The 72,089-nt window shown below is 40.0% G+C and overlaps 2 protein-coding genes and 2 long non-coding RNA genes across 4 annotated transcripts; 3 read left to right on the forward strand and 1 right to left on the reverse strand.

Moving 5' to 3' along the window:
* Window positions 1-17,997: 17,997 nt before the first annotated feature.
* Window positions 17,998-18,660, forward strand: LOC138925876 (uncharacterized). Its single transcript, XM_070277469.1, has one exon. The coding sequence runs from the start codon at window positions 17,998-18,000 to the stop codon at window positions 18,658-18,660; it is 663 nt and encodes a 220-aa protein (XP_070133570.1).
* A 13,550-nt stretch (window positions 18,661-32,210) lies between these two features.
* On the reverse strand, window positions 32,211-33,085 carry LOC138925928 (uncharacterized). Its single transcript, XR_011442167.1, has 3 exons — window positions 32,953-33,085; window positions 32,416-32,899; window positions 32,211-32,349 (listed from the first exon to the last, which is right to left on the reverse strand). It is a non-coding gene; the product is annotated as an uncharacterized lncRNA (long non-coding RNA).
* On the forward strand, window positions 33,055-33,710 carry LOC138925929 (uncharacterized). Its single transcript, XR_011442168.1, has 2 exons — window positions 33,055-33,184; window positions 33,310-33,710. It is a non-coding gene; the product is annotated as an uncharacterized lncRNA (long non-coding RNA).
* A 24,778-nt stretch (window positions 33,711-58,488) lies between these two features.
* LOC138925877 (uncharacterized) lies at window positions 58,489-58,878 on the forward strand. Its single transcript, XM_070277470.1, has one exon. It carries the CDS (start codon window positions 58,489-58,491, stop codon window positions 58,876-58,878), a length of 390 nt encoding a protein of 129 aa, XP_070133571.1.
* The last annotated feature ends 13,211 nt before the right edge of the window (window positions 58,879-72,089 follow it).

The raw sequence follows: 72,089 nt of genomic DNA on the forward strand, positions 1-72,089 counted from the left end.
AATTCAAGTGGATTCAGTCTAACTCTTTTATTAGCCGAAAGTATAAATCAGTGGCGTCCTGTGAAATAATGTGTAATATGAACTACAATTACCTGCTAGCCTTCAAACTATGGTACTTCTTAGGCACAATTTCAATAGTAAAAAGGTAATATTTTTTTAGTATGGCACTCAGAAGTCATCCCAATCATAAACTTTGTTGTCGTGAAAAACTTTGTATTTGGTACTGTTGTGAAAAACCTTAAATATACTCTGGAAGCGCAGTGCGATATTGGCAAAAAGTTGTGAAATTGTACAAGTAGGCTTATAGTAAAGTGGAAGAAATAAAGACTGTGAAAGAAATAAGGATTTTTGCGAAACCAAACCCCTGGAATGGGTTGACGCGCCGCTGGTAATAACGGGAATCTCATCTTCAAAAAATGTTTGTCGTGTAATGTAAAGAATGTAATGTAATGACTACCCCACAGCGTCTACTGTCAAAATTTGTTGATGAAAAAGCACCGGCCCCATTTGTAGACGTTGGACATACCAAGTACACATGGTAGACAAAACGCTGATATATATCCATGCTACGATAAACTGCGTTGTGCGAAAAAAATGCTATCCCAGTGTCATCACGGTCCCTGATCATTTCGCTGAAGTAGCACTACAAAGCTTAGTGGACCATAAGATTGCTGGGGTTATTGAAGCACACCCAAATAGTTTTACAACCCATATTGAAAACAATAATAACACCCAATTAACTGCTACATATAAATCGGGCTGTGATGGCAGCAACTGTCATTCCATGTACAGGCAAAAATTTGAATTAATTGGATGGAAACATAATAGATCAATATTTATTTTCAATTTGTATGGTGCGATTATCAGTGCAGAACGGACCGATAGTTTTATGAAAAAACAATAGACCTTCTGCTACTCGATATTGTCGACCCATTAAAATACTTTTGCGAGAAAGAATCGGAAAACTTAATTCTCAGAGAAAGTGAAAATATTGAAAGCAAAATACAAAATATTTAACCAAAATTAATAGGTGAGTGGCTTTAGAATTGATCACCTATTTCGCGAGAGCAATTGTACGAAAAAAAACCATGGAAGATGTGTTAAATGCTTTATTAGTTTCTTCTGAACCTTTAATAACTTCAATGTCAAATGGGTCTGCTATTTCTTCTACAAAAACAATTATTATGTTAAGAGTTTGCTTCGAGTTCCATTAGGAACGTTCTGCCGACTGGTCACACATAAGTACGTTAAGATTATTTATAGGCTCCCAGATAGGGGAAATTGACTTCCTTTATACAAAGGTTAAAGTGCAACCTTATGTTCCTTTAAGCCCATGTTTTAGGTGCTTCAGATTTGGGCATTTTGCTCAGCACTGTAAGCAGACTGAAGAGAAGTTTCGCAATAAATCCCTTTCTCATGCAAGAGAAGAGACATGTACGACACTTAAATGTACAAACTGCAACTTCTCCCACACCACTACCTCCCTTGAATGTCCGGAAAGGAAAAAAGCGTTTGCCCCACAGAAATGCCCTACAGGCTAATTCTGGCTCTTTCCAACCTTCAGCCAGTTCTTGTCAGAACTCAGCCTTGGAAACAGCTGAGAACAGTCTAATCAACATTTCTTCAGAGATTGCCTCCTTTCTTTTAATAAACAATCCGAACAACTCAGGTAATATAAGATCCTTTCTCGAATCCTTAAGGGATATTATAGCCAAAGCCAACTCCGAAATCGATATAAAAAAAAGAAATCTTTAATCTTTCATCATGATTAAGCCTATAAAAATACTTCAATATTATATTCAAAGCTTAACTTCTCAAAATAACAAACAGCTGTTGAAACTTTTTCTTGCTAATAATAATATTGACATTGCCGTAGTATGGACATAGGGTAGTTGTTTGATCATTGAGGGTTTTCAATGCCAGTAAAATAAAATGAATTTATATTTAAATTAAAACGTTACAAATGTTTATTTTTGCATGCAGATGAAGCCGGACGATCAGAAGATAGACCAGCTTATGGTTCATGCAGAGAGGGCGGCCCGACAAGCTAAAGCTCTCGAAAATGGAGAGGGCGGCACGACCTAGACATTGCCGAGCTAAAGCTCTCTAAAGAAAGCCCGTTGTGTCGAGCGGCCGTGAGAGAGTCGGCTTGCGATCATCAGCTTTTGTATAAACTTAAGCCTAATAAATAAACATTCACCAAACATTTCGTTAGCATATTTAAACATTAAAATTACACCGATGTGCTGCTGCCTGACCCGAAAGTAATATTGACATAGGGTAGTAGATAATGCCATGTGTAGTCTAGAAAACTATAATTTCGTTTGCAAGCCTCGTGAGGATGGTTACGGGGGCGTAGGGATTTACGTGAAAAAGAATATTAAGATTAAAATGTTAAGTCTTAACTCAAAAATCGAATCTATAGGTATATCAACTAAAAACCTTAGGCACAACTTTTTACAATGAGTACACACGAAAAACACCGAGTATTTTAGGCACCCGAGTGTCACGAAGTTTCATGCACGAAGTTTTGTGCATGAGTATTTACCATGCAAGAAAGTGCGGGTGTCTGGAAACACCCATGATTTCGTGTGCATGCCTTTTTTTACTCAGTAAGTTTCTTGTGGGTGGATCGCAGGCACGCATCAAAATCAGATGGGTGGAAAAAAGGCACACAAAAAAGATCGACAGAAACAAGACAAGATAAACGATCGTTTTTGTTGCTATTGTATGTCTTGTAAAGCCGACTAAAAAATAAGGAAAAAATATGTTTTGCCAATATGCCAAAAAAAGTGGCATCCCAGTTATGTATTTATTATGTCCATTCTAAGTTCACATACATATACCCATTTTTTTCACCTCCTGTGGATTCCTTAACAGGTGCAGCACTTGTGCCTCGATAAATTTGATGTTTGCCTTTGGGTGAATTTAAACACTTTTTTACTACAAGTCCTACAAAATAGCCACCCATCCACTAAAGATGAATCACCTCGATGTATGTCACATAAAATGGTCCATATGACGCTTTTGCTTCTTTTCCGTGCGACAATCCTGTACTCGCCGGTTGCTATTTTTTGTCTTATGGTTTTAGCTTCACTTGGCATGTTATCTAATTGTGAACGAATTTACGACTGACTTGACAAGTAGTACAAAAATCTAAGGATCACTAATTTACTGCTACTTGCTACTTTTGGTAACCACCCACTAGTTCCATCGCTTACACCCATTGCTGACAGCTATTTTTACCCAAAGAGCTGTTAGGTGTCGATAGTCGCTGCAAGCGATGGCACGACGGGGCTAGGGATGGCACATCGGAGCAAATTGAATGGACCCGAGAAAGAAGAAGTCAGGACGAACCGGGCGGGATCCAACCGCTGTGATTGAAAGGAAAGCCGGGATCGAGGAAAAAAAAAAAGAAAAAAAAGGAGAGAGAACGGCAACAGGAGGAGGACACGTGGGAAAAAATTATTCAAAATTCCCAATCATTTTCTACGGAGCTCTAACTACATTTCGAAGAAAGAGGACTTGGAGCTCGTCAACCAACTGGAGCCACCCGAAGGCGAAAATTTCTGCAGAAAAAGAAATTGGTCACCCTTCCCGGGTGGCCCACAGGTTTTTTTTTTGCAAAATTAAAAAGTTAAAAAGTACCTGAAACCCTGTCCGTATTCCAGCGTAGATTATAAACTTATTTATTTAAATTATTTATTTGTTATTTATTTTTTTTTGTAATTAATCTATTAACTGTATTTGTCCCAAGGTGCCTTGGTTAGGTGTTATGTTAATTGATGTTTAATATTTAAGAGTACTACCCAATGAAAGTATAAAAGATGAAAAAAAAAAAATTGAATTAGAATGAAATGTGAGTGATAAAATATAAAGGGGGGGAAGTGAAGACGCATAATCCAGAATGTGATAGTGCAGATCGATTGTGATGATCCCACGGATCCAGGATTTGGACCAAGGATGGGAAGCCTTCGTGGGGTCCAATACCGTAGGTTCTCGTGTCCGCTGTGTTTTTTTGTTTTGCTGATTTTATGAATGATGTAACGTAGTCGTTTTTACTTTTGCTTGTTTGCAATTTATTTATTTTTTTTTGTTGAATTAGTATATTATTATTTATTCACCGTATCTATTTTTTTTGTGAGGCTGTCTTTTGGGTTTTTCCAGGTGTTCCCATCCCAGTAGGTGTTAACGCGTGCTAGCCGGCGAAGTGAAAAATCCAAACAAGAAAAGAAACAGGCAGACCCTTACAGAGCAACGAAAGCAGCCGAGGAGAAAGAGATAAAGTGATCAAGTTCAAAAATGTAAAAATGCAAATCTCTTTTAAAACCATATATTTTTATGGTTAAAAAAAACTCCCACCTTTTTTTACTGACCCAAGTCTAGACTTAGTGCCACTTAGACGACAAAAAAAAATACGATCGACATTCATGATTGTTGTTTTTATACCCTTGCAGAGGGTATTATAATTTTGTCCAAAAGTGTGCAACGCAGTGAAGGAGACATCTCCGACCCTATAAAGTGTATATATTCTTGATCAGGATCACCTCCTGAGTTGATATGAGCATGTCCGTCTGTCCGTCTGTCTGTCTGTCCGTTTCTACGCGAACTAGTCTCTCAGTTTTAAAGCTATCGACTTGAAACTTTGCACACACCCTTCTTTCCTTTGCACGCAGTATATAAGGCGGAACGGCCGGGATCGGCCGACTATATCCTATAGCTACCATATAACTGATTGATCGGAAATGGTATAACTTTGGTGTTTTTAGAGTTAGATTTCAAATTTGACATGAGAGCTATTTTTGGCAACACATTACGACATGCCAAATTTCATAAGGATCGGCCGACTATATCTTATAGCTGCCATATAACTGAACGATCGGAAATGACCCAACTTTCGTGTTTTTGAAGATAGAAAGCTGGAACTTAGTACTGATTATATTTTCGATCATCCGACCTACCAAATTTTACAACGATCGGCCGACTATATCTTTTAGCTGCCATATAACTGAACGATCGGAAATGGTATTTGGTGGAAATATCAACTTTCGTATTTTTGAAGATAGAAGTTTGAGACTTTTTTTAGATTTTGTATTGTAATAAATTGGTTTATATATTCCTATTCCCATAAGGATCGGCCAACTATATCCGATGTTTGCGATATATATCCGGTTTCAACTGCAAGGGTATATAAACTTCGGCTCCGCCCGAAGTTAGCTTTCCTTTCTTGTTTTTTTTTGTTATTTTATTTTCTTAGATTTTAGGTGTTAGCATTTATGTGTAATCACTGTTGTTTGTGCTGTTTTTTTTTTTGATTTTATTTTATTTTTTTTTTTTTTATTTATTTATTTTGCTGCTTATATTTTATTCAGGTCATTTCCACGGCTCATATACTTTTTTTTAGATAATTATTATGCAGCTTGTAAATTTTGTAAAAGAAAGTGGCGCACATGATAACAACAATGATTATGAACAGTATATGTACTCAATATAGATTGATGTTGTTAGATTCTACCTTGTTGATGACATTGGCAGTGGAATTCACTATTATTATGTCCAAAGTCATTTTGGTGGGTTTTACATATTCTTTTATTTTATGTGTTTAAAGTGTTTTATTAAAATTATTATGATCTTCTATTGAAAATTTACTTATCGCATTACTGCGCATTTAAATTAACATACTTCCTACCTAGTTTTTTGCATAGCTTTACGGGCTACACGTCTAATCGGGCAGAAAAAGTTCCGCTCAATTTTTAAAATTATATTATATTATATAAAAAAATATGCATCGTAGTGCAATCAAAAAAAAATATGCAACGCAGTGCATGGATAAAAAAAAATTTTGCTTCCAGCTTGGTTGGTTTCTCTTCCTTCCTTCTACGTCAGCTGGTCGTCGGCACGTCTTTTGAAGTTTTGGTAATTGCTTTGTGGATGAGGGTTTTGTAGCGTTTCATTAATTTTTCTTATTGGCACTGAGTCAGTGGAGGCAATTTTTGGGCGTTTATTATTTATTAATTTTTCTTGCAGAAAATCAAGTTCTGTCTGTAGTTTTTGGGCCGCAGCCCACGCGGGAGGTGGAGTATTTACGTAGAGTAGCCACTTTAGGTGTGCTACCATTTTTTTTATCTTTTGCGCAACTCCTCCGCGTTTGCCCATTACTTTCACTCTACTCACTCAAATTTTTTTCCGTCCGTGTATCCGTTTTAGTTTTTGTAGTCCTTCCTGTTTTCAGTTCTGAGTATCCTTTATCCAAAGATTGCGTTGCAGGTCACGGTCGCCATGTTATATAATAATCCAGTCGTTCCTTTTTAGATTATATTTCGGGTCAATTTTGTTTAGTTGGAGCAGAAATGGTGCCGCTCGAACGATCGAAGTGTCTTTGTTCTTTTATTTATTTATTTATTCATTATTAACAATTATCTGTTATTTCTATATTATTATAACTAAAAGTAAGGATAAGGATAAGAGTAAGGATAAATTAAGTTAAAAGATATTCCATAATTTTGGATTTAATTACATCTAGGGATAGTTCAGGGGACAATAAATGGGACAAAGATTTATAGTTTTTACAAATAACGCGGAATAGATCGTGTTCCGCAAAATTAGACCTAGAAATCGGTAACCAAAGGGGTCGGACGGATCTAGTTACTCTATTAGGCACAGAAAACATTAATTTTTCAAGAAGTACTTGAGAGTCAACCTGTCCAAGAATAAGCACATGAAGTAGCATAACCCCAGCACAAGTACGGCGGTCTTTTAAAGGAGGTAGGTTTAGTAGTTTTAACCGGCAATTATACGACGGGAGGGAAGTGGCAGTATCCCAGTTTAAGCTTTTTAACGCAAATAGCAGAAACTGCTTTTGGACTGATTCAATCCTCCTTTGGTGAACAAAGTATTGCGGACTCCAAACGCTAGAACAGTATTCCAAGATAGGACGAACCAACGATACGTATAGAGTTTTAGTTGTGAAAGGATCATCAAATTCTTTAGACCAACGTTTGATAAAAGCTAGCACACCTCTGGCTTTATTAACTATTAGTGATATGTGGTCGTTGAAGGACAACTTATTGTCAAAAATTACTCCAAGATCGTTAATTAGGAAAACACGATCTAAGACGTTATTCCCAAGAGAGTACGAAACGAGGTGAGGCACACTGCGATTGAACGTCATAACCTTACACTTAGAGCAGTTAAGCAAAAGGAGATTGTTTGAGCACCACAAGAAGACTTCGTTAAGGTCTAGTTGCAGGTGTCTATGAAGGAAATGGTCTGAGAAAGAAAGACATAACTTGACATCATCAGCATACATAAATGTAGTAGCATATTTTACAACACTAGGTAAATCGTTGACAAAAAGAACAAACAGAAGGTCCTAAGTGACTACCTTGTGGGACACCAGATGAAACATTTATAATCTGTGATGAACTGTTTTTAAACAACACACGCTGCGTGCGGTTCGATAGAAAACCTCTGTGGATAAACGAAGTGAATTCTAGAAGGTTAGTTGTGGTAGAGCGATGCTTGACAAAACCATGCTGTGAAGTGGAAATAATGCTTTTACAAAAATGTTGCAGTTGGAAAGTAACCAGTTTCTCAAGCAGTTTGGGAATCGCAGATAGCTTAGCAATCCCCCGGTAGTTCTCAATAAGTGTTTTAGAGCCTTTCTTATGAAGCGGAATAATAAAAGATTCATTCCATCTCTTGGGAAGACATGCCAGCTCCAAGGATAAGTTGAATAAGATAGTGAGAGGATAGCAAAGGATATCAGAACAGTACCTTAGAACACAGATAGGAACATTGTCAGGACCAGCAGAGAATGATATATCTATTGTTGAAAGAGCTTCGAAGAGATCCTGAATTCGAAATTTGGAAAAGTAAATGTTGTTTATATGTGGTAATTTATAAGGATAAGAAGAGTTGTGGTTATATGAATCGGACGAATAGGTGGTTTGAAAAAATGACGCAAAGAGATTAGCAATACCTTGCTCAGAAGAATGTGAAATATTTTTATATGATAGGGAAGGAGGAAAAAGATTTGATTTACGTTTCATATTGACAAAAGAGTAGAAAGAGCTTGGATCATTTCGAAAGTTTACCTTACAATTCCTGATATACTGCTTATAGAGTTGATCGTTGAGAATAATAAACTGGTTGCGAACATAAAGAAAGTTTGACTGGTGGCACATCGATCCTGATTTAAGAAACTTTTTGTAAGCTCTGGATTTCCTGTTCTTAAGACGAGAAAGGTGTTTATTATACCAGGGTGGTTTAGTAGACAATGATACTGGGACTTCCGGAACAAATTTGTTCAAGGCATTATGAATTATTTCGTAAACGAATCCGTAGCTGCTTCAATTGTGTTTATAGATGAAAGAAAATTCCAATCGATTTCAGCTAAATGATTCCGAAGGGCCATAAAATCAGACTTTCTGAAGCATTTGAAACGAGGTTTAGCATTAAAGCAAGCATCATTGTGAGGCACATCAATTAACACCGATGCTAATAGTGTAGGGTGGTGAAAGTCTTCAGGAAGCGATAGCGGCGGGGACCGAATGACTGTCACAGAGGATGACACATTAGAAAAAATAAGGTCCAGAAATCTGCCATGAGTGTTATGAATTGGATTAATTTGGAGCAGGGCAAGATCGGTTAAGCCATCGATAAAGTCGTTATGACAACTGGAAAGCAAGGAATTTTACAATTTTTTCTTTAAGTCTAAGTAAGGCTAAGTCTTAGGAGGATTTATGACCGGGACTTTGAAATATGTAAACACTGCAACAAAGTGTTACAGTGCGCACCCTTTAAGTACTTTCGGTACAATGGGTATTCAATATATGCGCATACTACAAAATAGCGTGGTGATTGATTTAAATTGGCACGTAACTGTAAAGTACCCTTAATTTTTTTCTGGATGTCCAAAAGTCTGTTTTTATGGCCAGATGATCAATATCGGTCAATACAAACAGTTAAAAAAAAAAAAAAACCCATTCCATTCCGGGGGTCCATTTCCAATTTGTCGAATGCTTCGAATGCTTTTGAACAGTGGTGGGCACGAAATCTAACGGTCGGAGCCGCAGCTCGGCCAAACAACAAATTACAACAACAACCACCACCCTCGTCGCGTTGTGGGCAAACGGACCCTTAATAATTTTTGTTGCAAACTCGGGACCGCGGGGTCGGGCCCGCTAACTGCCTCGGAATTTGTGTAGCATTGTTTTTGTAAATCTTCACGGCTCACTGACCGCGCGACTCGATCGTCTAGCCCGATTTGCTGGCGCCAAAAATTACGCATAACGGGGGGAGCCTTGAGAGCCCGAGGAGCCATGGGCTTCCCAGCCCTGATTTTGAACATGCTTTTAGTGGTCCATAAGATTTGTGGTGTTTCCACACGTCTTAATTGCCAATTACAAATTTTATGAGTTTTTCGCTGTTTTTTTTAAGTGATCCTCCTCCTCTTTTGATCCTCATCGGGCTGTTTGCTTACTGTTCCTAAAAAAAATACTTTATTAATGCCAATTTAATGCAAAAGCAAAAATGCATGAAATGTTTATGTGCTTTTCAACAGAAACGCATATACCTATATATATGTAATACATAATGTTTATACATTCAATGTATATATGTAAATTCAAAAATACGTAAGATAAATACGGATATTTATTACCAACTTTTAAAAAATCTGTCCATGTTTAACTACACCCACTTACGCCAACACCACCAATAAGTATAACTAAAACAATAATGCTCATCCCATTGCTCTCACTGCTCATTTTTTTTGCAAATGCTCATGCATACGAACGCCATAAGGTTCCTTGCTCACGCTTCGTTAAAGGTTGCTTATGCAAGGTTCCTTGCATAAGCTTCGTTGGTTCCAGTATAGGCAACGGGCAATTATAATAACAATTGTGTTTTCCCTATTCTACTCAAACGTGCTAATCCGAATGCGTTTTGTTGTTGGAGTCCAGAAAACTTTTCACTGCCAGAAATTCACTCTTGTTTTTGTTTCTGCTAAAATGGACGACCTGAAGCGATAAATTTATTCTTCGCAGAACATTTTTTTTTATTAAGAAGCTCTGCATTATTTGTCGAAGTATAATAACAAGCTGTTGTAAAAAATATAGGTACCCGTGCAGAGCGTATTATAATTTTGTCCAAAAGTGTGCAACGCAGTGAAGGAGACATCTCCGACCCTATAAAGTATATATATTCTTGATCAGGATCACCTCTTCAGTTGATATGAGCATGTCCGTCTGTCCGTCTGTCTGTTTCTACGCAAACTAGTCTCTCAGTTTCAAAGCTATCGACTTGAAACTTTGCACCCACCCTTCTTTCCTTTGCACTTTGATCGGTCGACTATATCCTATAGCTCCCATATAACTGAACGATCGGAAGTGACCCAATTTTTGTGTTTTTGAAGATAGAAAGCTGGAACTTGGTACAGATTATATTTTTGTTCAGATAATCCAACCTACCAAATTTCATAACGATGGGCCAACTATATCTTATAGCTGCCATTTAACTGAGCGATCGGAAATGGTTTTTGGTTGAAATATCAACCTTGGTATTTTTGAAGATAGAAGTTTGGGACTTATTTTAAATTTTTTTTTATAATAAATTGGGTTATATTATCATATTCTCATAAGGATAAGCCAACTATATCCGATGTTTGCGATATATATTCGGTTTTAACTGCAAGGGTATATCAACTTCGGTTCCGCCGGAAGTTAGCTTTCCTTTCTTGTTTTTAGTATGTTGATTATTTTAAACCCCTTGTGAAATTTATTTTAATTTTATTTGGTTGGTGATTTCTTGCATTGGTATGGGAGCTTTCTCTCCCGTATGCAGAGCTTGGGCATCCCTGAACTAAAATAACAATATTCTATAAATAATTTATAATGAAATTAAATTATACAGTGTTGGCCACAAGTTTAGCACACTATGCTTCGCCAAACTTTAATGAAAGATAATTTCGATTCTGCAAGGACTTGATCCTTGATTCTTTTACGTACGGCTAGGTTGTCATATTGAGAGTATCTATGGTTGTTTCTATCGTCCTAGCTTTTTCTGTCTTCCTGCCGCAGGACCATAAGTGCAGCAACCCCAAAAAAACGTTGGACACAAGTTTAGCACACCAAAACAGATCGCTATTGATGTTCGTTTTTCAGTATAAAAGTATAAATAGCAGTCTTAAACTATTAAAAACAAGTAAATAGCTACAATATACAATGGCAAAGGGGTCCTGGCGCACTGAAGCCAAGCGCGACGTTATAATTTTGATGAAGTCATATGGAAAGACGATTTCTTAAATTTCCAAAAAGTTGGATTGCTCCCGAAAAATGATTTACAATGCTCTTAGGCATTACAAAAACAACAACACGTTTAACGACGTAAAACACAAGCCCAAACAGCGGAAAACTACCGCCAAAGAAAATTGTAATATGTCAATCTTCATTTATGTGCCTTGGAGATGGAAAAAAAATTGATGTTGCCCCGGTAAACATCCATTTTGTCTATGTTTTAAAATCATCAAGGTTGGTAAAAATATAAAAAAATTTTCGAGTATTAAATTTTTGCCTTGAAAAATGGCTTGAATTTTGACTTAGCAACAGTTCAACGCAATGAATCGTTATCAGCAATTGCATTAAACGATTTGATCGAAGCCTGCTTCACCCAACATTTTTTCTTGATTGCTATTGCCGAGAGAAAATAGGTTTATGTAAAATCAAATCAGCTGACGTTGAAAGTACTTGAGTTGAGTCGAACTCGTTGTGTCAAATGGTTTAAAATGGTATGATTGCCATTTGGGCATGAGTATTTGCTCATACTTAATCATAATCGTTGCAGTTCACTGGAAGTTATTACAAAAAAAAATCAATGTATGTGACCGGTCTATAAATGTGTAGCTCATAAAACGTTGTGGTAATTCAGTGTATTAACAACAAGCCCGGATTAGCGTACACCTGTCTTTCGTGGAGTCGAACTTACCGAATTCAAGTGGATTCAGTCTAACTCTTTTATTAGCCGAAAGTATAAATCAGTGGCGTCCTGTGAAATAATGTGTAATATGAACTACAATTACCTGCTAGCCTTCAAACTATGGTACTTCTTAGGCACAATTTCAATAGTAAAAAGGTAATATTTTTTTAGTATGGCACTCAGAAGTCATCCCAATCATAAACTTTGTTGTCGTGAAAAACTTTGTATTTGGTACTGTTGTGAAAAACCTTAAATATACTCTGGAAGCGCAGTGCGATATTGGCAAAAAGTTGTGAAATTGTACAAGTAGGCTTATAGTAAAGTGGAAGAAATAAAGACTGTGAAAGAAATAAGGATTTTTGCGAAACCAAACCCCTGGAATGGGTTGATGCGCCGCTGGTAATAACGGGAATCTCATCTTCAAAAAATGTTTGTCGTGTAATGTAAAGAATGTAATGTAATGACTACCCCACAGCGTCTACTGTCAAAATTTGTTGATGAAAAAGCACCGGCCCCATTTGTAGACGTTGGACATACCAAGTACACATGGTAGACAAAACGCTGATATATATCCATGCTACGATAAACTGCGTTGTGCGAAAAAAATGCTATCCCAGTGTCATCACGGTCCCTGATCAGTTCGCTGAAGTAGCACTACAAAGCTTAGTGGACCATAAGATTGCTGGGGTTATTGAAGCACACCCAAATAGTTTTACAACCCATATTGAAAACAATAATAACACCCAATTAACTGCTACATATAAATCGGGCTGTGATGGCAGCAACTGTCATTCCATGTACAGGCAAAAATTTGAATTAATTGGATGGAAACATAATAGATCAATATTTATTTTCAATTTGTATGGTGCGATTATCAGTGCAGAACGGACCGATAGTTTTATGAAAAAACAATAGACCTTCTGCTACTCGATATTGTCGACCCATTAAAATACTTTTGCGAGAAAGAATCGGAAAACTTAATTCTCAGAGAAAGTGAAAATATTGAAAGCAAAATACAAAATATTTAACCAAAATTAATAGGTGAGTGGCTTTAGAATTGATCACCTATTTCGCGAGAGCAATTGTACGAAAAAAAACCATGGAAGATGTGTTAAATGCTTTATTAGTTTCTTCTGAACCTTTAATAACTTCAATGTCAAATGGGTCTGGTATTTCTTCTACAAAAACAATTATTATGTTAAGAGTTTGCTTCGAGTTCCATTAGGAACGTTCTGCCGACTGGTCACACATAAGTACGTTAAGATTATTTATAGGCTCCCAGATAGAGGAAATTGACTTCCTTTATACAAAGGTTAAAGTGCAACCTTATGTTCCTTTAAGCCCATGTTTTAGGTGCTTCAGATTTGGGCATTTTGCTCAGCACTGTAAGCAGACTGAAGAGAAGTTTCGCAATAAATCCCTTTCTCATGCAAGAGAAGAGACATGTACGACACTTAAATGTACAAACTGCAACTTCTCCCACACCACTACCTCCCTTGAATGTCCGGAAAGGAAAAAAGCGTTTGCCCCACAGAAATGCCCTACAGGCTAATTCTGGCTCTTTCCAACCTTCAGCCAGTTCTTGTCAGAACTCAGCCTTGGAAACAGCTGAGAACAGTCTAATCAACATTTCTTCAGAGATTGCCTCCTTTCTTTTAATAAACAATCCGAACAACTCAGGTAATACAAGATCCTTTCTCGAATCCTTAAGGGATATTATAGCCAAAGCCAACTCCGAAATCGATATAAAAAAAAGAAATCTTTAATCTTTCATCATGATTAAGCCTATAAAAATACTTCAATATTATATTCAAAGCTTAACTTCTCAAAATAACAAACAGCTGTTGAAAATTTTTCTTGTTAATAATAATATTGACATTGCCGTAGTATGGACATAGGGTAGTTGTTTGATCATTGAGGGTTTTCAATGCCAGTAAAATAAAATGAATTTATATTTAAATTAAAACGTTACAAATGTTTATTTTTGCATGCAGATGAAGCCGGACGATCAGAAGATAGACCAGCTTATGGTTCATGCAGAGAGGGCGGCCCGACAAGCTAAAGCTCTCGAAAATGGAGAGGGCGCCCCGACCTAGACATTGCCGAGCTAAAGCTCTCTAAAGAAAGCCCGTTGTGTCGAGCGGCCGTGAGAGAGTCGGCTTGCGATCATCAGCTTTTGTATAAACTTAAGCCTAATAAATAAACATTCACCAAACATTTCGTTAGCATATTTAAACATTAAAATTACACCGATGTGCTGCTGCCTGACCCGAAAGTAATATTGACATAGGGTAGTAGATAATGCCATGTGTAGTCTAGAAAACTATAATTTCGTTTGCAAGCCTCGTGAGGATGGTTACGGGGGCGTAGGGATGTACGTGAAAAAGAATATTAAGATTAAAATGTTAAGTCTTAACTCAAAAATCGAATCTATAGGTATATCAACTAAAAACCTTAGGCACAACTTTTTACAATGAGTACACACGAAAAACACCGAGTATTTTAGGCACCCGAGTGTCACGAAGTTTCATGCACGAAGTTTTGTGCATGAGTATTTACCATGCAAGAAAGTGCGGGTGTCTGGAAACACCCATGATTTCGTGTGCATGCCTTTTTTTACTCAGTAAGTTTCTTGTGGGTGGATCGCAGGCACGCATAAAAATCAGATGGGTGGAAAAAAGGCACACAAAAAAGATCGACAGAAACAAGACAAGATAAACGATCGTTTTTGTTGCTATTGTATGTCTTGTAAAGCCGACTAAAAAATAAGGAAAAAATATGTTTTGCCAATATGCCAAAAAAAGTCGCATCCCAGTTATGTATTTATTATGTCCATTCTAAGTTCACATTCTGCTGGATTCCTTAACAGGTGCAGCACTTGTGCCTCGATAAATTTGATGTTTGCCTTTGGGTGAATTTAAACACTTTTTTACAAGTCCTACAAAATAGCCACCCATCCACTAAAGATGAATTACCTCGATGTATGTCACATAAAATGGTCCATATGACGCTTTTGCTTCTTTTCCGTTCGACAATCCTGTACTCGCCGGTTGCTATTTTTTGTCTTATGGTTTTAGCTTCACTTGGCATGTTATCTAATTGTGAACGAATTTACGACTGACTTGACAAGTAGTACAAAAATCTAAGGATCACTAATTTACTGCTACTTGCTACTTTTGGTAACCACCCACTAGTTCCATCGCTTACACCCATTGCTGACAGCTATTTTTACCCAAAGAGCTGTTAGGTGTAAGCGATGGCACGACGGGGCTAGGGATGGCACATCGGAGCAAATTGAATGGACCCGAGAAAGAAGAAGTCAGGACGAACCGGGCGGGATCCAACCGCTGTGATTGAAAGGAAAGCCGGGATCGAGGAGAAAAAAAAAGAAAAAAAAGGAGAGAGAACGGCAACAGGAGGAGGACACGTGGGAAAAAATTATTCAAAATTCCCAATCATTTTCTACGGAGCTCTAACTACATTTCGAAGAAAGAGGACTTGGAGCTCGTCAACCAACTGGAGCCACCCGAAGGCGAAAATTTCTGCAGAAAAGGAAATTGGTCACCCTTCCCGGGTGGCCCACAGGTTTTTTTTTTGCAAAATTAAAAAGTTAAAAAGTACCTGAAACCCTGTCCGTATTCCAGCGTAGATTATAAACTTATTTATTTAAATTATTTATTTGTTATATATTTTTTTTTGTAATTAATCTATTAACTGTATTCGTCCCAAGGTGCCTTGGTTAGGTGTTAGGTTAATTCATGTTTAATATTCAAGAGTACTATCCACTGAAAGTATAAAAGATGAAATAAAAAAAAATTGAATTAGAATGAAATGTGAGTGATAAAATATAGTGCAGAGTGCAGATCGATTGTGATGATCCCACGGATCCAAGGATGGGAAGCCTTCGTGATGTCCAAAACCAAAGGTTCTCGTGTCCACTGTGTTTTCTTGTTTTGCTGATTTGATGAATGGTGTAACGTAGTCATTTTTACTTTTGCTTGTTTGGAATTTATTTATTTTTTTTGTTGTGTAGTGTATAATTAGTGTATTATTATTTATTCACCGTATCTATTTTTTTTGTGAGCCTGTCTTTTGGGTTTTTCCAGGTGTTCCCATCCCAGTAGGTGTTAACGCGTGCTAGCCGGCGAAGTGAAAAATCCAAACAAGAAAAGAAACAGGCAGACCCTTACAGAGCAACGAAAGCAGCCGAGGAGAAAGAGATAAAGTGATCAAGTTCAAAAATGTAAAAATGCAAATCTCTTTTAAAACCATATATTTTTATGGTTAAAAAAAATTCCCACCTTTTTTTACTGACCCAAGTCTAGACTTAGTGCCACTTAGACGACAAAAAAAAATACGATCGACATTCATGATTGTTGTTTTTATACCCTTGCAGAGGGTATTATAATTTTGTCCAAAAGTGTGCAACGCAGTGAAGGAGACATCTCCGACCCTATAAAGTATATATATTCTTGATCAGGATCACCTCCTGAGTTGATATGAGCATGTCCGTCTGTCCGTCTGTCTGTCTGTCCGTTTCTACGCGAACTAGTCTCTCAGTTTTAAAGCTATCGACTTGAAACTTTGCACACACCCTTCTTTCCTTTGCACGCAGTATATAAGTCGGAACGGCCGGGATTGGCCGACTATATCCTATAGCTACCATATAACTGATTGATCGGAAATGGTATAACTTTGGTGTTTTTAGAGTTAGATTTCAAATTTGACATGAGAGCTATTTTTGGCAACACATTACGACATGCCAAATTTCATAAGGATCGGCCGACTATATCTTATAGCTGCCATATAACTGAACGATCGGAAATGACCCAACTTTCGTGTTTTTGAAGATAGAAAGCTGGAACTTGGTAAAGATTATATTTTTGGTCAGTTAATCCGACCTACGAAATTTCATTAGGATCGGCCGACTATATCCTATAGCTGCCATGTAACTGAACGATCGGAAATGGTATTTGGTAGAAATATCAACTTTCGTATTTTTGAAGATAGAAGCTTGGAACTTTTTTTTAGATTTTTTATTGTAATTAATTGGTTTTATTATGATGTAATCATAAGGATCGGCCAACTATATCCGATGTTTGCGATATATATCCGGTTTTAACTGCAAGGGTATATCAACTTCGGCTCCGCCCGAAGTTAGCTTTGCTTATATATATATATATATATATATATTAATATATATTTATAAAAAAAAAAAAAAAGAAAGTTATCAATGACCAAACATTGGTGACCCCGACGTGATATAGTTAATATAATTAACTAAATTATTAACTATAATTTACTAAAGCTATAGAAACTAAAACTAAACCAAACTATTCCCGCGAAAACATATGTGGTGCAGATTAAAAATTACATGAACGGTTTTGGTGCTAATAAGCAATCAGGTTTATATAAAATAATAAAAAAAATGCAACTAAAGAACATAACATAAACCTAACGGCAGTTCAGTTGTGGCCCGGTAAATTATTTATTATAGGCACACATACATATTTGCGTTCCACAAAGTGCATTCGCCCACACATAGACTTCATATATATATTCGTTCCACAATTCCGCTACGGTTCTGAGCGCACAGTGGACAATAAATTTGGAGCGATACAATTTGGCGCCGGAATTATTTACATCGGGTTTGTCGGAACTTAATAAATCAACCATGAACTCCAGCGGCGCAGACACAGGAGCACCCACTCCAACCCTTAGTGCTATTCTAAAGTGCAAGGCCCTGGGTATTCTCCAGGACTTGCAGAGGATCCAAAGAGCTCTTCAGCCTGTTTCCAAGGTGGACGATGCCATGCTCAACGTGCGACATGGTCAGATATTCGCCATGTTCAGCGACTTCAAGGCCATCCACGGGGAGCTTGAGAATTTGAACATTTCGCAGATCAGGAGTGAGCTCCGATGGACTGTTTCGGAGCTCGTAGTGACAATGCAGGCCGAAATTAAGCACGAGACGACCCTCGCTCTTCCCGAATCGTTGCCCATTCCACCCTAGCTAACGGAATGTCCACCATGCAGGTTGAGGAAGGGTCAGGTCAAAGGTTTCAAGCTTTGCCTCCCTTGCCTCTTCCTACCTTCAGCGGTGGATACTGTGAATGGCCTGAGTTTTACTCGATTTTCTGTACAATCGTTGGCGGTAATCCGAGCATCAGTAAGGTGGAAAAGCTGCAAAGGTTGCGATCTTGCCTTCGGAAGTCCGCTTTCGAAGCAGTTCGCTCCTTGGAAGTCTCCGATGAGAATTATGATGTCGCGCTGAATTTGTTGAAGAAACGATTAAGTAGCCGTCGTTTAATATTTCAGGCTCATGTGAACGAGATTCTTGGCCTCACTCTAGTGGGAGGTGATTCAATAACAGGTCTTCGAGGGTTATACGACAAATTCAATGCCCATATGAGAACTCTGAAGAATTTGGGTTCGACAAATGAGATAGCCGGCTGCATCATTGTCCAGGTGCTTCTTCAACGGTTGGTCCCAGCTACCCAGGTTAAGTGGGAGGAGAGTCTAAATTCTTCAAGTTCTGACGCCATCCTTACTTGGGAGTCGCTGGCAGAGTTTCTGGAGCAGCGATGCAGGACTTTGGAGGCTATGGATGTGGCCGCTGGCCAGAGCTATGGAGCTGATCCCTCTTCGGGGAATGTCGGGTCAGGCAGCAGCACACCGGTGTAATTTTAATGTTTAAATATGTTATGTTTGAATATGTAATGTTTGGTAATGTTAATTTATTAGGCTTAAGTTTATACAAAAGCAAGCCGACTCTCTCTGGGCCGCTCGACTCAACGGACTTTCTTTAGAGAGTTTTAGCTCGGCAATGTCTAGGTCGGGCCGCCCTCTCCATTGTCGAGAGCTTTAGCTTCGAGGGGACTTGTCGGGCCGCTCTCTCTATATATTACTTTCGTCCCTGCATGCTCCATAAGCTGGTCTATCTGCGAATCATCCGGCTTCATATGCATGCAGAAATAAACATTTTTTATAACGTTCATATTAAATACAAATTCGTCTTTTTATTTACGGCATTGAAAATTATCAATGACCAAACAGAATGCTTCTATTTTTACCTCCCAAACAAATTCAAAAATTTTCTTCCATATTGAATGATATTTTTAACGAAGGGCAAATACCTGATATATGGCAAAATATGGCAACAACTCCTCTATCAATCATGTTAGACACTTGCTTGCTAAAGCCAATAAATCAAATATGTTTTTAAATATGCTTAGTGGATGCCGCTTCGGTATCACACATTCACGGGACGGCCAAGGATTTCTTCCCCCTCTTTTTTGTTTGCTTCTAATCTGGATATGCCTCTCTCTCTGATTCCGATGATTCCAAAACATTCATAAAATGCTTCCATTCTAGCTTTTTTTTAGATACATTTTAATAATTTATTATTAGTTTATTAATTTAATGTTTAACTTAATGAAGATCGGAGAAGTCCCGCACCTTTACTCACAAGGATAAAATGTTAGCAGGATTTTAAGGAAAACTAGTAGAGTCTGTAAGAGATTTTAAGACATCCGAGGGTGCCCCTAGTGACTTGCTAAAATCAATAGGGTCCCAATCAAGAAAATTCACCTGAAATCTCTGTAAGGAATTAAAGATCCAATAGACAGTGGATATACCAAGCAATTACTCCTTAAGCTGCAAGCTGCGATGCAGAACCACATTAATGTTCGAATGCCCCAGATCAATAGTCCAAAATTTAATAGCAATGTAATTAAGTGGAAACAAGTGGATCGTGGAGATCTATTTCCAGTATTTGATGAACTATCAAATACCGTCTGCCGTTGGCTTTGTCTCTAACAGTCTCTCCAGTCTCTAACAGCGGCAAATCAATACGGGAGCAGTATATACCAGCCTCAGAACCCTTGTATCATTAAAGGATGCATTCCTGGTTGTCTTGCTGTCTGACAAGATCTACATCACTAACAGGGGCCTATTTGAGCATGCGATGGGAAAGTCAGTAGAAGTACAGCCCCTACAGACAATGCTAAATACCTTCAAGCTCCAGTAGTAGGTGCAGTAATCAATAAAAATTGCAACCTTTTTGCAACAGCAATTTAGCAGTCTAAGCAAATAAGGGAAAGGCAGCGAAGTTTCGAGCACTGCTGGATTCAGGATCGCTTATCGGCCTTCGGAATTGGGGAATTTGGGGCGGCAACCAAGGATGAGCAGAGCAAGAGTGACTGATTTAGTGACGTCTTTTCATAGGGGTTTTGCCCAGGGCATAGAAGCCTCTTTACTTATCTTTCCGCACATTATAGGCTACATACGCATTACTGTCAGAGGCTTGTCTGACCAACCAGCTCAACTATTCCCTCATTGTGAGTTGGAAATATCCAATGAGTGTGAATTAGCAGTTTGACAAACTTGGGAGAATTGATCTACTAATAGGAACCGAACACTGTTATTCATTACTTCTTGCAAATCAAAAAAGAAGAGACGGTGCCACGCTCTAACGAAACAAAGAAAACTTGGATAGATTCTCACAGGAAGAGTAAAGTCCGGAACTCAATCGGCCGATTCTTGTGTAGTCAGTGTTGGGGAAGAAACTGACGCATTGATTGAAAGGTTTTGAAAATTGCATAGCCTTTAAAATCAAACGAAATATACTTTGTAGAAAAACTGAAAAGATCAACCGTCGCGACGGTTCATTAAAAAGCTACCTTTTGCCGAACACCACTCAGCCGAAGGGAACTCAAAAGACATTGCTAATAAAAGGTTTATAGCACTTAAGTGCTGCTACGTTTCCGCACTCATAAATATGTATTGGCGGCGGACATAAGACATCGCCATTCATGAAATCAAGTTACCGAAAACTACCCGTTTGGACGAGTCCTGAGTACTACAGTTCTCGAAAATGACTTCTATGCAAATGACTGTCTGACGGGTAATACTTAAGTTGCAAAAACATTGCAAATCAAAGGGAACTCAACAAAATATTACTACCCCGAAAGTTGCGGCAAAAACCCAGCCGGCGGTTTTTGTATGCTTTGATCATACTAATCCTTACAGATTAACGGAAATAAAAACGACCAGTAATGTCCGGTTTAGTACCTTCACCTGTCGAATACAATGAAGACATGAGAAAAATTGAAAAGAAAATTGTCAATATATGTAGTTCAGGAGCACTGGTATCTAGAGTAAATTAAAAAGATTCGAAAAAGCTTGAATGTTAGCCCAAAGTATGCAAAATATAAATCCATTATGTTATAAAACCTAAAGGGCGTACGTCTTGCGTCTACAGTCACGGTCGAAGTGTCACCAACTACATGCACACAGTCATTCAAAAAATAAACTGGCCAGTCAATAAACAAGTTCATTTATCCCACAGCTTATATCCAGACAAACTGGCATCATGAATAGCTCGCAGTTTAGCTTATTAGCCGGCCAAACAACAGATATCCGATCATTACCAAAATTTCAGCATTACTGCGGTAAATGGCAAACCACAAACTACTAGCTTGGGGGCCCTTTACAGAAAGTTTACAATGTCTTTATTCTAATTTAAGATCACAGCCATCGCCATCTTGATCTGTGGCATATTCATCATTCAGTTTTGCCATTTCTGCATCGTGACACTCATCATTCAACTCTGTGGTAATCCCATTTTCAGGCATACGTCTAAAAAATTCGTGAGAATATTTATATGTTCTTTTATTAGTTAATGCCTTAATTCTATACCAATCTTCTTCCAATAATTCGGTCACTACAAATGGTCCTCGTAACTTGGGGTCTAGTTTTGTCTGATGACACTCTTTGTTCTAAAGCAGAGGGGGGCAAAACGCACACATGTTTAAAATTTGAGTGTATGCGTAGTAGAGAAAAACAATGAGAGCAAAGCAATCACTGAGCGAAAAAAGGGTAGTTTTTTATTTCATTTTTCGTTAAATCAAAATTTGGAATAGGCACTAAAATAGTGTATTTTATTTTGGAGAAATCTTTGCTCCCAAGAGTTCTTAAAAAAATGAAAAACTAGTCTTTTCTATCTATATTTTCTATTGAAAAAACTTATTCCAACCCAATTTCCAACCCCAACCCAAGCAGCCGCAACAATTCTACAAAAATGTTTTCCATAAATAATGTCACTGCCTTCACACCGAGTCGTCGGGATGAACTTACTTGATTCTATGCTCTCAATTTTTCCCAAAAATAAGAGCAATTGAATTAAAATAGGAGCAAATGAGAGAGCTCCTAAAAAATTTGACTGTCAGTGTGCCGGCAGTGATGCGGCAAAATTTCCTACCCTATACGCGCGTGCTATGTAAAATGAGAGTTTGCCCAACACCAAAGTTTGCCCAAGTTTGTTCTAAAGCTAGAGAACCGGTGGCGACCAAATGCAAATCTATCTTTTGAACAGAGCAGAAATGACAAATTGCCGTACTGGAAAAACTACGTCCCTGATCTGCAATGAGAATTCCTGATCTGCAAACCCATCAGAAAAGGGATTTTCAACAATGATATTAGTGATCTTAATACCTTAGTACAACTCTCTGAGTCTAGCCACAGGGTATGGGACAAAGAAACAAACTTCGCGGACTGTATGCCACGGGATGTCGACCCTCGGTATGGAATGAAATTTGGATTGTACCCTACCAGATGGGAGCTTTGACAATCCTCATTTCATACAGTTGTCGACAAATGTTCGAAGGTACTTGGAAATCTTGTCAAACCAATAGTATTCGTACATTTTCTCAAAGGTTTTCTCTCAACCAAGGTCTATTTTAATAGACTCGTGTACATTATTTGTGGCTAACCACCTAAATGGCTTTGGAATAAAAGAGAGACAACGAGTTTTCCCATTTCTTTGAATTTTCCTATAAAGTGTTCCTGCCCTTAATTCGCAAGTTTTGGCCAAGACCTCAGAAAGGAGGACTTTAGAAACGTTACGCTATAAGGAAATAATAGAAGACGTTTCTTCGTCTCGTTGCTGCACAGCTAACAACCAATTGTCACTAAACTCTGTCAAATGTTTTTCCACTGGAATTTCGGGAAGAAAATCTACTTGAGGAATTATAAACTGCAAGTCTTTCGTATGAGCTATACGAATGGTAACGCGATTCCGCTGACGAAGTCCGTTTTCGATAATTCGTGTTTTGTGTTTGATTTTGTGCTACAAAATTTCGCCATAGCCATCAGCACTCGCATCTGTATAAAAAAAATTGTGGATCGAAGACAGTAAGAACATTAGTTAGGATAGAATTTAATTTTGTCGAATTTGCTCATGTTCCAATTTCCATACAAATTACATACTTTTTTAAGTTAGAGTATATGGGGGTTAGTAACTGTGAAAACTTTGGTACATACTGACGAAAATACGAAGCCAGTCCACAAAATTGTCTCAGTTGAGTCACAGTTGAGATTGCGGAGGCGGTAAATCTATAAGAGTATTTTCTTAGGATTCCTAGGATTTCTTATTTTCCTAGGGTTCGGACGAAGTTCATCTGCTCTAACTTCGATGCACAAATATTTGACACAAGATTTAAGAAAGGAAAAGGCCGAATTTACTAGTCATATGCGAGGCTAAAGCTCTCGATAATGGAGAGGGCCCGACCAAGACATTGCAGAGCTAAAACTTTCTAAAGAAAGGCCCGTTGAGTCAAGTGGCCGAGAGAGAGTCGGCTTACCACCAACTAAGCGCTTTGTACAAACTCAAGACTAAATAAGTAAACATTACACTAAACATTACATAAAATTATTGAAACATTATTCTTAAGCCGCTGTGCTGCTACCTGGCCAGACAAACATTTTTTGATGTTGAAAGATTATCCTGCTTCGGCGAGTGCTTGTAAAGTTATTTGTAGTCTGTTGAAAGCTTCCTCCTTTGTACGTGCATCTATCATTACATCATCTATGTAAACCAGGTTGGAGAAAAACGCACAAATGTTTAAAATTTGAGTATATGCTTAGCACCTAAATACTATGAGAGCAGAGCATTCACTAAGCGAAAAAAACGTAGTTTTTATACACATGCATAGGGTATTAAACCTTGTTCAAAATGGTGCAACGCAGTGAAGAAGACATCTCCAACCCTATAAAGTATATATATTCTTGATGAGGATCAACTCCTGAGTTGATATGAGCATGTCCGTCTGTCTGTTTCTACGCGAACTATTCTCTCAGTTTTAGCTATCGAAACTCTGCACACACCCTTCTTTCCTTTGCACGTAGTATATAAGTCGGAACGGACGAGATCGGCCGACTATATCCTATAGCTGGCATATAACTGATTGATCAGAAATAGTATAACTTTTGTGTTTTTAGAGTTAGAGAGTTCAAATCTTACACGAGAGCTATTTTTGACAAAATAATACGACATGCCAAGTGTCATAAGGATCGGCCGACTATATCTTATAGCTGCCATTTAACTGGTTCATCGGAAATGGTTTAACCTTGCTCTTTTTATTTTTGGCAACCAAATTTCATACGACCGACTACATCCTATAGCTGCCATATAACTGATTGATCGGCAATGACCCAACTTTCATGCATGGAAATGGTATTTGGTAAATTATTTAAGCTGCTAAATTAGTAATAGTTTTTTTTATTAGCTAAAGTATGGAGATATCGCCTTAGTTGGTCGCAAGCTTTAGCTTTGGGACTTTATTTTGGGGCTGATTTTCATTGAAAAACATCAATGACCAAAAGATCCCTTTGAATTACAGAAGGCGCATTTTAAGACCAAAAGGCATAGCCAAGTATTCCACCTGCCCTTCTCTAATATTGGGATCTGATAGAAGCCACTTGCCATTTCAATACTCGGAAAAAAGCACCACTCATCCTGGCTATCTAGTCAGATAAAAGTGGCAACTGGTACTTGTCGGAAACAGTATTGGTTTTAAGCTCCCGATAATCAATATACAGACGGTTTGTACCATTTTTCTTATAAATAAGTTACAACGAACTCTCGAAAGAGGAGGAACTGGAACTTATTATGTTTTCATCCAACAGTTTTTTAATGGAATGTCTAACCTTTTCTTTTTCTTCCACACTCAATCGGTAATGGCGCCTGTGTGGTACCGTTTATGAAAGGATTTGAATACCCAGATTTTGGAATATACAGATTTGGAACTTGGACTCGTATGATTACCGCGTAGATCAAGCTTGTGTCAAAATTTTACCAAGCCTACTCACGCCTCCAACACATAAGTCTGGTTGTAGTGCCAGTTTATTAACTTTTTTGGGAATTCAGCCAAATCGGACAATTTATAGAGGAGTTATAGACTTTTTATAGATGGCGAGGGAGATGAGCCCCACACCTGTCTGTAAAGACGTGGGGTAGTTTCAGGGGAGCGACAAGGTTGTGTCCGGTGGCGATGAATGGTCGGTGGAGCTGTTCAAGTCGGTGGTACAGGGCCTCGTGGCGGCGCCAAACTTGTTTCGCTAAGCCAGTGTGACGTCCCTTGTACGCCCTAAGCGAGGATATAGATTTTATCATCCATCTTAGGAGCCGATTCAGATCTTCCACAGCTGCAACCAGCACCTTCTCACGGGCGTTTGGCGAAGGTTGACCAAATGGAGGGACCGGCAAACCAGTCAACCCTCAATTTAAATAAAAGTCTTTTGCTCCCATTAAGTCCGCTCACAAGGAGCAAAACTTTGACTTAAACTTCGACGCTCACAAGGAGGCGACTCCGGAAGAGACGCAAATATGAAATAGCAAAGATCCCAAATGAACTGGGTTTCAAGATTAAGGCAGAAATTAGCAGATGTCTCAACGGATTCTGTAAATAATCCTCCACCGTTGCTAGGCAGGCTTGGGTTGCTCCTCCTTGTAGGTGATGAGCGATGTTTGGATCCCTGGCGGTTGCCGAGGGAATTCCCTTCTATGACGGGAATTACGATGGGAGCACTTACTCCGTTGTCACGGCCCTTGAACGCGGTGACCAATTCAACAAAATGAATTTACTGTTTTACGGCTATGCCGGAGATTTGACGCCGTGTCAGCAGTTTGGCCAGAGCGAGCTCTTAAATCATCGGAAATTGCCGCTGCTCGGTTAATTTCAGTTAACTTATATACAAAAACCTATCTACTTTTTAAAAGCTCAAAGCCAGAAATGTTCAAAAACACCAGAAAAACCAACTGGTTTCAATATTTTCAAGTTCTTGGGAACAATATTGCATCTCAGTCACCAGACAATCCGCGAACCGTAGAAAGTTTTAACCCTCTGGTGCAGCATTTCACTCAAGCCACATTAAAAAACTGCCATCCGAATAGCGAAGCGATCCTCATGAAGCTCCTCTGCTCGGACACAAAAAAAATAGCGGAAGCTGTAAGGCTTAGGAAAATCCTATCCCAATTAGCCACAGCCCTGGGCTATCTCAAAAAAGGAGGCGCTTGGACTTCGACAAGTGGGGAATCTCTAGCTATGCCGCATGTATACATTTTCCTGGATGCCTTCCAGAAACAGATATTGACCAGAAACCGCTACACTGAGAAATTCACAGCTTTAAGCTGTACAAATCAGCGGGTCCTGAAAGAATCATACCCGCTCAAATCCAACAAGCGGGCATAGTTGCCATGAACTGCCTCTCAAACATCATTAATAGATCTACGACCTTAGGAAAATTTTCACATCCGGTGAAGATGTGATCCTAAGTAGATCTCTTGCTTTAAACCCTAGAAAGAATCATATGCCTCCATCTAAGATCCACTCTTAGCCCAACCCTATCTTAATCACAATATTTTCACAAAAATGGTAAATTCACAGAAACTGCCCTACATTCGCTCATCTCAAGGATAGAAAGAGCAACCTCTCATTATAAATATACCCTCGTGAACTTCTAGTCAAGTCAAGTCATTTATGAAAAGAGTAAGCAATAACGGGCAAAGATGACTTCCTTGAGGGACGCCAGGTCCGGACCAGACGACAACGTATGTTTTCAAATAAGACTCTTTGTGTTCTTCCATCTACAGTAGCGAGCAAAAGTAAGTGCATGTTCGCGAAACTGACTTTCGTCACCCATAAAAACCAAACGGTACGAGATAATCAAAGTAATTTTTTTTATGTTTACCATTTTATTCATAACAAGTGCGAAAAAGAAGAATATCGTATAAGGTTAATTCTAAAACTTAGAAAGAAACAAGAAAGAAAAGCTAACTTCGGGCGGAGCCGAAGTTGATATACTCTTGCAATTAAAACCGGATATATATCGCAAACATCGGATATAGTAAGCCGTTCCTTATGAGTATATGATAATATAACCCAATTATTTTAATAATAATTAAAATAATTGTTAAATATTTATTATATATATAATTATAAATATATTATATATATATAATTAAATATTTATTTTAATAAAAAATCTAAAAAAAAGTTCAAAACTTCTATCTTCAAAAATACCAAAGTTGGTATTTCTACCAAAAACCATTTCCTATCGTTCAGTTATATGGCAGCCGAAGTTGATATACCCTTGCAATTAAAACCGGATATATATCGCAAACATCGGATATAGTTAGCCGTTCCTTATGAGAATATGATAATATAACCCAATTTATTTTAATAAACAAGAAAGGAAAGCTAACTTCGGGCGGAGCCGAAGTTTATATACCCTTGCAGTTAAAACCGGATATATATCGCAAACATCGGATATAGTTGGCCGATCCTTATGGGAATAGGAATATATACTCCAATTTATTACAATACAAAATCTAAAAAAAGTCCCAAGCTTCTATCTTCAAAAATACGAAAGTTGATATTTCTATTAAATACCATTTCCGATCGTTCAGTTATATGGCAGCTATAGGATATAGTCGGCCGATCCTAATGAAATTTGGTAGGTTGGATCAACTGAAAATAAAAAATAGAGTCTGTACTAAATTCCAGCTTGCTATCTTCAAAAACACGAAAGTTGGGTCATTTCCGATCGTTCAGTTATATGACAGCTATAGGATATAGTCGGCCGATCCTTATGAAATTTGGCATGTCGTATTATTTTGCCAAAAATAGCTCTCACCTAAAATTTGAACTCTCTAACTCTAAAAATACCAAAGTTATACCATTTCCGATCAATCAGTTATATGGCAGCTATAGGATATAGTCGGCCGATCCGGGCCGTTCCGACTTATATACTGCGTGCAAAGGAAAGAAGGGTGTGTGGAAAGTTTCAAGACGATAGCTTTAAAACTGAGAGACTAGTTTGCGTAGAAACAGACAGACGGACAGACGGACATGCTCATATCAACTCAGGAGGTGATCCTGATCAAGAATATATATACTTTATAGGGTCGGAGATGTCTCCTTCACTGCGTTGCACACTTTTGGACAAAATTATAATACCCTCTGCAAGGGTATAAAAATGTAAAAAAAGTTCAAAGCTTCTATCTTCAAAAATACCAAAGTTGGTATTTCTACCAAAAACTATTTCCGATCGTTCAGTTATATAACAGCTATATGATATAGTCGGCCGATCCTTATGAAATTTGGTACGTCGGATTATCTGACCTAAAATAGAATTTGTACGAAGTAAAAGATTTCTTCTTTATCAACACGAAAGTTGGATATTTCCGATCGTTCAATTATATGGCAGCTATAGGATATAGTCGGCCGATCCTAATGAAATTTGGTAGGTTGGATCAACTGAAAATAAAAAATAGAGTCTGTACTAAATTCCAGCTTGCTATCTTCAAAAACACGAAAGTTGGGTCATTTCCGATCGTTCAGTTATATGACAGCTATAGGATATAGTCGGCCGATCCTTATGAAATTTGGCATGTCGTATTATTTTGCCAAAAATAGCTCTCACCTAAAATTTGAACTCTCTAACTCTAAAAATACCAAAGTTATACCATTTCCGATCAATCAGTTATATGGCAGCTATAGGATATAGTCGGCCGATCCGGGCCGTTCCGACTTATATACTGCGTGCAAAGGAAAGAAGGGTGTGTGGAAAGTTTCAAGACGATAGCTTTAAAACTGAGAGACTAGTTTGCGTAGAAACAGACAGACGGACAGACGGACATGCTCATATCAACTCAGGAGGTGATCCTGATCAAGAATATATATACTTTATAGGGTCGGAGATGTCTCCTTCACTGCGTTGCACACTTTTGGACAAAATTATAATACCCTCTGCAAGGGTATAAAAATGTAAAAAAAGTTCAAAGCTTCTATCTTCAAAAATACCAAAGTTGGTATTTCTACCAAAAACTATTTCCGATCGTTCAGTTATATAACAGCTATATGATATAGTCGGCCGATCCTTATGAAATTTGGTACGTCGGATTATCTGACCTAAAATAGAATTTGTACGAAGTAAAAGATTTCTTCTTTATCAACACGAAAGTTGGATATTTCCGATCGTTCAATTATATGGCAGCTATAGGATATAGTCGGCCGATCCTTATGAAACTCGGCATGTCGTATTCTTTTGCCAAAAATAGCTCTCGTGTAAAATTCGAACTCTCTTACTCTAAAAACACAAAAGTAATACCATTTACGATCAATCAGTTATATGGCAGCTATAGGATATAGTCGGCCGATCCAGTCCGACTTATATACTTTGTGCAGATGAAAGAAGGCACACACGCAAAGTTTCAAGACGATATCTTTAAGACTGAGAGACTAGTTTGCAATCCTCAAACCATTATGTTTCCTCCACCATGTTTTACAGTTTGCTATACATGGTGGCTTTGAAGACGTTCACCGGGCTTGCGCCAGCAGTATTGCTTTCCATCTGATTGAAAACGGTTAAACTTGGATTCATCCGACCAGATAACACGTTTCCAATCTTCAGTAGTCCAGTTTTTGTAGTCTTTAGCAAATTTCAAACGTGCTTTAACGTTCTTGTCAGATAAAGCAGGTTTGCTTTTTTTTACGCTTACAACTTGTCTTTTCGCATTTTAAACATCATAAGTCGAGCATCTGAGTCTGTCAATAATTTTTGTCGCCCTTTGACTAGTGGTTTGGGAGTCATATTTCGCCTCTTTCGAGCTGCAATCACGGCAGATTGGCTTATTCCGAGCCTTTCGGATATAGTTCGTGAAGAAGAGCCCTTCCCAGTGAGGCACACAACACTGTTTTCAATTTCTGGAGATATTTTTCTCATTTTAATATCAAAAATCAGAAATTTCCTATTTTAAAAGGCACTAATAGAGAAATCAATGTATGATTCGCACGCAACAAGTTTTAAACTGCACTACGACTAATAAGAATAGCATAGAAAACAATTCTCAAAAGAAAATTGCCTGGTAATACTGATAAGAAAGGTTGATTTTTTTACGATATTGTTTCTTTTTCGCATTTGTTATGAATAAAATGGCTAACATAAAAAAATTTACTTTGCTTGATTATCTCGTTCCGTTTAGTTTTTATAGGCAACGAAAGTCCGTTTCGTGAACATGCTGACACGGAGAGATGATCGAAGAGCAAACGTGTTGCAAATGAGCGGTAATTAATTTTTCAAATTACTTTGGAATTTCCAACAATTTAAAGATGCCTCTGTAGTTGGCAGCATCGGACTTTTCCCCTTTTTTATGTAGGGGAATTTTGAAAGATACCTTCCACTTAAGGGGAAAAATCGAGGTTTCCAAAGATAAGTTGAAAAGATGAGGTTTGCACAGAGACCAGGCTCAGCCTGGTACTCCATTGGGGCCTAGTGAATAAATGGGTTTGACCCTTAGAAGATCAGATAATAAGAATTTTCGTAAATTTGTAAACAACGTCTTTTTTTCGTCCCCCTAAATGTTAAGAGGGGGATTAAATAATTAATTTAGTTATACTCTTCCCAACAGTATGTAGGCTGTGAGCGTAACGTATCGTACATTAATGTGGCGTAATGGCGTAATGAATCACAATCGCACGAGATGAACGTAATCAAGAGGCACGAGAAAAACGTAATCAACAAAGACAACTGCACAACTGACAACAAAGTTACAAAAAGAAGAATTGACCAACAAGGAAAACAAGTTCATCGAGTATTTACATCAGGGTAATTTTTTTTACTAGCATTCCAGTACGAGCCTGATGTTGAATATTCTGCTATATTCTGATTATTGGTACTTGTGAGTACTTTGGAAAAGGAATGCCTGTATTGCCTGAAAATTTAAAAATGAGCCAGTTGAGCCAGTTGATTAGCAACACTATCAGGAAAGTACAACTACACGAAATTGAAACACCACCTGAACCATTGCGCGGTTTACTTCTCGGTACAGATCCAGATTCTACCCTGTTCCTGAAGTCAATTCGTACATTCAATTCATGCTTCCAAATGACATAGAACAACACAAAAGTAAACAATATTGCTGCAAACGGTCAACATTTCAAATCCACGTTCAAAATCAAAGACCAAGTGTATCACAATGTGGGTCATTGCTGCCAATTGCTGCCCATGCCAAAAGAATCTCATCAATTTTTACAAATCTACCTTATGGGCGGCGAGGACTTCACAAGTGCACTCGTCAATCGTGTGGATGCACGTTGCGACTACCATAATCTCAATTCACCGTTTGCCAGGCGTATCGTCGGCGAGCTGGACACTCTGTTAAATGAGCACAATGATTTTTTGAAATTATTCAAATCACACATGCACAAGCTACAGTGACAATCACGCTATTATCATCAATCCTGCTAGAACACCATCTGGAGAGCATTGACGAAATCAGACGTTGCTGAAATCATGGTTCGCCATAGAGCTACGCGACAAATTTTGATTGGAAGAAGAAATAATGATTTTCAGTTCATTAGTGACACCCTCCGTTTATATGACGCCCTCCAATTTCCGTTAATTTTTTGGAAGGGACAAGACGGGTATTGCGTTAATATTAAACAACGCTATCCCGTAACAGGTAATTAAATTATTTGTAAGAACATAATTTATGTATTTCTTAAGAATCAAACTTCTATTAATTTTATTCTTTACTATCTGCCCAGCCCGGCTTCGCCCGGGTTCTGTTTTGTTTTAGGGTCCGTTATAGTATGTATAGGATATTAGAAGGCATCATATGATCGATATGTTTCAGACACACGCTGAAGTTGATCCTTACGCCTATGTGAAACAATGTCTCGGTTTTCTAAATTTTCTCCTACGACGACAATAGCCACTTCATCAATTTTTGGCGCATTAAAACGTCCAGCATGTTGTCCTGCAGGCGTCTTATCGGCTCTGATGACAATTTTATGATTATCTGATGGCATGCGGTCTAATGCAGTTGTGAATAATGCAACTAATTCATTGTGTTAATAAAAAAATGTTTGAAGTTGTTCCACAATATATCTTTTCACCGAGTTGTTATGTGCACAACGCTGATCGACTTTTCTTGTTGAATTGCCTATAAAATATATTTGCGAAAATTTCTAGTCTTCATCAGGCACTGGCAATAAGAAGGTTCCTTATATGATATATTTGACCCTGAATCTGCGAGAATATAAATATTTATTTAGGTAATTGTAGAGCAAATTGTTTGCCATTATACATACTTACCTTGAAAATAGGTTAAAAATTGTCTCGAGTAACTTTTGTTGCGCCAAGTGACGTCGTTTGGAAGCCTTTATTGTGTTGCTGGATATGAGTCAAAAAATGAATGGAATCTGGCCCATTTCCGGAAACAAATGAATGTGGTGGCTCTAGTGGTGGTACCAACGGCGTCAATTTGACTTGGCCGCTGGCGCAACACAATCCAGGGGCTTATTTTTTGAATTTTAATGCATTGCAATGTGGACACACAATATTCATTAGTTCAATAGCAACAATTTGCTCTGAACTGTTATCAATTGCCACATAATAACTAAATGCAGCTCTGTGGAGATTAAACACATTTCTATGTTAATTTCGATTCGGTTGAAGTTCATTTCGAGCTTCGCGTTGCTCATCAGCTCTTATATATATTTGACTTGCCGTATTTCGAGTTTTGCGGCTTAAGTTTGTACGTCTGGTTGCTGGCATTGTTGGTTTCTTGTATTGGTTTCTGTGTAGTCACCAAAAGTTACCAAAAAACGATATGAAGTGAAGTGAACTTACCGTGACTAACAAACACTTATTAGCAAACAAATAACTTCTTAGTCTTTAAAACAAACGAACTTAATGTGTTGTCACTAAATATCAACCAATTTTTAAACGCAACCATAATAATCATAACGGAACCCAACCAGTCCCAAGCCAGTTTGATTTGCTTGTGTATAGGAAATAGAAAAGGGCTGTTTTTATGGTTTTCGCGGCCACTTAAGAAGGATTTTCTTGATATTTTTTTTCTGTAAGTACATTGTAGAGAGTATTAGAAAACTACAAAAAAAAAATCAGCCAAATCGGTCAATCTGTTTTCATGTGATGTTGTGACAATGGAAAACGGGTTTCATTTATATATATATATTATTACAGGAGCCGAAACAAATAAGAACGTTAGCTCGAAGGACGCGGCCGTACAACATCATTTTACGATTTCGTGAGCTTTGTCAACAATTTATGGTCGACATGTATGTGAAGATAGAGAGTGAACGACTACGATACTTGCGACATAATCAACAAAAGCTGCGTACGGAAGAATATAGATGCTATTGCGTACAAGGCTGACACGGCTGAAATTGGTAACTCTGTTATCTTACCATCGTCGTACTTAGGTAGCCCACGTCACATGCAAGGATACATACAGGATGCTATGACTATCGTGCGTGTATATGGAGGACCGCGTCTTTTCATAACGTTCACATGTAATCCAAAGTGGCAAGAGATTATATAATGTCTGTAACCAGGACAAAATACAATACATCGTCTTGACATAACAGCACGTTTGTTGAAACAAAATTTAAAGACAATAATTATTTACTTTATTACCAAATTGCTTACCAACAAATTACCAATTTATTGCTTAAATTATTTGCAACGCTTTTGATTATAAGTTTTTCCCCACATTCATAGTTAACAGGTATTTTTATTGAATTAAAAAATGTTTTCTATAAAAAAAAGGGCAAAACAACGATTGCCGTGGTTGGCTAGTTTAATTAAATAATTTCTAAAATTTTTTATAAATAAGAGATATTGCCCAGCCCTTCCCAAGCATGCGAAAGTTAAACAAAAAGTAATACTTCATGGGTTGGGGTAGTCTTTCCTCGTTTTTGCACAGTTGATTTAAATTTTTTGGTGGCGAAAAAAGTTTTTATACAACAACAGTTCTTTAAATCTTAAATAAACAAAACATTTTAATTCATTTTAATAAAATAATACATAATCTTCATGGCTTAAATAAGAACTGAATAAGTACCTCATGAAATGTCACCGCAAAAACGTCTTGCAAAATGTAACCTTTGATTTTGAAATGTCTGTTATTTTAAAAATACCAAATAACTACCAACGTACCATCAAAAATACCAAAATTGGGTCGAAAGCTTTAAAACTGAGCTTGCAACAGACAGACTGACGGTCAGACGGAAAGCCGGACACATGTATATACTTAAAAATAAATATACCAAAAAATATAAATTGGTGTTGTGTAATAATGTTGTTGTTGGTTATCCCTCGCTGCAGTCGGTGATGCCGCAAACGCTGGAGATATGTTGTAAGATAATTACCCCTGGCGGTTGCCGGGGGGTGTTGCTACTCCTTGTAGGTAGTGGTTGAGATCCCTGGCGGTTGCCGAGGGAAGATCCGTTCTGTGACGCGAGTTATGATGGGAGCACTTGCCCCGTTGTCACTGCCCTTGAGGCGCGGTGACCAATTCAACAAATGAATTTACAAGTTAACGGCAGTGCCGGAGATTGGTTTTATGGTGCTCTTTATTGTATGAGACTCTGAAACAAACTGAAACTTAAAGCTAGCAAAAAGTATTTCATAGCGGCCACGCAAATGTGCAGTGCTTGCCGCTATGCATGGGCTTCCAGCCAGACGCTATGTCAGCAGTTTGGCCAGAGCGAGCTCTTAAGGGGAGGGTAAGGTATTAAATTTTTTTTTTTTTTCATTTTTTTTTTTATTTTTTAAATTGAATGCATAATATCTGAAGAATATTGTGTCAAAATTTCAAGTCAAATTAAGCAAAATTGACGAAGTTATTAGTTATTGACGAAGTTGCTTGCAAACGTTTTACACTGGATTTTTTTGTGTTTAAAACTTTAAAGCGTTTTTCCCACAACTCACGTTTTCAAAGTCGGTGCCCCTCATAACTTCAAAACTACTGCACCGATCCTTTTGAAATTGTAAACACCATTTCTGTACATATTTTACGAGGTAACGCTGTCGAGTTTTTTTTTTTTTTGTTCATAATTTTGATTTTGCAATGACAAATTAACCGATTTTTTCCCAAAAAATTGAGTTTTTCACTTCAAAGTCTTCGGAAAAATTAAAAAATTGCAATTTTCAAAAAACCTTTACAGCGTTACATGGGGCGAACTATTATCTAACGAATGAATTTTCATTTTTTGATTACAAACGATCCAGCACCGAGTTATGAGGGGCACCGCAATTCAACTTTTTTTGGCGACACGTCCGGACAATTGCTACCATTGCCATATTTTTTAAATATTTTTTTGTAAAAATTTTATTTATCATTCTTCTAATGTCATACTTTAATATAGCGTTGGTTGAATAAATAAATTTTAACTGTGTCGTCAGGAAAATAAAATCACAAAAACATGGCTTTTTTCGCATGATTTGACCTTACCCTCCCCTTAAATAATCGGACATTGCCGCTGCTTGGTTAACTTCAGTTAACTTACCTTATATGGTTGGAGATGTCTACTTTATTGCGTGGCACATTTTTGATCAAAATTATTATACCTCTTCAAACGTATAAAAATATAAACTCTATGTTGGAGAAAAGAGCTATGTTGGAATAGGACATAATTTCATCCATATATCGTTGTTCGAACTCCTGGCTTCTTTCAGGTTGATTCATGCTTGTTTTTTGTTTTTGAACGGGGTGTTTCCCCCCGGCCCGGACTTCTGAGAGAGGCCCGGATTTTTGGCGAACACTCAAATAAACTGTGTACAAAAAAATTCTCCGCGATATTTTGAAGAAATGGAGCCCGAGAAATGGTCATTGATAAATTATCAAATTATAATTTTATTATAGATTTTAACACAGTTTTATTCAGGATTAATGAGACAATATTGATATTTATCAAAAATGATACCATATTTTGGAAGTTGCACCGAAAAAATGTCCAAAAAGTCCAAAAAACACGAACGAAATGACAAAATGTCAGTTTCTTGTGTATAAATTGTATCCTTTTTGTGAAATAAATTGAAGATCTATTTTTTTTTTCAAAAGCTACAACATTTAACTATTGAAAAACGTGAAAATTGCGTGCTTAGGAATTTTTAAGAGCAAAAAAGACCGAAAACCCGTTTTTATACCCTTGCAGAGGGTATTATAATTTTGTCCAAAAGTGTGCAACGCAGTGAAGGAGACATCTCCGACCCTATAAAGTATATATATTCTTGATCAGGATCACCTCCTGAGTTGATATGAGCATGTCCGTCTGTCCGTCTGTCTGTCCGTCTGTCTGTCTGTCCGTTTCTACGCGAACTAGTCTCTCAGTAGTCTCAACTTTGCACACATCCTTCTTTTCTTTGCACGCAGTATATAAGTCGGAACGGCCCGGATCGGCCGACTATATCCTATAGCTGCCATATAACTGATTGATCGGAAATGGTATAACTTTGGTGTTTTTAGAGTTAGAGAGTTCAAATTTGACATGAGAGCTATTTTTGGCAAAACATTACGACATGCTAAATTTCATAAGGATCGGCCGACTATATCCTATAGCTGCCATATAACTGAACGATCGGAAATGACCCAACTTTCGTGTTTTTGATGATAGAAAGCTGGCACTTGGTACACATTCTATTTTTGGTCAGTTAATCCGATCTACCAAATTTCATAACGATCGGTTGACTATATCTTATAGCTGACATATAACTGAACGATCGGAAATGGTATTTGGTAGAAATATCAACTTTCGAATTTTTGAAGATAGAAGTTTGGGACTATTTTTTAGATTTTTTATTTTAGTTAATTAGTTTTATTATGATGTAATCATAAGGATCGGCCGACTATATCCTATAGCTGCCATATAACTGAACGATCGGAAATGACCCAACTTTCGTGTTTTTGAAGATAGTACATAAGATAGTGAAACTTAGTACATATTCTATTTTTGGTCAGCTAATCCAACCTGCCAAATTTCATTAGAATCGGCCGACTATATCCTATAGCTGCCATAGAACTGAACGATCGGGAATGGTTTTTCGGTTTGCAATATATATCCGATTTTAACTGCAAGGGTATATCAACTTCGGCTCCGCCCGAAGTTAGCTTTTCTTTCTTGTTTCTAAATAAATCAAGATTTTGAGGGTGTTAGAAAAAATTTCAAATTATATACTATTATACTATATTCGATTTAATAAACAACTCCTTCTAGGTCTCTTCAAAAGTTCCAAATCACTGTTGCACTGTGTATTTATAGACTATACATTAACAAAAATCAACATAATTTTCGTTATTTTCAAAAATATTTTTTATTATATGGAGGCCCGTAAGTTGTACCCCCTGGGCCCGAAAATCCCTCTCGTCGGGCCTGCATACAAGTATACATTTATTGCTAGCGAAAAAATGTGCAGTGATATACATACATACGTATGTATGTGTTTTAATAAGGTGGTAAGTTTTCTTTACCGTTTTCGTTTATTAAAACCTGTTTCATGCTACATACATATGAATATGTTATTTCTTGTGCTTATAAATGAAAGCTGGTACAAGTTTATATGTACTTACAGCTGTGTTCATGAAAATAGCAGTGCTCATGAAATAAATGTTAAAGATCAAAAAATCGTAGTTTTAACACCAAAATGGGAAAAATTTGGTTTTCATCCACATAATATATTTATTTTTAAATATGTTATCATTTGTTTCAGTCAAATTACTGAATTTTTTTTGAAAGTATAGATAATAACAAAATAATATCGACAACATTTGGTGTTCATAAAAATAGCAGTGTTACCAAAAAATAACTAAAAAATTCGTCAAATCTTAAAAATAACTTAATACAAATAACAAAAATGATAAATATAAACCAATATATTGTCGTAAAGCCTTTATTGGGTATAACAGCTTCACACCTACGTGGCAAGGAGTCCACCAAGTCCTGGCAACGCTTGAGGGGAATCTGGGCCCACGCGTCCTGTACAAACTGCCAAAGATGCGGCTTTGAAGTCGGGGACTTCTTTGCCACATATCCCTTGATGTCCCCCCATATATTTTAAATCGGATTTAAGTCCGGGGACGGAGCTGGCCACGACATTGCATCAATGTTTTGTTCACTAACCCAATTCTTAGCAAATTTGCTGGTATGTTTTGGATTGTTATCCTGCTGGAATGTCCATTTTAAGGGCATATCTCACTGTGCATAAGAAAACACAACTTTTTTGAGTATGTCGACAAAGACGCAAATAAAAAGCAAATCTTCCAAATTTTTTTTTACTTTTCCTATCTCTATATCCCATTTTACAAAATAATGATCAAGCGACCAACTAAAGAAAAGGAAAATGGAAAAATTACCGTTCCTTCACTTCGTTTCTATTGCACTGCTATTTTAATGAACACAGCTGTACATACATACATGTACATGTATGTGTATCAATAAGCGAAGCTGTGGTTATTTACGTAAATCTTATCATATGTAAAGCAAAAGCATTTAAAAATTGATCGCGCCTTTACATTTTATTTCAATAATGTTGACGTATACGTTCGCTTTGATAGTTTCTATCACAACAGTTAATTGTAGCCCAATATTAAATGAATATACAAATGGAAGCCCTAGGCTAAATACTTTATTGAATACAAAAACCCATAAGCATCTAGATGGGAACTCGAGGCAGCTGCATTTTGACAGCCGAAAAGATACCACTACAACCAATTTCATCCGACTCTTCCTTATGCGTTTTATTTACGGAATCGCTGTTAATATGGGAATAGAAGATCGACTTGAAGATTCATTCAACGGATCGTTTTTGCCACCCAATGCTGATGAAGGTCTTGGAATTAGTGAATATAGTGATGACAACGGTGGTGAAATACTCTTAGGAAATTTATTTGATTACGATGATTAACTTTGACAAAGTTTTCTGAATAAATATGGCATTATGTTTTAATTAAGAATATAAAATATCGAATGCGAAATGTTTCAATTCATTAATTAAAAAAAAAGTTGATTTTGCCAATGATTTTAAGAAATATAATTATTTAAATTAAATAATCAATTTAATAAAATTATTTTATACGTATAAACATATATTTATATGTATATGGTATCTTACTTTTCCTGTCTCCTTTACTCTGTTGCGCACTTTTGACGCTAAAGTGGACAGCGTAGTCAATGAGGTATGTATCAGAGAACGGCAGCATGCCACTCTCACAATGAGTACACACGAAAAACACCGAGTATTTTAGGCACCCGAGTGTCTTTCATGCACGAAGTTTTGTGCATGAGTATTTACCATGCAAGAGAGTGCGGGTGTCTGGAAACACCCATGATTTCGGGTGCATGCCTTTTTTTACTCAGTAAGTTTCTTGTGGGTGGATCGCAGGCACACATAAAAAACGGATGGGTGTAAAAAAGGCACACAAAAAAGATCGACAAAAACAAGACAAGATAAACGATCGTTTTTGTTGCTATTGTATGTCTTGTAAAGCCGACTAAAAAATAAGGAAAAAATATGTTTTGCCAATATGCCAAAAAAAGTCGCATCCCAGTTATGTATTTATTATGTCCATTCTAAGTTCACATACATATACCCATTTTTTTCACCTCCTGTGGATTCCTTAACAGGTGCAGCACTTGTGCCTCGATAAATTTGATGTTTGCCTTTGGGTGAATTTAAACACTTTTTTACAAGTCCTACAAAATAGCCACCCATCCACTAAAGATGAATCACCTCGATGTATGTCACATAAAATGGTCCATATGACGCTTTTGCTTCTTTTCCGTTCGACAATCCTGTACTCGCCGGTTGCTATTTTTTGTCTTATGGTTTTAGCTTCACTTGGCATGTTATCTAATTGGGAACGAATTTACGACTGACTTGACAAGTAGTACAAAAATCTAAGGATCACTAATTTACTGCTACTTGCTACTTTTGGTAACCACCCACTAGTTCCATCGCTTACACCCATTGCTGACAGCTATTTTTACCCAAAGAGCTGTTAGGTGTCGATAGTCGCTGCAAGCGATGGCACGACGGGGCTAGGGATGGCACATCGGAGCAAATTGAATGGACCCGAGAAAGAAGAAGTCAGGACGAACCGGGCGGGATCCAACCGCTGTGATTGAAAGGAAAGCCGGGATCGAGGAGAAAAAAAAAGAAAAAAAAGGAGAGAGAACGGCAACAGGAGGAGGACACGTGGGAAAAAATTATTCAAAATTCCCAATCATTTTCTACGGAGCTCTAACTACATTTCGAAGAAAGAGGACTTGGAGCTCGTCAACCAACTGGAGCCACCCGAAGGCGAAAATTTCTGCAGAAAAGGAAATTGGTCACCCTTCCCGGGTGGCCCACAGGTTTTTTTTTTGGAAAATTAAAAAGTTAAAAAGTACCTGAAACCCTGTCCGTATTCCAGCGTAGATTATAAACTTATTTATTTAAATTATTTATTTGTTATTTATTTTTTTTTGTAATTAATCTATTAACTGTATTTGTCCCAAGGTGCCTTGGTTAGGTGTTATGTTAATTGATGTTTAATATTTAAGAGTACTATCCAATGAAAGTATAAAAGATGAAAAAAAAAAAATTGAATTAGAATGAAATATGAGTGATAAAATATAAAGGGGGGGAAGTGAAGACGCGTAATTCAGAATGTGATAGTGCAGATCGATTGTGATTATCCCACGGATCCAGGATTTGGACCAAGGAAGCCTGGACCCCACAATACCGTAGGTTCTCGTGTCCGCTGTGTTTTTTTTGTTTTGCTGATTTGATGAATGGTGTAACGTAGTCGTTTTTACTTTTGCTTGTTTGGAATTTATTTATTTTTTTTTTGTTGAATTAGTATATTATTATTTATTCACCGTATCTATTTTTTTTGTGAGGCTGTCTTTTGGGTTTTTCCAGGTGTTCCCATCCCAGTAGGTGTTAACGCGTGCTAGCCGGCGAAGTGAAAAATCCAAACAAGAAAAGAAACAGGCAGACCCTTACAGAGCAACGAAAGCAGCCGAGGAGAAAGAGATAAAGTGATCAAGTTCAAAAATGTAAAAATGCAAATCTCTTTTAAAACCATATATTTTTATGGTTAAAAAAAACTCCCACCTTTTTTTACTGACCCAAGTCTAGACTTAGTGCCACTTAGACGACAAAAAAAAAATACGATCGACATTCATGATTGTTGTGAATGATCCTTGCAGAGGGTATTATAATTTTGTCCAAAAGTGTGTAACGCAGTGAAGGAGACATCTCCGACCCTATAAAGTATATATATTCTTGATCAGGATCACCTCCTGAGTTGATATGAGCATGTCCGTCTGTCCGTCTGTCCGTCTGTCTGTCTGTCCGTTTCTACGCGAACTAGTCTCTCAGTTTTAAAGCTATCGACTTGAAACTTTGCACACACCCTTCTTTCCTTTGCACGCAGTATATAAGGCGGAACGGCCGGGATCGGCCGACTATATCCTATAGCTACCATATAACTGATTGATCGGAAATGGTATAACTTTGGTGTTTTTAGAGTTAGATTTCAAATTTGACATGAGAGCTATTTTTGGCAACACATTACGACATGCCAAATATCATAAGGATCGGCCGACTATATCTTATAGCTGCCATATAACTGAACGATCGGAAATGACCCAACTTTCGTGTTTTTGAAGATAGAAAGCTGGAACTTGGTACAGATTATATTTTTGGCCAGTTGATCCAACCTACTAAATTTTATTAGGATCGGCCGACTATATCCTATAGCTGCCATATAACTGAACGATCGGAAATGACCCAACTTTCGGGTTTTTGAAGATAGAAAGCTGGAACTTAGTACTGATTATATTTTCGATCATCCGACCTACCAAATTTTACAACGATCGGCCGACTATATCTTATAGCTGCCATATAACTGAACGATCGGAAATGGTATTTGGTAGAAATATCAACTTTCGTATTTTTTAAGATAGAAGTTTGGGACTTTTTTTAGATTTTGTATTGTAATAAATTGGTTTATATATTCCTATTCCCATAAGGATCGGCCAACTATATCCTATGTTTGCGATATATATCCGGTTTCAACTGCAAGGGTATATAAACTTCGGCTCCGCCCGAAGTTAGCTTTCCTTTCTTGTTTTTTTTTGTTATTTTATTTTCTTAGATTTTAGGTGTTAGCATTTATGTGTAATCACTGTTGTTTGTGCTGTTTTTTTTTTTGATTTTATTTTATTTTTTTTTTATTTATTTATTTTGCTGCTTATATTTTATTCAGGTCATTTCCACTGCTCATATACTTTTTTTAGATAATTATTATGCAGCTTGTAAATTTTGTAAAAGAAAGTGGCGCACATGATAACAACAATGATTATTAACAGTATATGTACTCAATATAGATTGATGTTGTTAGATTCTACCTTGTTGATGACATTGGCAGTGGAATTCACTGTTATTATGTCCAAAGTCATTTTGGTGGGTTTTGCATATTCTTTTATTTTATGTGTATAAAGTGTTTTATTAAAATTATTATGATCTTCTATTGAAAATTTACTTATCGCATTACTGCGCATTTAAATTAACATACTTCCTACCTAGTTTTTTGCATAGCTTTACGGGCTACACGTCTAATCGGGCAGAAAAAGTTCCGCTCAATTTTAAAAATTATATTATATTATATAAAAAAATATGCATCGTAGTGCAATCAAAAAAAAATATGCAACGCAGTGCATGGATAAAAAAAAATTTTGCTTCCAGCTTGGTTGGTTTCTCTTCCTTCCTTCCTTCTACGTCAGCTGGTCGTCGGCACGTCTTTTGAAGTTTTGGTAATTGCTTTGTGGATGAGGGTTTTGTAGCGTTTCATTAATTTTTCTTATTGGCACTGAGTCAGTGGAGGCAATTTTTGGGCGTTTATTATTTATTAATTTTTCTCGCAGAAAATCAAGTTCTGTCTGTAGTTTTTGGGCCGCAGCCCACGCGGGAGGTGGAGTATTTACGTAGAGTAGCCACTTTAGGTGTGCTACCAGTTTTTTTATCTTTTGCGCAACTCCTCCGCGTTTGCCCATTGCTTTCACTCTACTCACTCAAATTTTTTTCCGTCCGTGTATCCGTTTTAGTTTTTGTAGTCCTTCCTGTTTTCCAGTTCTGAGTATCCTTTATCCAAAGATTGCGTTGCAGGTCACGGTCGCCATGTTATATAATAATCCAGTCGTTCCTTTTTAGATTATATTTCGGGTCAATTTTGTTTAGTTGGAGCAGAAATGGTGCCGCTCGAACGATCGAAGTGTCTTTGTTCTTTTATTTATTTATTCATTATTAACAATTATCTGTTATTTCTATATTATTATAACTAAGAGTAAGGATAAGGATAAGAGTAAGGATAAATTAAGTTAAAAGATATTCCATAATTTTGGATTTAATTACATCTAGGGATAGTTCAGGGGACAATAAATGGGACAATGAGTTATAATTTTTACAAATTATTTCGTATTTCGTAATTTTACAATTTTTACGAAATGGATCGTGTTCCGCAAAATTATACCTAGAAATCGGTAACCAAAGGGGTCGGACGGATCTAGTTACTCTATTAGGCACAGAAAACATTAATTTTTCAAGAAGTACTTGAGAGTCAACCTGTCCAAGAATAAGCACATGAAGTAGCATAACCCCAGCACAAGTACGGCGGTCTTTTAAAGGAGGTAGGTTTAGTAGTTTTAACCGGCAATTATACGACGGGAGGGAAGTGGCAGTATCCCAGTTTAAGCTTTTTAACGCAAATAGCAGAAACTGCTTTTGGACTGATATAATCCTCCTTTGGTGAACAAAGTATTGCGGACTCCAAACGCTAGAACAGTATTCCAAGATAGGACGAACCAACGATACGTATAGAGTTTTAGTTGTGAAAGGATCATCAAATTCTTTAGACCAACGTTTGATAAAACAAGAATCTAAGACGTTATTCCCAAGAGAGTACGAAACGAAGTGAGGCACACTGCGATTGAACGTCATAACCTTACACTTAGACCAGTTAAGCAAAAGGAGATTGTTTGAGCACCACAAGAAGACTTCGTTAAGGTCTAGTTGCAGGTGCCTGTGAAGGAAATGGTCTGAGAAAGAAAGACATAACTTGACATCATCAGCATACATTAATGTAGTAGCATATTTTACAACACTAGGTAAATCGTTGACAAAAAGAACAAACAGAAGAGGTCCTAAGTGACTACCTTGTGGGACACCAGATGAAACATTTATAATCTGTGATGAACTGTTTTTAAACAAAACACGCTGCGTGCGGTTCGATAGATAAGAGGTCAACCACTGTACTATATGTGGAGAAAACCCCAAAAGACACAGCTTATGGTGGTTCACAGAGTCAAACGCTTTACTAAAGTCAGTGTACACCACATCAGTTTGCATGCGGCTCAGAAAACCTCTGTGGATAAACGACGTAAATTCTAGAACGTTAGTTGTGGTAGAGCGATGCTTGACAAAACCATGCAGTGAAGTGGAAATAATGCTATTACAAAAATGTTGCAGTTGGAAAGTAACCAGTTTCACAAGCAGTTTGGGAATCGCAGATAGCTTAGCAATCCCCCGGTAGTTCTCAATAAGTGCTTTAGAGCCTTTCTTATGAAGCGGAATAATAAAAGATTCATTCCATCTCTTGGGAAGACATGCCAGCTCCAAGGATAAGTTGAATAAGATAGTGAGAGGATAGCAAAGGATATCAGAACAGTACCTTAGAACACAGCTAGGAACATTGTCAGGACCAGCAGAGAATGATATATCTATTGTTGAAAGAGCTTCGAAGAGATCCTGAATTCGAAATTTGGAAAATTAAATGTTGTTTATATGTGGTAATTTATAAGGATAAGAAGAATTGTGGTTATATGAATCGGACGAATAGGTGGTTTGAAAAAATGACGCAAAGAGATTAGCAATACCTTGCTCAGAAGAATGTGAAATATTTCTATATGATAGGGAAGGAGGAAAAAGATTTGATTTACGTTTCATATTGACAAAAGAGTAGAAGGAGCTTGGATCATTTCGAAAGTTTACCTTACAATTCCTGATATACTGCTTATAGAGTTGATCGTTGAGAATAATAAACTGGTGTTTTTTTTTTTTTTTTTTTTTTTGTACCTGTCTTTCAGAATTTGGAAATGGCTTGTGCATCAATAAGAGCATCAGTTAGCATTCCTGTATTCATCATAAAGCTTAGAGGCCCAGACGACCGAGGGGCGCTCAAGAAACGATTTGTTAGAATATATTAAGTTATTTGTTAGTTATTAAGCTAAGAGGAGAAGAAGGACTCTTCGACTAAAGTTTCGAGTCCTTCTATTAGGAATGTTAAAATTTAAGCGTGTTAGTAAATGCTGGCAATCTACATACCCGTTAATAAGGTTATGCAGAAAAACTACACCGAGCATTGTCCTACGATTTGTTAAGCTAGGTAAGTTTATGAGTAAGAGTCTACTTCTATAAGATGGAAGTTGAAGATTTGCATCCCAGTTTAGACCTCTAAGTGAAAAAGTTAGGAAATTCTTTTGTACGGATTCTATGCGGTCCTGATGTACTCCATATTGGGGACTCCAGACACATGAACCGTACTCCAGTATAGGACGGACCAAAGAAATGAATAGTGTTTTGGTTATATAGGGGTCATTAAATACTTTTGACCACCTTTTCATAAAACCAAGGACTCCTTTAGCCTTATTAACCATTAAGGAAATATGGTCGGCAAATTTAAGTTTGATGTCTATTAGGATGCCGAGATCATTAACATGGGTTAATTTTTCTAAGGCAATCCCATTAATAGAATAAGTAGCTTGCAGAGGGCAAGAACGATAAAAAGACATATGTTTGCATTTAGATCCATTAAGTATTAGATCATTAGCTAAACACCATTTTTGAAAGTTATCAAGGTCAGACTGAAGACTGCATTGGGCAGAGATGGATTTGTACTGAAGACAAAGCTTTACATCATCTGCATACATAAGAACTAGAGAGTTCGTTAAAGCAGGGGGCAAGTCGTTTATAAAAAGCGTAAATAATAACGGGCCAAGATGACTTCCTTGAGGAACGCCGGATGTAGCACGGACCAGACGGGACTGTATGTTTTTAAATAAGACTCTTTGTGTCCTTCCATCTAGGTAGCTTTCTTATGAAGCGGAATAATAAAAGATTCATTCCATCTCTTGGGAAGACATGCCAGCTCCAAGGATAAGTTGGAGATCCAGATAAGGAGATCCACGTTAAGAGGTCTTTAGGAAAACCCAGCATATTCAGTTTACTCAACAAGAGTGAGTGATTAACTGAATCAAATGCTTTGCTGAAGTCTGTGTAAATTACATCGGTTTGATATCCCTTACAAAAGCCATCTATGACAAAGGATGTAAACTCCAATAAGTTTGTGGTGGTGGAGCGACGCTTAATAAAGCCATGCTGACAAGGAGTGATAATCGAAGAGCAAAGGTGTTGCAAATGAGGGGTAATTAATTTTTCAAATAACTTTGGAATTGCCGACAACTTCGAGATGCCTCTGTAGTTGGCAGCCTCAGACTTTTTCCCTTTTTTATGTAGGGGGATTATAAATGATTCCTTCCACTTAAGGGGAAAATCGAGGTTTCCAAAGATAAGTTGAAAAGTCTTAGAAGAGGTTTGCACAGAGCCCTGGCGCAGTATTTTAGCGCACAGCCTGGTACTCCGTCGGGGCCTGGCGAATAAATGGGTTTGACCCTTAAAAGACCAGATAATAAGTTGTTCTCAGAAAAAACGGACAGCAAATAAAATTGGCTGCTTGAATGTTATATGCGTAAGGCTAATCAGTCAATTTTGGAGGAGAATAAGTTGTTTGAAAAAATTCTGCGAATAGATCGGCAATGACCTGATCAGAAGTCGCAGAGGAATTTTCAAACGTAAGCAGGGGTGAAAAAGATACGTGTTTACGCTTAGTGTTTACAAAATTATAAAACTGCTTTGGATCCTGAGTAAATTGTATCCGGCAGCGGTCAATATAATTCCTATAACATTCAGCGTTATGCACGGTAAAATTCGACCGAGCTAGTAGGTATCTTGAGAAATCAACACTACTGCAGGTTTTTTTATATTTAAGTAAAAGCTTATTTTTTTTATTTTTTAAGTTAGCGAGGCACCTTGTAAACCAAGGAGGATTTGTTGAAGCGGACGGATATTTCCAAGGCACACATGAGTCAAAAAATAAAATAAAATTAAAGTAAAATTTAAAGTAAAATAGAATTTTTCTAAAGTGACATTAAGATCAGTGCACGCCAGAATATCACACCAGTCAAATGTATCGATAAGGCTATTAAGTTTCTGAAAATCAGCTTTACGGAAACAGCGAATCTTATTTACCACGCTCGGAGACATCTGATCGATACCAGGAGTGGTTTCGATTGAGACCTCCAGCGTGGGGTGATATGGGTCCACTGGGGATGAAAGGGGAAAAGCTCTGGAGAGAGCAGTACCATCATAATCAGATACAAAACATAAGTCTAATAGCCGACCTAACGAATTTCCAACATGATTGATCTGACCTAGGGACATGTCAAACATGCCCGCGGTGAAGTCATGATAAGTTATAAGTGACAAAGATGGTGAGTTATCGACGTTGGACCACTTTAATTCTGGGATATTAAAGTCTGGGATATACGAGTTGGTCACGATCCGTCATAAGATTAGAGACGTATCGAATGGCGGACAAATGCTGCCAATATGTAGGCGGTTCAGACATAGGAGGTATATATGAACATGTAATGTATAAAGCTTTAACGGACATAGTGATTTTAACGCAAATAAATTCTATGTCACCAAACTCTTGGGATTTCACCTCTTTAGAAGCAAGAGTAGAGTCTACCGAAATGAGGACTCCACCTCCTCTTCGCTGAGATCGATCCCGTCTAAAAGTGGTGTACTTACTTGGAAAAACTTCGGAGCTAAAGATCTCCGGATTTAACCAAGTTTCTGTAAATGCTATTATATGGGATGCAAAGAAAGAACTATCAGAATATAGCTTGGGGAGTTTGCTACGTAGCCCCCTAGTATTCTGATAGGTAAGAGTTAATGAGGAAACTAGTTTTTTGGGTTAGTAGCCAAAGAAGAGGTGGAGGGTTGGTCAGTGGTTCCGATATTGGGAAGTCTCACTCCCACTGGTTTTTTAACTTTTTTCTTCACGGAACTAGGCTGATGTTCTTGGACGAAAAGATTCTCTGGCCAAAAACTGGGAGAACAAATCGTCTTGAACATCAGCGCGGGCACACGAATCTTGAAAGAAGACGTGCGCCGTGTATAATTATATTTAAATTTTTGTATGTCCTCCAATCAATCAATCTCTGAAGTATCATGGGCAAGCCGAGAAACAAATATATGTTTCGATGGAGGAATCACCTTTAAGGGTTTTGTAGTCGCAGGTACGAGAACTGCAGCATCAGTCGGTGCCGGTGGTCCGGACTGTGGAATACCCTTTTGGGTGACTCTAATGGGGGTTTCGTTCCCTAGGACCTGTGGCATCACTTGAAGGGATGCCATGGCGGACATATCAGACAATTGTTCATTATCCCTGAGAAATTCGGACGAATTTTTCTCAGTTCTAGCCCTTGGGGTGGCCAGAGATATAAGCGGCTGCATTAATGTCGGTTGAGCAGGCTGAGGCGGATGAGAAACAGCGGATTTCTTATGCTTAGGGGACTTATTTAGCAGCTGAAGGCCACTAAACTGAGTGTCCAGCGCACAGAGCTGTTCATTGATTTTACGAAAACTAGTGATCAGCTCTTTAAATCCATTTTTGGTCTGTCTCATGAACGACCTCATTTCGCCTTGCACAGCACGACAATTTTCACAACAATAATGTATCCCAGACCTACGGGAAATGGCATCCGAAACTGAGGCAGTGAAACCGGCACACTTGGCGTGCACGACGTTTTCACATAACCAGCAATGGATGCTAGGCTGGGATGTGGAAATTGTCTTGTTACAAGACTTAATGGCACAGACCAGTTTAAATTCCATTTTATTTATTTATTTTTTTTTTTATTTAATAAAACAAAAATTAATATTTAAAAACACAATACCTTGAACCACTGTGCCAAATAGGAAGCCGAAGCGAGAGCTTTGAAATAGTGCAAAAGAGAAATGCAGAAATATAGATAAGCCGGGGAAGAAGCAGAGCTGAGCTATGCTTGGAATAGAATTTAGACAAATTATTAATTCGACTCCAAATATACCACAGCACTCGCGAAGCGATACGGTTTAGGCTTTAAGATTGTTAAGATTCACAAGATTTAATTCACAAGTATGAAAACACCGGTTTACCAATATTTATAATAAAACGCAGTGCGCAAAAAAAAACACGACCGTTCGCTTAAGAGAAAGAGACAGAAGCGATGAACATAAAGAAAGTTCGACTGGTGTCACATCGATCCAGACTTAAGAAACTTTTTGTAATCTCTGGATTTCCTGTTCTTAAGACGAGAAAGGTGTTTATTATACCAAGGTGGTTTTGTAGACAATGATACTGGGACTTCCGGAACAAATTTGTTCAAGGCATTATGAATTATTTCGTAAAACGAATCCGTAGCTGCTTCAATTGTGTTTATAGATGAAAGAAAATTCCAATCGATTTCAGCTAAATGATTTCGAAGGGCCATAAAATCCGTCTTTCTGAAGCATTTGAAACGAGGTTTAGCATTAAAGCAAGCATTATTGTGAGGCTCATCAATTAACACCGATGCTAATAGTGTAGGGTGGTGAAAGTCTTCAGGAAGCGATAGCGGCGGGGACCGAATGACTGTCACGGAGGATGACACATTAGAAAAAATAAGGTCCAGAAATCTGCCATGAGTGTTATGAATTGGATTAATTTGGAGCAGGGCAAGATCGGTTAAGCCATCGATAAAGTCGTTATGACAACTGGAAAGCAAGGAATTGTCTACCTCAGACGGGATCCAGGAAATGATGGGAAGGTTGAAATCTCCCATGATTAGGATTAAATCACGGTCCTTGACCAACGAAAAAACAGACCTAATGGCATCAAGGTGGTGAAAGTATACAATATCTTCAGCCATGGGAGGAATGTAGGAACAGGTCAGGAAAATATGAGACGAGCCAGTTAAAATTTTCACCGCAATGAACTCAATTCCGAACTCGTTCGGGACAGGAATAAGTTCAGAAGGGTACTCATTAGTAACAGCAATGAGGACACCACCTGCAAAAGTTGTACGATCTAATCGAAACACTATGAATTTGGAACCAAGAATTTCGTAATCAGAGACAGAGGAGTTAAGCCAAGTTTCAGTAAGCACGATAACATCAAAATCAAAAGAAGCACTCTTTGTAAAAAATTGGCTCAGCTTACCCAGAATACTTCTAACGTTTTGATAGCAGCAGGAAAATACTATTTAATTCAGTTTTTTGAAGCAGTTTCTGCAGGGCTAGGATTCTTAGCGTCTTTTGCTAGGAATTCATGAATGATACTGTGCTCAGGCCAAGCTACAGCTACAGGAAGCTTTATCAAGATAGGAATCCGTCTGGCTATTTTTAAAGAAGAAATAGAACGCTTATGCTTAAAGTTAAACATAAATACAGCTTTTTTATTAGGAGCTACCTTAAGATGGTTTAGCAGGTGACTCCTGACATCATCAACAGTAGCATCCGGCATAAGCCGAGACACAATTAGGGCCTTACGAGGAGCAACCGCCCTCAGCGTAAGTCCAGAAGATCTAACCTCAGGCGCCACACCAATCAGAGGCCTTGGAGACATCACGGCAAGAGCAGGGGGTAGGTTGTCCAACGATGGGGGTTGTCCAACGATGTCCAACGATGGCGGCTTCAAGATGCCGCTCCTATCTCCCAAGATAGGAGGCTCGAGATTTGTACTCGGTACGCTGATCGCTTCTTGCAATGGATAAATATTAGAGTGCCCTGAAGGAAGGCTCATCAAGTCCCTTGGTACTGGAACAGCATAAGTAGGTAGACAAGTAGGCGACGGTAAAATGTTTGGTGTTGAAAATTCAACGACTTTTACAGCATGGGATGTAGGGGTATTCAGTAATTTAGCAGTCAGCAGGTTGTTGTTCGGAATTTTTCGTCTGGGGGATTCGCTTAACAACTTTATTTCTAACAACTAAACCATTTCTCGTCTGTTTCAAAAAAGTCCGCATCTCTGACTCAATTTCTCTACAAGCGATGCAAGACCATGTCAGGCCCATTTTCTTGTTGATAAGGTCACTTATCCGTCCATTGTGTCCTCGTCCAGCGCATTTATTATGTGAGCAGTTATTGCAGAGCCAACAAGACAGGTATGAGTCACCCGTGATGGTTCCACCAAATTCACATTTTTTTGCTGTGCAAGTAAGACTCATTTTTGACTTCTTTTTTGACGGAATGCAGACCACTGTAATAGCGTGTAAAGAATTTAGGCTCTCTGGAGCACTCTGTAGCCGAGAGTGGACGATCAGATCGGATGTAAGAGATGACGTTACAAAAGAGATGTGCAACGAAGGTTCGGCGTCGTGAAGAACAACAAACTCCACAGAAACTATGATGTAACGGGTCATGTCCGGAGAGTACAGCTCGGAGAGACTTATGTTGGAGAATATAGTTAAAGCGCAACAGAGATAACTTTAACCGATTAAATGTATAAATTGGAAATAAATAGTTCAATGAACTTATTAAGTCGAATTTATTTTTAGGGATTAATTGTTATATTTCAACTTGTCGCAGAAGGAAAAAGCTTGAGTTCAAGATCGAAAATAATTGCAAACTGGCAAGAGCGATCGAAGAAACACGTCCGGGTACGGCAAGTGAATATATAGAACAATGCCAAATATTAACATTTTACTTCCAAATTTCATCCACATTTTTTAAAATATTTTCTTTTAAAGTGTTAATAGATTAAAAGTCTCCTATTTTTGGTTCGCATAATTCGAAAATTTTACTTATTGATGGAATCGCATAACAAATAGAGGGAACTTTAGATCTTTGAAGTTCCTTGAAAACCCTCTCGCACGGGTTTATTATCGTGGTTTCCAATCGGTGCTGCAAATTCGCCTTTTTTAAGAACTTCGACACCTTTTTGCAAGCGCTCAAAGTTGCATTTAAGTCAATTGCCTGAATTGAATTTAAAAAAAAAAAAAAAATTGTGAACCGTTACTCCAAGAAAGTTCCGCTGCACATATTGAAAGACAGTTCTCCGGCGTTCACTGCATCCCCAATATCTTTCGCCAGTTCTTCCCGTTTTACGGCAGCTTCTTTAGCAGTATTTCGGCTCAGCGTAGTGCGATCGGGAAGTAAATCATCCACGTCAACGTTGTTCCCGTAGGTCGCTCCGATTTGGACAAACATGGTAACGAGCTCCTTGAACACTTTTCCCGATACTGCAGAAAAAGGGCGGCTGTCCTTCAAGATCCAAGATATGCATCTTTTTGTTAACCTCCTTCTTATCTGCATCAGATATTTTTTTCACCTCCTGTGGATTCCAGGTGCAGCACTTGTGCCTCGATAAATTTGATGTTTGCCTTTGGGTGAATTTAAGGACTTTTTTACAAGTCCTACAAAATAGTCACCAATAGAAGAAGTCAGGACGAACCGGGCGGGATCCAACCGCTGTGATTGAAAGTAAAGCCGGGATCGAGGAAAAAAAAAAAGAAAAAAAGGAAAGAGAACGGCAACAGGAGGAGGACACGTGGGAAAAAATTATTAAAAATTCCCAATAATTTTCTACGGAGCTCTAACTACATTTCGAAGAAAGAGGACTTGGAGCTCGTCAACCAACTGGAGCCACCCGAAGGCAAAAATTTCTGCAGAAAAGGAAATTGGTCACCCTTCCCGGGTGGCCCACAGGTTTTTTTTTGGAAAAAAAAGGCTACCCTGCCGTATTCTAGCGTAGATTATAAACTTATTTTTTTAATTATTTATTTGTTATTTATTTTTTTTTGTAATTAATCTATTAACTGTATTCGTCCCAAGGTGCCTTGGTAAGGTGTTACGTTAATTGATGTTTAATATTTAAGAGTACTATCCAATGAAAGTATAAAAGATGAAATAAAAAAAAATTGAATTAGAATGAAATGTGAGTGATAAAATATAAAGGGGGGGGAGTGAAGACGCGTAATCCAGAATGTGATAGTGCAGATCGATTGTGATGATCCCACGGATCCAGGATTTGGACCAAGGATGGGAAGCCTTCGTGGGGTCCAATACCGTAGGTTCTCGTGTCCGCTGTGTTTTTTTGTTTTGCTGATTTGATGAATGGTGTAACGTAGTCGTTTTTACTTTTGCTTGTTTGGAATTTATTTTTTTTTTTTTTGTTGAATTAGTATATTATTATTTATTTACCGTATCTATTTTTTTGTGAGGCTGTCTTTTGGGTTTTTTTCGGGTGTTCCCATCCCAGTAGGTGTTAACGCGTGCTAGCCGGCGAAGTGAAAAATCCAAACAAGAAAAGAAACAGGCAGACCCTTACAAATGGCGCCCAAGACGAAAAAAGGACCTGATAGGATCGAAGGATTCTCGGAAGTTGGACCCGTGATGGTGTAACGTAGTCGTTTTTACTTTTGCTTGTTTGGAATTTATTTATTTTTTTTTTGTTGAATTAGTATATTATTATTTATTTACCGTATCTATTTTTTTGTGAGGCTGTCTTTTGGGTTTTTTTCGGGTGTTCCCATCCCTGTAGGTGTTAACGCGTGCTAGCCGGCGAAGTGAAAAATCCAAACAAGAAAAGAAACAGGCAGACCCTTACAAATGGCGCCCAAGACGAAAAAAGGACCTGATAGGATCGAAGGATTCTCGGAAGTTGGACCCGTGACAGGATCGCAGAATCCAGATCACGCGCTGCCCTTCCGACGAGACTGAATCTGCAAAGAAAGTCCTTTGGTTACATTGTTTTTTTTGTGTGAAAGTAAAGTAAAGTACGTATCTGAATAAATCTCTTTGTGGTGTCTTGCGTGTAGTCCAGAGGCTCGAGGATGTGGTCTTCGTACGATAAATGTAATGAAGTATGTGTGTTCCGTCCTAGATAATTTGTTGTTGTGAACGGAAAAGGGATAAATGAATGTTTTTTTTTGGTATAGAATTAAGTAAAGTAAATCGAATGAAGCAGCACAAGAGACGAGATAGGAGGAAATCTCACAGATCTGAGGAGCTGGATGAATGCGTTTTCACAACCCCCCCTTAAACAGAAATTCAAGAAGCAGTTAAAAAAAAAAAAAAAAGAAAGGAAGAATAGAAAATTAAATTACCCAAAAACAAACAAGAAAATAAATAATTGAAATAAGTTAAACGAGTTAAATTAAGATTATTTAGGAGGAAATGCCCATCATAGAGAAAGAGTAGAGTCAGGTAGAAAGATAAAAAGCAGTGAGGAGTTTTTGCGGAATCGGAGTGCAGAAATAATGAGTCCAGCAGTGACCAGATCTCAAGGCCAACAGGGAAACCAACTGGCCGGACTGGAGAAGGTATCGCCCACAGGAGTTATGGATGAGCGACAGACGGTGCATCAAGCCATGGCCGCCTCCATTGAAGCCGAAGTAACAAGAGGCTACGATCAAGGAAGCAGTGGCAGAGGAGCGATACCGAAGGTCCAGCCGGAGGTTCCGTCAGAGATTCGGTCGGCAGTTAATACGGCACTGTTTCAGGCACAACAGACGTATGAATCGGGAAAGCACAGTGAGTTCAATGCATTTAAGGAGCAAATGCAGGCCGACATGATGCTGTTTATGAAGGACATAAACGACTGCATGGCATCGTGGAGGAAGGACTTCGAGAGCCAGTGGATGAGTCAACAGCAGCAGCAGCCGGCAGAGTCTCATTCGATGAAGCCTCCCGAACGTCAGTTTCAACAGCCGCCTCCGTGTCAGCCGACGGCAAGGTGTTCCGACCGAGGATGGCAGGGGCCATCATCTGCACCACCAACCGGACCAAAGATGCAGCGCGCAGAAGCAAGGGCGGACACAATAAGACAGGTGGTCCCGTTGCCGGAAGACTATTCAAAGCCACCACCGAACATATACGGCAAGCAGGATCAGTCGAGGCCTCCGGAACGAGCCGCGTCCAGGAGCGGCTGGGAAGTACGGGGTTACCAACCGCCGGGTCAAGCGTTGTCGCTGGAGATGGAGCCAGAATGGGACTCGTCATACGCACCCTCGTCAATGAACCAAGCCGAGTCGTTGGGGCAAACGCGAGGGTCAAGCCAGGCCCGAATGGAAGTGGGACATCTCCGCAAATGGGGCTTGTTGTTCGATGGCAGTCCCAGAAGCATGCCGGTCTCGGAGTTCGTGTTCCGACTGGAGCACCTGCAGAGGTTTTATCGCATACCGTGGAGCGAGGTACTAAGGGAGTTCCATGTGTTAGTGGAAGGTCACGATGCGGAGAGGATGCTAGCCACTCGATGGTCTAGGCAGGCGGCGGAGGCCCGAGGAGGGTGAAGTCGAAGCCCTGCACCGACAAGAGAAGTCGAGGGATAAGTCGACCCTGAATTGCTGGAACTTCAACGAGCGGGGGCACACATTTTGGGAGTGTGAGTCAACGGTGCGCAACATATTTTGCTACAAATGTGGCACTCCCGGAGTCATGTTGCCGAAATGTCCAAAGTGTCAGTCGGGAAACGGGGGAAGGAGCATGTCCCGGGCCGAGGAGCCACGTTCCAACCCATTTGCATCAAGATAGAGGCCGATCCGCAGACTCTAGGAAATAAGAAAATAAGTAGTGTTAAGCATATTAATCAAATATTAGTAAACATAAATAAGCAGAGTCCAACGGTAGAAAGATCGGATGGGAATCCAATTTCATTACAAGGAGGGTGAGCCGCGGGGTTTCCAAGAAGACCCAGTATCTCCGAGAATCGAACGTGCCTGGCGAAGGAATCGGCAGCGGAGGACCGAGAGACAAAGGATATGTGCGGCGATTCGAGCCGCGGTTCGAGGAAGCAGCATCGAAGGCCTGTTAGACAGTGGTGCATCCGTCAGTTTCCTCGGGGAAGGTTGTCTGGAATTGATCGAAAAATTAGGATTGAGACGGGAAAAGACGCGAGCAATCATGCAGTCCGCGGGCGGTGCAAAACACCAGGTGCTTGGCAAGGTTTATCCGGAGATAAGATACCAAGGTCAAACTCACCGCATCCCGATCCTGCTTTGCCCCTCTTTGAAGCAGAAACTATACCTGGGCGTAGGTTTTTGGAGGAAGTTCCACATCGAGTCGGTCGAGTCGTTGGAGAACGTGGAAACCGAGTTCCACAGCAAAGGGGAACCAGTAGAGCCTCACGCCCTAACTAACGAACAACAGGAACGGCTGGATAAGGTAAAGGAAGGTTTCCTATCATATGAGAAGCAAGGGTTAGGACTCACCCCAATGGAACATCACACCATACAGCTAGTAGAGGGGGCAGTGCCCGTCAAAGAAAAGTTTTATCCAGTGTCCCCGGCCAAGCAGCAACTCTTGTTCGCTGAAGTGGACGAAATGTTGAGACTCGGAGTCATCGAGCTGAGTGAGAGTCCGTGGAATAACCGCACGACGTTGGTGCAAAAACCCGGCAAGAACAGGCTGTGTTTGGACGCACGGAAGCTAAATGCATTGACGGTGACGGATGCCTACCCATTGCAGAATATAGAGTCCATCCTCAGCCGGGTCGATGACACGATTTTCATCAGCAGCATCGACCTGAAACACGCGTTTTGGCAAGTGGAACTGGATGAAAAAAGTCGTCCGTATACGGCTTTCACTATACCTGGTAGGCCGCTATATCAGTTCCGGAGGATGCCTTTTGGCTTATGCAATGCGGCGCAAAGACTATGCAGATTGATGGATAGAGTCATCCCACAGAGACTCAGAGACCGAGTGTTCGTATATCTGGATGACCTGTTAATGATCTCGAAGACCTTTGAGGAGCATTGCGAGTTGCTAGCAGAAGTGGGAAGATGCTTACGGAGGGCGAATTTGACCATCGGGTTGCAGAAATCAAAGTTCTGTTTTAAATACTTGCGGTATTTAGGGTATGTTTTAGGAGATGGCGCTCTGAAAAAAAGAATCCACAGAAGATCGCAGCCATTAAAGAAATTGAGGTCCCGAAGAACGTCCGACAGTTGCGCAGTTTCCTTGGCACGGCGAATTGGTATAGAAGGTTCATACAAGATTTTTCCGAAATAAGCGCTCCTTTACCCGATTGCCTGAAAAGATGGAAAGGGCTACAGTGGGCACTTGAAGCGGAAGTAGTGTTCCAGAAGCTAAAGCAAGCACTGACCTGTGCGCCAGTTTTAACCCACCCTGACTTCCGGAAACACTTCTGGATTCAGTGTGATGCCAGTCATGTAGGTATCGGCGCGGTGTTGTTCCAGAAAAACGACAATAAAGCGGAACGTCCGATCGCCTTCTTTTCGGAGGAGTGTCTGGCTGCAGTCAAAGCTGTTGAGAGGTTCCGTCCCTACATAGAGATGATGCCGTTCACCATCTTGACGGATCACGCGAGCCTTAAGTGGCTGATGTCTTTTAAAAATCTGGAAGGGAGACTGGCCAGATGGTTTCTAGCGCTACAGCCTTTCCAGTTTAACTTCGAACATCGGAAAGGAAAGGGCAATGTGGTGGCCGATACTCCTTCGCGCCCCAACGATGTAGAAGAGCTGAGCCTTGTGAACATGGAGACGACGGCGTTCGCAAGTGAGGAGTACCTGGAAAGAGTAAAGTTAGTAAAAGAGCAAGGAGATCCCAGACTTACGAGTTGAAGAAGGCTTACTTTTCAAGAAGACTCGTTTTTGCCGGGAGGACAGCGATGAGTTCGACTGGAAATTGTGGGTCCCTGAGGAAGTAACAAGTACATTAGTACAACAAGCTCATGAAGGGGAGATGGCGCTGCACGGGGGGATCCGGAAGACTACAGCGAGACCGGAGCGAGGCTACAGCGAATGTACTATTGGCCGAACATGGTGTAACAGGTGAAAGAATGGGTTAGTTCCTGCGTTAGCTGTAAAGAAATAAGCACTCCACGCACATTACGAGACCGCCGATGGGAAAAGAAGTAGAAACCGACAGACCAATGCAAAAGTTATACTTGGATTTCCTCGGAAAATACCCCCGATCCAGGCGCGGCAACACCATGTTTTTTTTAGTGGTAGACCACTTTACAAAGTTTGCCTGGTTGAAAGCTATGCCCAGAGCACCGTCGTTGGCGGTGGTCGAATTCCTTAGAGAATTCGACCACCAAAATTTGGACCTCCTTGGACATGAAAACGGGCAGATACGCACCGCAAGCAAACGGATCCGAGCGCGTCAACCAGTCGGTACTCGCGGCCATTAGGGTGGGATGAACGGTTACCGGAGGTGCAGGCGGCACTGAGGGCAGCGTCACATTGCTCGACAGGGGTGTCCCCATATTTCGCAATGTTCGGGCAACATATGTTTTCGAACGGTGGAGATTACCAACTGGCCCGAAAGCTAAAAGCGTTGAACGAGTCGGAGATTCAGCAGCTACGAAGATCGGAGAAACAGCAAGTCCAGCGTTCCGGGATAAAGGAACGTATTCACCAGGCCTACGAAGATGCGGCGCGGAGGTACAATTTAAAAACCAAGGAAGTCAAGTACTTACCGGGACAAGAAGTGTTTAAGCGGAACTTTGTACTTAGCAATCTCCGCAAGAACATCAACGACAAGTTCTGCAAAAAATATGTTAAGTTTAGGGTATGCAAAGTTCTGGGCAACTCACTATACGCGCTGGAGAACCTACGAGGGCAACCGATAGTCGTCTTTCATGCCAAAGATTTGAAACAATGAGGGCCCGGCTAGCTCCAGTATAAACGGAAACCTCAGGGCGTGAACGAAGCCTACGTTGGGCTTAACATCAAAGCAGTCGACACTTTTCTTCCACTCCTGTTATCCTCGCAAGCTAAGGAAACCGTAGTGTCGATAGTCGCTGCAAGCGATGGCACGACGAGGCTAGGGATGGCACATCGGAGCAAATTGAATGGACCCGAGAAAGAAGAAGTCAGGACGAACCGGGCGGGATCCAACCGCTGTGATTGAAAGGAAAGCCGGGATCGAGGAGAAAAGAAAATAAAAAAAGGAGAGAGAACGGCAACAGGAGGAGGACACGTGGGAAAAAATTATTAAAAATTCCCAATAATTTTCTACGGAGCTCTAACTACATTTCGAAGAAAGAGGACTTGGAGCTCGTCAACCAACTGGAGCCACCCGAAGGCAAAAATTTCTGCAGAAACCCTGCCGTATCCTAGCGTAGATTATAAACTTATTTTTGTAATTATTTATTTGTTATTTATTTTTTTTTGTAATTAATCTATTAACTGTATTCGTCCCAATGTGCCTTGGTTAGGTGTTATGTTAATTGATGTTTAATATTTAAGAGTACTATCCAATGAAAGTATAAAAGATGAAATAAAAAAAAATTGAATTAGAATGAAATGTGAGTGATAAAATATAAAGGGGGGGAAGTGAAGACGCGTAATCCAGAATGTGATAGTGCAGATCGATTGTGATTATCCCACGGATCCAGGATTTGGACCAAGGAAGCCTGGACCCCACAATACCGTAGGTTCTCGTGTCCGCTGTGTTTTTTTTGTTTTGCTGATTTGATGAATGGTGTAACGTAGTCGTTTTTACTTTTGCTTGTTTGGAATTTATTTATTTTTTTTTTGTTGAATTAGTATATTATTATTTATTCACCGTATCTATTTTTTTGTGAGGCTGTCTTTTGGGTTTTTTCGGGTGTTCCCATCCCAGTAGGTGTTAACGCGTGCTAGCCGGCGAAGTGAAAAATCCAAACAAGAAAAGAAACAGGCAGACCCTTACAGAGCAACGAAAGCAGCCGAGGAGAAAGAGATAAAGTGATCAAGTTCAAAAATGTAAAAATGCAAATCTCTTTTAAAACCATATATTTTTATGGTTACAAAAAACTCCCACCTTTTTTTACTGACCCAAGTCTAGAATTGGTGCCACTTAGACGACAAAAAAAATACGATCGATATTCATGATTGTTTTTTTTTTTATTACCATCTTGACCGTTTTTTATGACCTTTTTATGACTCGGTGTTTACGAAATTTTTGCTGCCTGTACGCTCTTTAAAATGCTTGCGATCCAGGATTTTTAAAAACACTCGGGTATTTGCCAAAACACCCGAGACTTTCATGTGTGTTTTTCATACCCATGTTCTATTCCAACGATCATTTTTTTGACTTATTCTCTCATTCCACTTTTTTTGAGGGTGGCTGATTATGATTTGCACAAGCGACCGAAAAACACCCGGGTGTTTTGAGTCTTAAGACACACAGGCACAAAATCATGGGTGCAAGAAAGGCAATACAAAAATTGTGTGTGTCGGTATTGCCTTTTGTTTTATGTGTGGCGAGTGGTACTCGCGCACAAATTTTTTTGGGTATGCAAAGTGGCACCCGTGCTGTTCTCTGGTATCCCGATTAATATTTTATCAACACACTTAATAAAAATTCCAAAATTTTTTAAAAATTATAATAAAGGGTACAAAAAAAATACCAAAGGAACTACCGCAGTAAGCCGTCTATGCTTTGATCTTAGCGAAATGGATGGAACATCACTGTGGGCGGCAGTCTATGGTTGACGTGGGAAGCATTGTCATCTTCCTTAGCGTGCGCGAAAAGACACTATATGTATGAATATGTACATGAAAGGCCCGCAGGAATTCTTATTGCCTTTGCCATAGAATAGGAATAAAGTGAATGAATGCAAGAGACACCATGAATTGAGTGAGTGGGAGTGAGAGAGTACGAGAGCATCCTAACTCATTGGCATTCTCTTGCTTTGAAATTTTGTGAAATATAAAATTCTAGTTAATTCTCCCCCTCCTAAGATAAATCGACCCGATGCATTATATTTGTGCAGCGATTATTTCAATATTTCTTTCTGTTCCATTTTCAGTTGTAGTTTCAATTATGGTATCGGTTTTTGGAATTTCTACTTTTATAAAAGGGTTTATGATGTTTATGATGAAACATAGTCAGTGATCATATAATAATTGTTTGTATTGTGATATATGTATAATCTAACGATTTCTATTTTTCGTTAATGTATTTTATATTGTAGATGATGATGCTTTTATTAAATAAAATTAGGATTGCGCCGTTAAATTTTGTTTCGTTTACAATATTTTTACGGGTAATAAAAATAGCACCATCATCTAAGTTTTCCAATTTTTTGTTTTTCCCCTGATTTTTAAAAAGTTTGTATTTTTTCCATTTAACTCTCTCGTTTGAGAGTTTAGAATAGGTATTGAATATTTCTTTCTTTAAGTTAGTTATTTTATAAAATTTTCCGTTGCAGTTAGCTGCCTCATCTTCTATTATTAATTTTAAATTATTATTGGCCATTGACCTTGCTATATAAAACCTAAGGACATTATTTATGATTGGGTATTTTATATATAATAGCCAATTAGATGTATTATATAATAAATCTAACCCCGGCATTCGTTGTTTTGCCCCTTTTTTTCTAGAAAAAATTTTTTTAGTTCAATAAAAATAGCTATTCCTTATGAATGTGTGGAGAAATACTTATAATCGAAGGCGTTGGAAATAATTTAAGTATAATAAAGTTTAATTTATCAGTTGCAAAATGTATGTGCCGGCCGTGAACATAAAAAGCTAAATGGATAACTGCTGGATCTCCATCATGAATTGGAAAACCGAAAATACGCCAGACAGCTTCATTGGAACTGATATACCGGCCAATTAGATAATTAGTTATTTTATCATTTGGTTTCAGCCGAGGAGAATTTTGGCTCTGAGAATAAACAGAGCCATATTACTTCCTTTATTGACATATTTGCAAATAAATTTGATACTCTTCACCGAACTACATGACTTGACATTAATATGAGCGTTGAATATTTTGCTCAGTAGAGGTGGGTGTCGTTAGTGAAATCTTCAGGAAAAGTTTCGTACATTTCCCGTCCACCATGCAAGGTAATGAACGATTCAGATTCCCCGACGGACCATGAATCATGTTTGTAGTCAAAAGTAAAAAATCAAGAAGTAAGAAGGAACCTGAAACTCAGGCGAGCAAGGAGGTCCAAGAATGGAAGCTGGTTGGCCCCAAAAAGAAACTGCCGAAGAAGCAGCGGGCAACTAGCTCAATTCCCAAGGAGAAGCGAAGGCCGGACGCACTGGTCATCACAGCTAAGGGCGAATCTAGTTACGCCGACATCCTGCGACGTGTGAAGCAGGACAAGAAGCTGCAAGGACTAGGCGAAGCGGTATCGAGGATTAGGAGGACCCAGAAAGGAGAGCTATTGCTCCAACTGAAGAGGTCAGGGGAGGAAACAGCAGCTTTCAAAGCCCTGGTCTCGGAATCGGTAGGTGATTAGGTGAAAGTGCGCTCCTTGTCGCACAAGATCGAAATCGAGTGTAGGGATCTGGATGAGATCACTACAAAGGAGGAGGTTTCTGAAGCCATTGGAAAGCTGGTGGAATCTCCAGGGGTGCCGGTAAGCGACATCCTTTTAAGGAAGACTTTTGGCCAGACGCAGACAGCTATAATTAGACTGCCTGCCACGTGTGCACGGAAAGCAACGAAGATAGTCTGGTTGAAAGTAGGCTGGATGCGGGGCAGACTCAGGAAAGGACCAGAGTCATTAAGTGCTTCAGATGCCTCGAGTTTGGGCACATTGCGAAACAGTGTCAGAGAGCCTTCGACCGCTCACGAATGTGCAAGAGATGTGGCAAGGACGGCCATATGGCAAAAGACTGCGCGGAAGAACCTAAGTGCGCGCTCTGCAGCAACGCCGGGAAGGAAGCAGGACACATAACAGAAGTGCACCCAGCTCAACCTCAACCATTGCGAGGCGGCTCAGTCTCTGCTTAGGCAGGCGGTCAGAGACGAGCAGACACAGGTAGTCCTCATCTCGGAACCATATAGAAGCATCCCAGGAAACGGATAGCTGGCAAGCAGCTGCAAGGGAGCGGCTCTGTGATCAACGGAGACGGCCAAAATAAAGGGGGTTACATTTAATAGCTGCAACGGTAGGTTGGCGGGGGCCAAAATGGGAAATCTCGCGCTACCTAAGGATGCTACGAAGCTTGGTTGCGGATGCAAGAGGCAGATCGCCGGGGGTCATTGGAGGGGACTTCAACGCCTGGTGCCCGGAGTGGGGAAGCCGAGCACCGAACGAGAGGGGCACCAGTCTCCTGGAACACTTCGCGGCACTGGACGTGGTTTTGGCCAATAGAGGCCAAAAGCTGACGTACAGCAAGGCAGGGCGTGGATCTATCATCGACATCACCTTCGTTAGCAGCGCACTAATAAGGAGGTGCAACTGGGAGGTCAGCGACGCTAGGTGGGGCACAGCCTACAAGGTCGTCATGAAAAGGATTAATGGACGATAAAATAAAATTTTAACGGACGATACGGACAAAACATCTCTAATCGCGGTCTCGGTGGGCTCTTCCATCCACACACCCTCTAGGTCTGCATGATCTAGGATGCTGGGGCCAACAACATTAACCTTGGCAAGCGCCACTGCTAGCATTAAACCCTGCAGCTCCATTGCTAATATCCTATTCCGAATTAAAAGCATCTCTAATAGGTGCCCTGTATCAACTTGGGACTTTTTAGCTGACCTCAGAAGTTGGTTGACGATAGCGGAAATTTTATTAATTTGAATTTGTATTTTACCCCTCTGCCTGTTGTGTAAGCCCGATCGGTCGAGCACGGCTGGCTCCCGGTTTCGGTATGACGGGGCCTGAGATGGATTAAGCATCTTGGACAGCGTTGGGTCGATGTCCATGGGTTCGGGGGTATCTGTACTGCATGGAGCAGAGTGTACTTGTACCTTGTGTTGGTTAATGTAGTATGTACTTTTGCCCTTACTTTTCTGGGAATTTGCATGCGCAGAAGCATATTGGCGTTCTTGCGGCTTCGGATACTGTTTCCTATCCCTGTCGTCCTAGGTTGAAGGTTGGAGGTCGAAGCGGACAGACGCGTAGTGTGGCGCTCCCCGAAGCGCAAGCCGCATATAGTGCCTGCGCGAAACATAGTGTTACATAAAGGTGCTCATCAGGTGCGCAAGGGTCTTACCTGAAAGGGAACATCGTGTCACGCCTCGAAACGCCCTAATCCGGGTTCATCCGACGCGTCCGGATTGATGGCGCCAACGCTAAGGTAAGAGACGGGGAGATCACTTTCTCTTCCGGTCACTCTCTTTGCAGCTCTTCCGGCTTCCGTGAGATTTTTCTCCGGAAAGAACACGAGCGTGGCCACCCACCAAAAAAGAGCAATGCACTGTCAGCTGTTTACTAATGCAGCCCTGACAGTGTGGGGCAACGAAGACGGATGGGCGGTAGACGCCGATAGATGGCGCTATCAAAAAGCTCCCCTCAAATGGAGCATAACCGTCGGCGCGGGCTATACCCTAGCCTAGCGTTAGGGTTATATTATATATGTATATTTATATTTATATTTATATTTATATATTCATAATCTTTTTTTGAAACCCCCAAACCTTTAAACCCCCTCCCGCCCGGCAGCGGGAGCAAAGAATACTATCGGAACAAGCTCTGGTTTGTCGTAAGAGGCGACTGACAGGGCAGAGGGATATCCCTGCAGGTAAGCAGGGAAAGAGCTACTCGCAACCTTTCTCCATAACCCGAAAGGCATCCCCTCCAAAATAGCGAGATAGCGACCAGGGCTGAGTCCAGTAAAGCCCTGGGATAGGTAACTGGAAAAAGGATTTTGAGACGACGAACCCTGGGCTGACGGACAGCGGTATTCTGGCACCTGAGTACGCGGAGTGAACTCCCGCCGAAATGGCTGCCAGGCTAATGCAGCTTCTGCCCCCGTCCCGCTAAAATTTGGCAAGTCTCCAGGAAACGCTCCTTAGGTGTCGCCACTGAGCTGGCCGTGCAGGCTCAGATGAACCATACCTGACCAACGTGGATCTGGCTCTGAACTCTACACCTCGTAAGGGCTAGAGTCAACCCTAGCATGGACCTCACTGCGCGCAAAGGCAACCATGGGATCAAGGACGCGACTGCATAATACCTAAGGACAACGGCTCAGGAGTTGGGACCCAATAAAATGAGTATTACCACAATCCAGAATACAGTTGGAGAGGCGGCTTTCGCAAAAAGCTGCAAAATTGCAAGATCTCCCAGCAGCAAGCTGGGGGGTACCCCTCCTATTTCAGGAATCCGAGTAAACCAAAACAGGAGTAAAAACCAGAAGGCTGGAGACGCAACAACACTGCAGGACCTCGGGAAGGAGACCGCGCAGCTAGTGGAGATGCTGGTGAGCATCCAAGCTCTCTATGAGCGGCTAGCCTCTCAGACGGGCGAGCAGGGACGTAAGGAGGCGCCTAAATCACACCAGGCGTCACAAACATCGCCCCTTTTTCGACCGTTAGCGGAACCCAGGAGGAAGGGAACAGGCCCAGACCCCCCCAACAACAAGAGGAGCAAGAGGGAGACTGCGCAGGCGGCGACTCGAACGAGGGCGGAAGCCAGGACACTAGGGCAGACCGTGGAACCTGAAACTCAGGCGAGCAAGGAGGTCCAAGAATGGAAGCTGGTTGGCCCCAAAAAGAAACTGCCGAAGAAGCAGCGGGCAACTAGCTCAATTCCCAAGGAGAAGCGAAGGCCGGACGCACTGGTCATCACAGCTAAGGGCGAATCTAGTTACGCCGACATCCTGCGACGTGTGAAGCAGGACAAGAAGCTGCAAGGACTAGGCGAAGCGGTATCGAGGATTAGGAGGACCCAGAAAGGAGAGCTATTGCTCCAACTGAAGAGGTCAGGGGAGGAAACAGCAGCTTTCAAAGCCCTGGTCTCGGAATCGGTAGGTGATTAGGTGAAAGTGCGCTCCTTGTCGCACAAGATCGAAATCGAGTGTAGGGATCTGGATGAGATCACTATAAAGGAGGAGGTTTCTGAAGCCATTGGAAAGCTGGTGGAATCTCCAGGGGTGCCGGTAAGCGACATCCTTTTAAGGAAGACTTTTGGCCAGACGCAGACAGCTATAATTAGACTGCCTGCCACGTGTGCACGGAAAGCAACGAAGATAGTCTGGTTGAAAGTAGGCTGGATGCGGGGCAGACTCAGGAAAGGACCAGAGTCATTAAGTGCTTCAGATGCCTCGAGTTTGGGCACATTGCGAAACAGTGTCAGAGAGCCATCGACCGCTCACGAATGTGCAAGAGATGTGGCAAGGACGGCCATATGGCAAAAGACTGCGCGGAAGAACCTAAGTGCGCGCTCTGCAGCAACGCCGGGAAGGAAGCAGGACACATAACAGAAGTGCACCCAGCTCAACCTCAACCATTGCGAGGCGGCTCAGTCTCTGCTTAGGCAGGCGGTCAGAGACGAGCAGACACAGGTAGTCCTCATCTCGGAACCATATAGAAGCATCCCAGGAAACGGATAGCTGGCAAGCAGCTGCAAGGGAGCGGCTCTGTGATCAACGGAGACGGCCAAAATAAAGGGGGTTACATTTAATAGCTGCAACGGTAGGTTGGCGGGGGCCAAAATGGGAAATCTCGCGCTACCTAAGGATGCTACGAAGCTTGGTTGCGGATGCAAGAGGCAGATCGCCGGGGGTCATTGGAGGGGACTTCAACGCCTGGTGCCCGGAGTGGGGAAGCCGAGCACCGAACGAGAGGGGCACCAGTCTCCTGGAACACTTCGCGGCACTGGACGTGGTTTTGGCCAATAGAGGCCAAAAGCTGACGTACAGCAAGGCAGGGCGTGGATCTATCATCGACATCACCTTCGTTAGCAGCGCACTAATAAGGAGGTGCAACTGGGAGGTCAGCGACGCTAGGTGGGGCACAGCCTACAAGAAAAGGATTAATGGGCAAGAACACCTTAGACCAACATGCCCTACCCTATTAAGGAAAATAGTGGAGGCTCTGTTCCCGAAGCACCCGCCAAAAAGGGAGACTATACCAGCCGATGATGGGGAGCCGTTTACGCCAGTTACGGAGGAGGAGATCCGGAACTACGCAAAAAGGATTAAGGCTAGAAAGACTCCAGGACCAGACGGAGTGCCGAATTCCGTCCTGAGGCAGGCCATGCAGGAGAAACCGGAGGTCTTCGCTGAGACCTTCAACAAGTGTCTTCAGCACGGCACTTTTCCAAAAAAGTGGAAGAGGCAGAACCTCATTCTGCTGCCGAAAGGGAACAAGGCGACAGACGACCCATCAGGATTCAGGCCCATATGTCTCCTAGACACGGTAGGGAAAGTCCTCGAGATGGCCATAGCTACTCGCGTCTCGAAATTCGCTGAGGCAAAAGGAACGCTCTCGGTCAGCCAGTACGGTTTCCGGAAGGCGCGCTCCACGGTGGACGCCATCAAAGCCGTGACCGACACGGCGGAAGCAGCCATCGCGGGAACCCGGTGGAAATGGGGAGATAAGGAGTATTGCGCGATGGTAACACTGGACATCCGCAACGCCTTCAACTCGGCTAATTGGACACGTATCCAACGAGCCTTGTTCTTGGCAGGAACTCCTAGATACCTACAACTAATATTATCCAGCTACCTTTCAGATAGGACACTGCTGTACGACACGGACGAAGGACCAAAATCCTATGAGGTGACTGCGGGGGTGCCGCAGGGATCGGTCCTCGGGCCACTTCTTTGGAAGTGGACGACCTGGCGCTGCTCGTGGTGGCGAAGGAAATCAAGGACGTGGAAACCAATGCGAGTGAAGCAATACGAAGGATATCAACCTGGATGACTGACTCTGGATTGGACCTAGCAGCACATAAAACGGAGGCAGTTCTCTTCACGAGCAGGAAGAAGGTGGAGTATATTACCATCCAGGTGGGCAACTGCTGCATCACCTAAAAGGAGGCAATTAAATACCTAGGGGTAATGCTGGACAACAGGTTGTCCTACGGGGAGCATGTGGAGTACTCCACCATAAAAGCTGCAAGGATCCAAGGCGCACTCTCAAGGATGCTGCCAAACGTGGGAGGCCCAAAGGAAAGCAGGAGACGCCTTTTAGCCAGTGTCGTCACGTCGGTCTTGCTGTACGCTGCGCCGATATGGGCTGCGTCAGTCAGAAGACATCAGGGGCTTAAGAAAAAGCTAGGGGCATCGTACCGACTAGCGGCCCTACGAGTCATATCCGGATTTAGAACCATATCCGAGGAAGCCGCCCTCGTTCTAGCCGGAATGATTCCCATCGATATTCTGGCTAATGAAGCGGAGGAAATTTACGCAGCCAATCGGCAACGGGGAAGGAACTCATCCCGAGAGGCCATTAAGACGTCAGCCCGACAAGCGGCATTATCCTCATGGCAGGAGAGGTGGGACGCAACGACCAAAGGTAGATGGACGCACAGGCTAATATCAAACATCCAGGAGTGGATCGGAAGGAATAACGGTCAGGTTAGTTACCAGCTTACCCAGTTTCTTACAGGTCACGGGGGGTACAGAAAATACCTCTATAGATTCGGACACGACGAGAGTCCAATGTGCCCCAACTGCCCAGGAGCAGACGAGGACCCAGAGCACATATTATACAATTGTAGGAGATATCGTGCCACCGTCGGATCGCTACCAGATCCAGAGCAGCTCGTGGAATTCATGTGTAGCTTACAGGAGCAAAGGAACTGGGTAAGCCAGTTGATAGCTTATACACAGGGCGACTTAAGAAGACTCGAAAATGAACGTCGCTTAAGGGAGAATGCCTAGATTAGGCAACCCTTCCCCACGAAGTAATACTTAGCAGTGGTACCGCGGGGTCTGTGGTGTGTGCGGGGGTGTCTTTAGTACGTAGGCGCCGGCTAGACATGCCGGTGAATCGTGCATGCTATTGGTACGGGCCAATAGTATCTAGGATAGATTTTCACCTCAATGGCGCAATCCAAAAAAAAAAAAAAAAAAAAATCCCTGTCTTCCTGACCTCTTGCAAATGAATCTGCGAAGGAGTACCTTTCTTGGTTGGACTCCACTTATCCACTCCAAAGCAAGTGCTAAGGGCATATCCTTCGGCTTTTGCCGAAAAAAGGACATCCGTGAGGCTGCGCTTGAGTCCCGAGATAAATACTCGGAGTGCGTCATCCCGGAATTTGTCACATAAAACCTTTCGAAAATGGAGTGGGGAAACAAAACGGAAAAGAAAAATAAATAACCAAAACTGCGCGGCTAATACCAAGAATTGTTGTGTAACAAAAAAGACATATAAAAGCTGAATTAAATACACGCGATTATATAAATTATTTCCGATTAAAAATTAAATTTTTTGCCACCGATTTTTTGTCTAGGTTAAGAGTTTTTATTCCGCACTTTTTGTGTTATATAGAAATATTTATTTATTTATTCACACAAAGAAGAAATGCAAACAATATTGGGAAGTAATTAGTTTAATTAGTTTAAAAATGGTTTATAAATTTTATAATAGATAAAAAATGCCAACGCTAAACCAACGCACAAATAAGAAATGCAAACAATATTGGGAAGTAATAAGTTTAATTAGTTTATAAAAATGGTTTATAAATTTTATAATAGATAAAAAATGCCAACGCTAAGCCGTCAGCTAATTAAGGGGTTATATACAGTTGTGATTGATTAAAAAATCGATTTTTTTTATTGCATATTCTTTAAGTATATACTGTTACCGGAGCATTAGAACCGAAGTTGTAGCTATTTATAGCGCACTACCTGCACATCAAACTTGAACAAACTGGAAACTTCAAACGCGATTATCTAACAAACTTGATTTTTCGAAATCACCTTTGCGGTGGACACAATTACTAAAAAACTACTAATCCGATCAACACCAAATTTTGACCACTTATTTGATTTGATATTAGCTAGTCCGTGAACGAGGTTTTTGCAATTTTTTTGAAAACTCCTTTTTACATTTTTAGGAATTTTTAAAAATCCTTCGTTCACGGACTAGACAATACAATAATTTTTATTTTTGTTTTTTTTTTTTTTTGTTTTTCGCGGTCTTTCGGAATAGGCTTGTGCATCAATAAGAGCATCAGCTAGCATTCCTGTATTCATCATAAAGCTAAGTGGCCCAGACGACCGAGGGGCGCTCGAGAAACGATTTGTTAGTACATATTAAGCTATTTGAAATTTGTTAAGCTAAGAGGAGTTAGTAAGGAAATTTAAAATTCTTTATTTTAAATTAGAGGGACAGGAAAGAGATGTTATAGAGTAGAGACCATTGTAGCTCGAACATAATACCCTAAAAGGGTCATGCAGTGCATATGTCGATCTACAACTGCTAAGGAACAGAGGACTAAAGTTTCGAGTCCTTCTATTAGGAATGTTAAAATTTAAGCGTGTTAGTAAATGCTGGCTATCTACATTCCCGTTAATAAGGTTATGCAGAAAAACTACACCGAGCATTGTCCTACGATTTGTTAAGCTAGGTAAGTTCATAAGTAAAAGTCTGCTACTGTAGGATGGAAGATGAAGATTTGCATCCCAGTATAGACCTCTAAGTGCAAACATTAAAAAGTTCTTTTGTACGGATTCTATGCGGTTCTTATGTAAGTTAACTGAAGTTAACCGAGCAGCGGCAATGTCCGATTATTTAAGAGCTCGCTCTGGCCAAACTGCTGACATAGCGTCTGGCCGGAAGCCCATGCATAGCGGCAAGCACTGCACATTTGCGTGGCCGCTATGAAATACTTTTTGTTAGCTTTAAGTTTCAGTTTGTGTCAGAGTCTCATACAATAAAGAGCACCATAAAACCAATCTCCGGCACTGCCGTTAACTTGTAAATTCATTTGTTGAATTGGTCACCGCGCCTCAAGGGCCGTGACAACGGGGCAAATGCTCCCATCATAACTCCCGTCACAGAACGGATCTTCCCTCGGCAACCGCCAGGGATCTCAACCACTACCTACAAGGAGTAGCAACACCCCCCGGCAACCGCCAGGGGTAATTATCTTACAACAGACGCAGACGCTGGAGATAGTCTGCGGCATCACCGACTGCAGCGAGGGATAACCAACAACATTATCATTACACAAACCCAATTTATATTATTTGGCGCCCATCGTAAAAAACCATGTAAGTGAGCACTTTTATTTACACAGTTTTTCTAAGTCTGCATGAATTTTTCTTTAAGTATAAAAAAATAAAAAAAAAAAGAAAGAAAGAAAGACAAGAATAGTAAAATATTGTGCCTTCCGCTAATAAAAAACTGCAGCCCCATAAAATTTTTAAAATTTAAATAATCTTTATTAGTTGGCTGACGGTTTAGCATTAACATTTTTTACCTATTATTAAATATTTAAACCATTTCTTTCTGTGAACCAATTATTGTCCCAATATTGTTTGCATTTCTGTTTTTGTGAATAAATAAATGAATCTTTCTATATAACACAAAAAGTGCGGAATAAAAATTCCTAACCAAAACCAAAAAATCGCTGGCAGAAAATTTTAACAAAGACAAAAATCCGTACTACGCCAAACAACGCAAGGCGCAGGTACACTCTGCTCCACGCAGTGCAAATACCCATGAACCCATGGACATCGACCCATCGCGGTCCAAGTTTCTTAATCCATCTCAGGCCCCGTCATACCAAAACAGGGAGCCAACCGTGTCCGATCGATCGGGCCTACACAACAAGGAGAAGGTTAACCACGTCGCGCAGAGCGCAGGCGGAACCGGGGAGATATATACAGCCGCAGCTTCAAGCACGGCTCAGAAAATTGACGACGACGTTATTCAAGATTATGATTCGGACGTCATTAATTTTTTAAGGGAATATCCCTGCTACACGTCGGCCAACGACAAGAGGCCAGCCGACCCGGTTCAAACGGAATCGAATGACCCACAATACGCGATACAGGATACGATCAAACACGCCCAGAATAAGTTCCGCGACAGGAAAAATGCTTTCCGGCAAAACAGGGTTTTCGAAGTTGGCGAAAAGATCCTAGTGTAGTCTAGCAGGCGACTGAGCAACAAACTGTCACCTTTGTTCGAGAAAGAACCCGTAGAAGCGGACATGGGGACCAAAGTCCTCATTAAGGG

Source organism: Drosophila bipectinata, chromosome 2L, assembly GCF_030179905.1.
Source record: "Drosophila bipectinata strain 14024-0381.07 chromosome 2L, DbipHiC1v2, whole genome shotgun sequence".
In the NCBI taxonomy this organism is placed as follows: domain Eukaryota; kingdom Metazoa; phylum Arthropoda; class Insecta; order Diptera; family Drosophilidae; genus Drosophila; species Drosophila bipectinata.

What these genes read in the sequence shown, in the direction of transcription:
- LOC138925876 (XM_070277469.1), top strand. Translation starts at nt 17,998, where the DNA reads ATGTCCACCATGCAGGTTGAGGAAGGGTCAGGTCAAAGGTTTCAAGCT.
- LOC138925877 (XM_070277470.1), top strand. Translation starts at nt 58,489, where the DNA reads ATGTTCGGGCAACATATGTTTTCGAACGGTGGAGATTACCAACTGGCC.